Here is a 69,028-nt window from a genome sequence, read left to right on the forward strand (position 1 = left end):
GCATGTGGGATCTTAGTTAGTCAGGGATCTGGTTAGCGCCCCTTGTGTTGAAGAGTGGAGTCTTAACCACTGGGCCACCAGGGGCGCCCCCCTGTTGTTTAGGCTATGGGTTCAGCAGGCGCCCAAGGGCCCTGGCACCACAAGCGCTACAGACCGGAACCCTCTATCAAACCTAGAACTTTCTGGTTCATTTTGAAGCAGTTTGCACCTACATTCCCACAGCTGGGGCAGAATTAGTGGAGAAAGGTAGGCGTTCAGCCCTGTGTTTGAACAGCCCAAGGACAGCCTCACTGGCCCAAGAATTTCCCAGTTTGCATCTCTGCAGACACATCTGCAGGGCACGCCACAAATGCCGCTTCCACCTGCACCCGAGAGCTGGGGCTCCCACAGCCACAGCCCTCTGGACACAGACAGAATCGACAACGGCGCCAGATGAGCCAGCTCCCGGGTTCTTACGCCCCCTTGTCCACCTGAGACTAGAAAGTGCCCGGCAGGGGGAGAGGTGGGATTCTCACCCCTCCCCCATCTGCCAACACCACTTCCTGTCCCAGGGCTCGGGGCCACTGGAGGGCTGCACCCCACAACTGAGGGCCGTGCACTGATGCCAAGGCAGTCTGGCGGCAACCCCAGCCTCCAGTGGGGCCGGGGCGGGGGAGGTGGGAACACCTGAGGCTTTCCGGGGCCAGGTGTGAGTGATGGGGGAAGGCTCGGGGACCCTGGGGTGAAAGTGCTTGAAGACCTGTCCAAAGGCACCCCTGGGAAGACAAGAGTCTCCGGCAGCAAGCATCTTTTCGGAGGATAGGCAGGGCGCCTGTCACAGGAGGCAGCGGGCAGGGAGGAGGGACGCAGCTGAGCCCCCAGGACGTCAGCCCCGGACCGGTGCCACGTCACCCCCGGGAAACCGTGCCCTTCACCTTGACGCCCCCTCCCCTGGTTCTCCTTTGGGGTCTGGCCTCCATCCATGAATCAGGAAGGAAGAGCCGGGGAGGGAGACGGCGGCCACACACAGCAGAGCTCCAGCCGCCGCCCGCGGGGCTCAGGCCCCGGTGCTGGGTGCCTCCCGGTGTCCCCCTCCCTCTCCGTGATGCCATGGGGCAGGGGAAAGGAGGGCACACCAGCCCGTGCCATCCTGCCCTCGCGCACAAGGTCCTCCGTGCCCCCCGCCTTGAATGGTGGGACACCCAGGAGGACTTCGGAACCTGACCCTCAGAGCCAGAGTCTTACCTTCCATCCCTTCTAAACGGGGGGCCCATGACATCTTGGAGAGGCTCAACTGTCCATGGGCCTGGGTGACCCACCCCAGGAGCCTGGGAGTGGAGGTGACCCAGCCCCAGGTGACCCACCCCCAGGGGGTGGAGGGGAGGCTCCAAAGCATCCAAGTACAGGTGATGCCCCAGGTAAGACAGGTTCCCAGCACTGGGGCAGGGGGACTCCGGAAGGAAGGTTCAGCCCTTCCGGGCAGGGCACACCCGAGCCCCTCCCTGCCTTGGCCGCCCCCGAACTCAGGGTGACAGGGTGCTCACCAAGCGGCCCATCGACAGCCAAGGACACGAGAGAAGTCAGGCACCCACCAAGACCCACAGTCTCTACGCTTGAGCCAAGGGCTGGAAATCCGGGAGCCAACAGCCTGGGAAACCGTGGCCACAGCTGTGAGGACAGAGGACTGAGGGGACCTGGGCTCCAGGCCAGCCCTGGGCCCACACTCTGCCTTGCCCCCAGTGGGTGGGCATGCACTCTGCCTCAGTTTCCCCACCTGCAAAGAGGGACAGTGAGCCTGCCTCCAAGGAGCTCAGAGGTGGAGCCATGCGCCTGCGGGGTAAGTCCTGCAGCAGAGTTGGCGCAGAGGCTTCCTCCAGCCACCCACCCACCTCCTTTCCTAGTGAGGGAACCAGGGCCCCAGGAAGCCCAGCCCAGGGTCAAGGTCGCGGCAGGCGGCTGGCGGGGGCGCACACCCAGGCCGAGACTCCGGCTGCCCCAGGCTCCTCTGAATGGCGGCCAAGACGGGAGAAAGTCACGAGCAACCCAGCCTGTGCCCTGGAGCTCACCCTGTCACCTGTGAGCCACCTCCCGCCTCCCGTGGGGACACATGGAGGCCGCCGCGGCCGTGCTGACCCTCCCAGTCCTGCAGATCGCGTCTGACGCTGCAGCACCGGCTCTCTGAATCCTCCCCGTGATGTGTGGGCTTCCCACGCGGCTCGGACGGACCCCGCCTGCCAATGCAGGTAGACACAAGAGACGCACGTTCCATCCCTGGGTCGGGAAGATCCCCTGGAGGAGGGCCTGGCAGCCCAGTCCAGTATTCTTGCCGGGAAAATCCCACAGACAGAGGAGCTGGGGGGCTGCAGTCCACGGGGTCAAACAGAGTCGGACACGACTGAAGCGACTTAGCAGGCAGGCTGACGGATGGGGGATGGAAATAGAGACAAGCCCAGGAGAAGAGGCGACACTGTCACCCGCTATGTGACCAGGAGCAAGTGACCCAACCTCTCTGGGCCTCAGGTTCCCCCCTGTGACAGGGGGACCACAGCCAAGGACGTCTGAGGATTAAACAAGCCAGCGCTCAGAAAAGCGCCTGCAGGGAGCAAGCCCCCGAACGGTGGTTCTCCTGGTTCCTGATGATCGTGGTTACTGATTCTTGGGAGGGTCCCTTGAGGGACACGCGAGGGTGACACCTTCACAGACCTGATGGGAGGCGACTGCACGTCGTCACCCTGCGGCCTCCCACCCCGAGCCCTGAAACTCACGGATGACCAGACCAAGCCTGGAGAGGCTACTGCGGGTAGGGGCTCGCTTCCCAGGAGACGGGTCTGGTCTAAGGCTGGGAGTCGGTGGGTACCCAGCAGCTCTCCCACCCAGCCCAGCCCTACCCAGCATGCCACTCCCCCGCCCCCGGGCTGGTGAGGGACCCAGCTCACCAGCAAGAAGCCCGCTGCCTCCTCCGGCAGAAACCTTTTCCCTTTTCCCATGGGCTGCCAGGAGGTTCAGAGCCGGCCTGAGCATCAGCTGCACACCAACACCGCAGGTCCTGAGGGTGGAGGAGAGAGGAAGCACCCCACTGTGGGCAGGGGGAGCCCTGGGGGGCAGCAAGGGGGTCCCAGGACTACAGAGCTGGGGCACGAGGCTGGACCCCATCTCTCCCCACTTTGCGCCCAGGGGCCCTTCGTGGGGGTGCTGCCCACCCACCGCACCCCCCCGAGGCTGGGCGGGGCCCTTGGAGTCCAGCCAGCTGCCCGCGGTCTGCACACAGGCCTGAGCCGAGGACGGGCAGCCTGGACCCTCCCGACTGGGACACACGTCCGGTTGAGCTGGAATCTCCCTGAACCCTCTGCCCAGAGAGGACGGGTTGGGCAATTCTGCCCACCCAGCAAGAGGTTCTCTCTGTAACAGCCCCCTCCCAAAAGGCTGCTTTGTAAAAATTCACAGAGACCTCCCTGATGCTGGGAAGGATGGAGGACAGGAGGGGAAGGGGGCGACAGAGGATGAGATGGTTGGAGGGCATCGCCGACTCGATGGACGTGAGTTTGCGCAGACTCCAGCAAACAGTGAAGGACAGGGAAGCCTGGCGTGCCGCAGTCCACGGGGTGGCAAAGCTTCAGACACGACTTAGCAACCGAACAGCAACCAGTAGTTAAGAATCTGCCTTGCAATGCAGGGGACGTGGGTTCAATCCCTGGTCAGGGAACGAAGGTCCCACCTGTCTCAGAGCAACTAAGCCCACACTACTGAAGTCCAAGCACTGCAACTAGAGGATCCAGGCTCTCCTACAGAAGATCCCGCGTGACGCAATAAAGATCTCGTGTGCCTCAACTATGACCAGACGCAGCCAAATAAATAAATAACTTTCTAATTTGAAAAAATAAAAACTGATCAATAACAGCTCTGGGTGCCTGTTGCTAAAAGAAAGCAAACTGGAGACGGGGAGGAGAGTTCTCTACGTGTGGTCCCCGAACTGGCAGCGGCATCGCCGGGTAACTGTTAGAAGTGCAGGTTCCCAGGCCCCCAGATGGCATGTGGGCGGGGCCCAGGACTGGTGCTAACCAGGCCTCCTCCAGGGGATTCTGAGACCTCAGGAGGTCAGAGCCGGTGGCCGAGACCCCTGACCGATGCCCAGTCCTCGTCCGGCACCAGGCTTCAGAAACGGATGCCGCTCGGCGTGGCTGCGGGTATCCAAGGCTCCTGTCTCCCCACACATCTTCGTGCCCGTTAACCGCGACGAAAAAGCAAAGTTGGAGGGCGTGTCTGGCAAGTCTGGCTCACCTGGCGACAGGTGTTTCGGAGCCCAGGTGCGGATTAGGCAACTGCTGTGGGATCCAGGGCCGCGGCCGGGACCCGCAGGTGTGGGCCGGCTGCCCGGGCGGGCTCCGATTCTGCTTCCCAGGAGAACAGCTCGGCCGCACGTTGGGGGGCAGAAAGGAGGAGCTGGGTGATGTGGCCTCTGCCGGCCACTTTGATGTGAGAGGTGTCACACGCCCCACGCTCCCTTCTTTGGTTTTTGAGAGCAGTGCGGGTTCCTGCCTTCCCACTTTTTTTTGTTTTAAGCAAGGAATCGGTCTAACATTTTGATAAGAACCACCAATTATCAGAGAGGCAGGAAACCAAACCCTGGCTGTTTTGGTGAAAGACAAGATTCGGAGCAGACCACATGAAGGGCCCAAGCCCGCCGGCCGGGGCTGGCCTCTGAGGTTCCAGCGGCGGGTCGGGCCTCTGCTCAGGCCCCTTCCAGCTGCCGGGGCTGAGGGGCGGCCTGTGGGAGGGGCCCGGGAGAGGACCCCCGTGGCCGCTGTGGCTCCCACCAGGACCCTGGGCCTGCGGGACTGGAGGACACTCACTGATGCTGCCCAGGACCCCCGAGGCGCACGGAACACCTGGCTGGCCCCCACGCCCTCACCGCCTCCCTCTGCCCGCGTCCAGGGGGCAGGTCTGTCCTGAACTCTCAGCCAAGACGGCTGCCGCTCCCGTCCTCACTCCTGTGGCGCTGGGTGCTCCCCGGCTGACCACACAATTTCCCCACATAAACAACTGACCTCCTGACCCCACTTCAGTGCTGGTCAGTCGCTCAATCCTATCCGACTCTTTGTGACCCCATGGACTGCAGCACGCCAGGCCTCCCTGTCCATCACCAACTCCCAGAGCTTGCTCAAACTCATGTCCATCGAGTCGGTGATGCCGTCCAACCATCTCATCCTCTGTCATCCCCTTCTCCTCCTGCCCTCAATCTTTCCCAGCATCAGGGTCTTTTCCAAGGAGTCAGCTCTTTGCATCAGGTAGCCAAAGCATTGGAGTTTCAGTTTCAGCATCAGTCCTCCCAATGAATATTCAGGACTGATCTCCTTTAGGATGGACTGGTTGGATCTCCTTGCAGTCCAAGGGACTCTCAAGAGTCTTCTCCAACACCACAGTTCAAAAGCATCAGTTCCTCGGCGCTCAGCTTTCTTTATACAAAAAAAGAAAGCTGACCACACTGCCCTCCAAATGTCACCCCATTCTCTCTGCTCCCCTGGGCAGCCAAATCCCCGGGGGGAGCCTCCCCCACCCTGTCTTCCACTCTCCTCCTCTTTCGCTCGTTCTTCATCATATTTTAATATGACATGTGGCACATACATAAAAGAATACTTGTAGGGGCTTCCCTGGTGGTCCAGGGGTTAAGAATTCGCCTTGCCATGTAGGGGATGTGGTTGGATCCCTGGTCGAGGAACTATTAATTAGATCCCACATGCTGCAGAACAACCAAGACCACGCGCTGCAATAATGAGATCCTGCATGCAGCAGCTAAGACACAACATGGCCAAACAGATAAATATTTAAAAAAAAAAAATAGTATTTGTAAATGTGTGTCTATTATAAAGGGCTTCCCAGGTGTCTCAGTGGTAAAGAATCCGCCTGCCAATGCAGGAGATGCAAGAGATGTGGATTTGATCTCTGGTCTGGGAAGATCCCCTGGAGAAGGGAATGGGCATCCACTCCAGTGTTCTTGTCTGGAGAATTACATGGACAAAGGAGCCTGGCAGGTTGCACTTAAGTTAAATTACAGGCCCATGTCATCCAGATGGGCCTTCTCACCCTGCCCGTCTCCCTGGAGCCAACCTCCCCCGGCCCTCACATTTCACTTTTAAGTCATCCTACTGCCCATGTGTACATGCCCATACTATAGTGTTTCACTGTGGCTTTGAATTTTAGAAATAGTATGATGCCACGTGGAGTCTTCTCAACACTGAGTTTCTAAGACTTGGTCATGAGGTTGTTTGTGGCTGGAGTTCATCCGGGTTCGGTGCTATATAATATTCCATGGCGTGTGCACATTCTGTCGGGGGCATCTATGCTGTGTCCAGCTCTCTGCTGGACTCACTTTGCTCTGCTGGACACTTTACCGCCTGTCTCATGTGGGCAGGCTATTTCCCTTGAGTGTGTTCCCAGCAAGAGAACGTTGTTGCCACTGTTGTTGAGTTGGTCGCTCAGTCGTGTCCGACTCTGCGACCCCGTGGACTGCAGCCCGCCAGGCTCCTCTGACCACAGGATTCTCCGGGCAAGAATACTGGAGTGGGTTGCCATTTCCTCCTCCAGGGGATCTTCCCAACTCAGGGATCAAACCCAGGTCTCGTGTTTCCTGCATTGGCAGACTAGTTCTTTACCACTAGCGCCACCTGGGAAGCCCCAGGAGAAACATACAGAAGCAACTTAGGTGTTTTTTGCATGAAAGTTTCATGTCAGTTTTTCAATCAGTTCTTCAGTTAGATTCCCAGCAAAAGAAAACCAGCACATTCTCTGTTCAAGCCTACAATCACAGATTTTAAAGAAATGGTATAGTTTTCCTGTACAGGCCTTGAACATCTCTTGCTCAGTTCATCTTTAAGGACCTTGAAGATTTTACTCTGATTCAAGTGGTACTTTTTATGGTGTCTTTTCAAATAAACTTAGGACAGTTTGTTGCTAGTATTTAGAAAAGCAATTGACTTCAGCATATTAATCTTATTACAAACCATCTTGAAGAATTCTTATCATGTTTGATAATTTTAGATTTTCTAGGTAGACAGTCTTATTTGTGAATAAAGTTACATTTCTTGTAGTTCTATTTATTACTTCTTTAGCCATCAGGAAAGCTCTTTCCTGGAGGTTTTTGATTGGGGGTGTCCGCAGAGCACTAGACGGGGTAAGGAGGACATCTCTGGGGGGACAGGGTGGCAGTGGTGATGGAAACTGGTTATGTACCGGGAAACTGATCGAGTGAGTGCACAGATTAAGGGAAATGGGAAACATTTAGAGAAAAATGCTTAATAGCTGTGGAAGGGGATAAATCAGGGATATTGGTTGAAATCAGAGGGACTGGTGTAGTTTAGTGGTCAGTACAACAGACAGACGGATATATAGAGATAGAAATAGATTAGACAGAGAGAGAGAGAGAGAGACAAATATATAGAGAGAGACAGACAGGCAGGCAGACAGATGAGCACATCGATTCCCTAGCTCTGTTCACTGAGGGAGTCTGGGTGCAGCAACACCTCAACAGCAGTGAGCACACCTCAGAACCACACCCTGGTTCCTAAAGCTTTTCTCACTTAAAGGAACAGGGGTCCTTGGAGAAATGGCTCATACCAGGGATGGGGGAAAGAAGGTACAAGATAGGCCTGAAATACCTTTTCATGCCAGAAAGCAAAGAAATGTTCAAAGGATGGTAGGTACATAGCCAACAGACACAAAATCTAGGACAAAGGCCTTTCCTCCGGCCAAAATGATGATTTGGGCTTGAAATAAAATCCAGTAACAGACTATAACCCACTGAATAGAAGAAACCACGATCCACACAGATGGAAGCAGGGCGGGAGAAGAAAGTTGAGTAACAGGATATTCACACGGGGTCAAAGCTCCTCCCCACTTATTCATCACAAACAGAGAACGAGTTACTTTATACCAGGCAGCCTAGCATCCACCACCCCAAAAATAGGAAGACTGGCCATCAGCTGTGGAACAACAATTGCACACCAGCTGCCAGGATGCACTCCTTCTGTGATATTCCTGCAAAGACCGCAGAACCTGCAGTGCATAAGGAAACCCCACAACAACCCAGTTTGGGAGCCATTCTATTATCACCAGCTGTTCTTCAAAACTTTTGAGGTTGGGACTTTCCTGGTGGTCCAGTGAATAAGACTCTGCACTCCCAATGCAGGAGGCCCGGGCTTGTTCCCTGATCAGGGAACCAAGATGCCACATGCCACAACTAATACCAGCACAGCCAAATAAATAAATATTTTTAAAGTGTTGAAGTCGTCTGTCCTGGGAGATCACAGACATGACCTCAGCACCTCCAGCAGGAAGCTGGGATCACAGGAAGTTCTTGAGCGAGCTGCCCGGGTGTGAACCTGATCCTGCCAATCCCAGGCCTTCCCTGCAGATCAGGAAAGCAGCTCACAGCCAAAGTTCCAGGCAGCTGGTGGTCCCAAGCTGGCTGGGGCGAGAAGTGAGGCCCGCCCCCCAACATGGGGGCTGCATGTGCCAGCTGGACAAGACTCTGGCCCCAGATCAGCCTTCACATCAGCTCTCGTTCTCTTCTGGACAGATGTTCTGCAGCTGACATCACTTGACGTAGGGAAACGATGTAGGCACAGGTGCTCCAGCCAGTGGTCACAAGGTACCAGCACTGTGGGACCAGCTCCAGCTTCAGTCACTCCCTCCCTGGGCAGAGCCAGCCTCTCTGAACAGCACTGTCCCCCAGGGCCCAGCGTGGGTTGTCTGGAGTTATCTGCTGTGTGACAGCATGACTACAGGGGGCTTCTTTGCACACAGGCCATGGAGCAGGGAAGTGGTAGACCCTCAGGGCTGGGACCAGCCTGAGGACAGGACAGCGGGCACACCGCCCACTAGAACCAGGCCTGGGTGGACAGGTTTGCCACCCAGTGAGGCCGGGCTCCCAGCCTTGTACCATGAGAGGGTCAAAGAGGAAGCAGGTCTCCAGAGGTCTGGGGAAAACAATGAGCTATCCCCTGGGGATCACGTGTGTGTGCATGTTAAGTGAGTTCAGTCATGTCTGACTCTAGCCTGACTTTAGCTTGCCAGGCGCCTCTGTCCATGGGATTCTCCAGGCAAGATACTGGAGTGGGTTGCCATTCCCTCCTCCAGGGGATCTTCCCAACCCAGGGATCAAACCCAGCATTGGCAGGTGGATTCTTTACCGCTGCGCCACCTGGTTAAGCCAGGGATCACAGTGTCAAGCTGACCGTCGACTGAACCTGAACCCACCACTAGATGGCGCTCAGACCTTGAGGTGGGGTGGAAATACAGCCAGCAAACAGGGCAGCTGACCAAGCTGGGTATGACTTCTAAACCACTGCTGCGCAAAGGTCTCCCCACCCCAAAACCAGCCTTCCAGGAAGGCAGACTGCACGAGGAGCAAGCCTGGGAGAGACCTCACTACCCCCAAAGGTCCCCCAAACCTGAGGAGCATCAGATGAATACCCAAAACTTCAGATAAACTCTGGGGTCAGGAACCACAATGCAGTTGAATACGCAAAACACTACCAGGAGTTAGAATACCTCAAGCACTGGGGTTTGCAGACATTTTAGAGGTTCCTTTTTTTTAGCTGAACTTTTCTCTCATCCCATTTCCCAGACAAGCTGGGGAAGACTGGGATCCCTTCCTGCAGTGGAGTCAGCATCCATGCCCTGGTGTCCTCTCTGGGGCTCATGGCAGACATCACTAATAGATCCCAGCACTCCTTCCCAGGAAGATTCCAATCCTTCTCAACAGACCTTCTGGGAGCTACCACCAACCAACCACTGGAGGTGGCCCTTGAAATGAGCATCCCATTTATCAATCCGGATCTACGATGGGCCAAGCGGCAACGTGGCCGGCGCACACTGCTCACTTTCCCCTCCTCCTCCCCACAGTCCCGTCACACACCGTGAGCACACACAAAATAGGGCCATCTCTGACTTTGGTGTGTCTTTATGCAAATCAGAGGGAGGGTCCCTCTTACGGGGTAGACAGCCAATGCCAGGACACACCTTTGTAGCTGGGTACTCTTGCGCAGTGTACAACCTATACAACCATACCTGGGGTAGCAAAAGCCCGGGCAATAGTTCTCTTAAGCTTTGATTGCAGAGGCATCCACTTCAAACAGAGTATCTCAAACACACTGCCCACCTTTCTGCTCTGAGATTTGTTTTAGACATCTGTGATTTTGGTAACTGACCATTTGGGCCACTTTTTTTCTTCCTTCACTTTAAATTCCTGCTCTTATGTTTTAAATCCACCAACCAAGAGTGAGTCCCCTGAAACCCTCAATTCCAATAAAAGCAGAACCCAGGCCCACAGTCTCTCTCTACCTGTGATCTCACTGTATGGGCCCAGGTGCACTAGGCAATTTCCAGGTCTTGTAGGTAATAAATCTTTATTTTTTTCAAAGTTTCCTGATGGCCTTTACTGAAAGGCTTCTTGCAAACACAGTAAGAACCGTGAGGACTGGTCCAGCCACAGCACTGGTTTCCGACTGGCTGAGCCCTGGCAGCCCCACGCCACAGAAGCAGTCTGGTTCCAGTAGGCAACAACGTCACGCTTCCTGAGGCCTACTGACAAGGATGACTGGCATTTTCACCCAGAAAGAAACACACTCGATCACACTCACACGAGCCATAAAATAATAAAACAACAGTCCAGATTCTTGTGTAAAACCAGGATCCCAAGCTTAATGCCCCGGAAAGCTGCCAGTCGGCCAGTGTGGGCCTTGCGGGGGCCCCTGGTCCCTGAAGGCCACCAGCAGCGAAGGCACCACGGAAAAGGCAGGGCCGGAGGCAAAGGCCGCTGCGGCTCCTTTCACATGTATCAGTGGTCCCCGCTGTATTTAGAAAAGGAAGTCCGTCGGAAGCAGCTCATAAAGGGAAGTGGCGCGAACAGCGCCCGAGGGGCTTGCGGAGTGGTCCTGCTCGGCTGCGAAGCAGGGCCTGCGCCTGTCCAGCCTCGGTCCGCACAGCGGGTCTGCCCAAGGGGAAGGCCCCTCCTCTGGGCCGCGGCCTTCTCCTCCCGGCCCGAGAGCCTCCCGAGGCCGCCTGGCCGCCGGCCGCCGCAGCCGGAAAGCGTCCGGACGTCACCTGCACAGCTGCAGGTGCGGGTGGCGGCTCAGCTTCTCCAGCAGCTCCTCCTCCGTGGGCTCCTCCAGGACGGCCCTGCGGAACGGGGGAGGCGATGGATGGGGCGCCCTGGGCGCCTGCAGGGGAGCAGGTGCGCAGGGCTGACGGGGAAGCCTCGTCAGGGCTTATCAGGACCAGGAGCCACGCGGAACCACCCGCAGGGGGCTTGGGTCCACCTCTGGGATGTTTACGGGGAGCCCTCAGAGGCCGGGAGAAGCCCACTCTGTGCAGTTGCGACACACACAGACGTTCGGGGAGGGCGGTGCGGCCGCCTCTCTGAGCCAGCGGAGGACCAAGTTCCAGGTTACCACGGGGAGGAGGGGCCGAGGTTTCCCTTATTCCCTGCGTAAGCTCCTGGTGAGAGGAACTTAGCCTCGCGGCAGGAGCAGAGGCAGCCCGGAAGGTCCCAAGAGGAGCGCCTGCCCACTGCCGCCCTCCCTCTCGCCCCGCCCTCCCTCTCGCCCCGCCCTCCCTCTCGCCCCGCCCTCCCTCTAGGCCCGCCCCCTCTAGGCCCCGCCCTCCCCTCGCCCCGCCTCCCGCCCCGCCCCTCTCTCGGCCCCGCCTCCCGCCCACCCCCGCGCACCTGAAAGGGAGCTCCTCGGTCATCTCAGAGGTGTCCTCCAGCTCCTCCGTGAGGGGCTGCAGGTGGCTGCGGCGGTCCCACTTGTGAAGGAAGTTCTGGCAGGAGGGAGGGAGGGACGGGTGGCGGGTAGGCCCAGGCCCTGCATGGACCCCTCCCGTGCCGACCTGGCTGAGAAGCTCCCCCTGGACACGGACCGAGGCCCGACAAGACCCCCATCCCCTACAGAAGCCGTTCCCTGAAGGCCCTCCTCCAGCCCCAGCCCACAGGTCAAAGGTCAGGAGCCTTCGGACGAGCTGCCCCGAGGAGGGCAGAGCCGCACCCCAGGGCCATGGGAGCCTAGCACAGGCTCTTCGACCAAGTTCCAGGTGGACCCCACCTCAGCAAGTTAGAAACGCCAACTGAGAAGAGCCTGGGCCGGGGTGTCCGCTACCTCCAAAATCAGAGCCAGAAACAGGTTGACCCAGATGACGGACGACACCAGCCACCACAGCACAAAGTAGACCTCTGACCACCTGTGGGGCCGGGGGCACCCGTGAGCCCAGCGCAGCCCTCTTCTGGACCCGCTCTCCCTGCTCCACATTGCTGCTTCCGCCCGAGCCCCAGGCTGGCCCAGCCCGGCCTTTAGGGGCAGTCGGCCGGGCAGCGCGGGGCTGGGGCTCGGACCCATCCCAGCACTGGGGCCGTCTGAGCGCGCCGGGCTGAGCCCCTTCACCCCAGGTCACAGGCCCCCCAGAAGCCACCTGCTGCCCCACACGCCCTGCGACCCCAGGAGGTAAGACCCAGACGCGCACCCCGCGCAGAGCCGCGGTCAGGGCGGCCAGGCCGGGTCACTCACGGGCCCGCATAGCGCCGGAAGGCATCCAGGAACACCTGCCAGTTGTTCACAATCATCACGTCCCACAGAGTGACCAGGGCAGCCTGCGGGGGGCAGACGGGGCTTCCAGGAGGCCGCGGGGAACAGGGGCGGCGGGTGGGGTACGAGGGGCAGGGGGCGCGGGACTCACTGCAAAGTCGTCAAAGTTGTTGGGCCAGTACTCTAGCTGTTCGAAGCTCCCGCAGGGCGCGGAACCGTTGTCAGAGGCCAGGCTGCCGGGAGGGGTGGGAAAGCACAACCCGGTCAGTGTGGGGGCTATGGTGGGACACACGTCGGGTGCCCAGCCCCGCCTCAGCCCCTGCTCCGCATGGACCCAGCGGGCCCTTGAGAAAGGGGGGCAAAGAGGACATTCCCTCCAACTGAAGAGGTTCCAAGGGTAGCGAGGCCAGTGCTATGGACACATGGGCAGAGGCCGGCCAGGGGAGGGCCACACAGTTTAGGCCGAGCCCTGGACACCCCTTTTGCAGCAAGCAGCCTGGGCTGCAGGTCCATAAAGGGGCACGGGGTCAGGGATCACCCTCAGTGCAGATTGTAGAGAGGGCTGCTAGAGCAGGGGTGGGGGGGGAAGAGGCAGGGAGACCAAGGAAGAAAGAGGACCCAGGAGGTCCCTCCTGGGGAGCTGACCCCACACCACCTCTGAGGCCTTACCCCAGCTCCAGCATCCCCGGAGGCACTCCCCCTACACCCCCAGAACCCAGCTCACCTGCTGTTTCTAGGAGCCACGACGACACCCCGGAACAGGCTGATGCCAATGATGGCGAAGACGTAGTAGATGACCTGGGGAGGCAGGCGGGCCGTCGGCATCGCATGCCTGTGGGGACCCCACACAGCCAGGCAGGGCCTGCTAGGGGCCGCGTGCCAGCAGGGGTTCCTCCCAGGGGACACGGGGACTCTGCTCCCAGGCACCCCTCCTGGCCACCAATGTGTCCCAGGGGGAAGCCCTGGGGATACACGGGGGCCCGGGGGGAGAACTGGGGCTGTGAGCCCTCCTCCAGGGCAGGTGTGGCAGGAGGTGGGCCCCATGGAAAGCTGGGCAGCAGGGGCTGCAGAAGGTCCCGGGAAGAGGGCTGGGAGCGGCCACATCCGTCTGGGAGAAGCCCACCGCCCTCCCCACATTCATCAGCAGGCACCCGAGGCGCACCCCTGGGCAGCTGTGTGCCACAGTCAGAGAAGGGGCTGCCGGCCACCCCTGACCCATTGCTAATGTGCCCGGGGGGCAGAGGACGAGGCGCACCCCCAGACTAACCCAGCCCCTCTCCGGGCCTGCTTCCTCCACGAGGCAGATTGGGGCCTGTGGGCAGTGCATGAAGCAGGTCCCCTGAGCATCCCATGACAGCCCCGGGCCCCATGGAGCCCCGTGGCGTCCACAACAGCAGGGCTTCATCACCCTCTCTCTTTCCTGCGAGGCCTCGTGCCTGGAGCAGCACCCGGGACCCATGCTCAAGGCCCAGCTCCGGCAGGGCCATGTGGCGGGGGCAGGCGGCCTAGCCCAGGGTAGGGGACATCGAGACTCAGCAAAAGTGGCTATGAGTTCCCCAAATCCTCAAGCAAGGATGGCTGACCACTCTGGGGCCTCTGGGGCCCTCGGGGGCCCCTGGTACCTCTAACGTTTTTCATCTTCTCAGTGTGGCCCAGAGCCCAGGACACACAAGGGATTCGGAAGTGACCAAGAGGCTCTCTGGCCCAGGAAGGCAGTGTGGTCGGGCCGTGCCTCCCGCCAGACTACCCCAGCTCCTCTCTCCAGTGTCCCGCCCCGCCCTTGGTTTCCGGGGCCTCAGTCACCCACTGCCACCCGAACGCAGAGACCCTCCTTCTGAAGGCCGCCACTTCACGCAGAGCTCCGGCTGCCCGCCCAGTGGCCCAGCCTCACTCCCCCGAGAGGCCATCGCAGACGGCCAGACTCACCACCAGGATCCCGCCGAAGGCCCGCATGTTCTTGATCAGGTCCAGGATGGTGCTGGCCACCAGGGACATCAGCTGAGACGGCAAGAGAGCGGGTGACCCACCTCACCTGTACACGCATCTGCACACACACCCACACATCACCTGCACACACACACACCCACACATTACCTGTACACACACCTGCACACACACATCACCTGCACACATGCACATCCACCTCCCCTGTACACACACCTGCACATGCACCCACACACACCTCCCCTGTACACACATGCACACCCGCCTCACCTGTACCTACACCCACACCGACCCTCACTCTCTCACAACTACACACACCCGCCCACCCCCACACACACACACCGACATGTGCAGACACCTCCAAGACTGCTGGTGAAGCCATGATGTGCAGGGCCTCGGCCCACACCGCCCACCAGCCCACAAAAGCAGGTCTGGAGGCTCTGGAGAAAGGCCAACCTGGAGACGGCCAGTCAGCCCTGGGTGACGGGGTTTGAGGTATGGGGCCGCAGAGACCCAGCCGGGGACCATGGTACATGTGAATCTAAGCCCCAGAGACCAGCTTTCCAAGCAGCCAGTTTCCCCACTTGGTAAGTCAGGAGAAATAGCACTGGACGCTAGCAGGCGGGAACTCTGCTATACGTGTGGGCACATGTGATTATATGCACATGTGTACATGCATGTGAACAGATGATCATGTATGAGCACACACACGTGTATATATACACTTGTGCTTGTATTGTGCCCAACTGTATGATTATGTGTATGTGTGTGGCTACATACATGTGTGTATAATTGTGCAGTTACATGCAAATGCATCTGTTGGTGTGTGCATGCGTATGTGTGTGTATGTGAGACGATGTGTGTGATTATACGGGGGTATGATTATACATACACGTGTATGATTTTGTGTGTGCTCTGGGTGTGTGTGATCACGTGCCGGTGTGCACTGCTTGTGTAGGGTCACACAGGTGTGTGTACGTATGGAGGGCTCAGGGCCACAGTCCTCTGCACCCAGGACCCCATTCAGATGAGAAACAGTGCTAGGTGACGATGGGTCCCCCCCGGCCAGGTGAGGTGCACAACTCGGCAGGACACACACAGGGGAAGGACCTGGACACTCAGGGGGCACGTAGGTGTCCTCGGGTTCTCTTCTCCTGAGAAGTGCTCAGGAAAGCAGACGGGAGAGACACCCCCACCCCGTGCAGGGCAGGGGCTGGGCTTGCACACCCAGACCACCCCCCCCCAACCCAAAATTGGGGCTACTCCTGGTGGGAACATTATGAGAAACCAGGGCTCAGAGACGGTGGTCACAGGCCACTCCACTCCTGCACTGGGGGTCCTCGGAGGGGGCACCAGTAGCCGCCGGCAGCCCGTGCCAAGGCCATTCAGAAACTCAGGATGCCTGGGGGCACACTGGCTCCCCACAAAGGCCAGGGACCCCAAGGAGCACGAGACCTCCCCCGGGTCCCACCCATAGCCCCTTGCCATCTGGGCTGGATGCCCTTATGCTCCCAACCGCCTCCAGCATCGCCCAGCCAAGACGCAAGGCTGGGGCGCACACAGAGGGACCCCAGGTATTGGTGGGACGGTGCTCAGCCGGTCCCTGCCCCCAGGCGCGCCCGCCCCCGGCGGGAGGCCCGGCAGGCGCGGGCGGTACCTTCATGCTGGGGATGATGCGCAGGAAGCGGAAGACGATGAGCACGTTCACCAGCCGCGTCATGTCCCACAGCGACAGCAGGCCCAGCATCGCCGGCTTCCTGCAGAGACACGCAGACACGGGTTGGCCGGCGAGGAGACGCCAAGAGACGCGTGGTCCAGAGACAGAGACGCAGAGAGAGCCACCAGGGGTGCCCGGAAGTCGCCCCACAGGCGCCGCCGACCGGAAGAGCTCCGTGGAGACGGGAGGGCAGAGCCTGAGCCACCCATGCCCGCAACCCAGGCGCTCATAGCAACACCTCCCAGGGCACAGCCCCCCGTGTGGTGCAGGGCTACATGACCCCATCTCCCACAGGAGAACCCTGGGGCTTCAGACACCCAGCTCCAGTCCCAGCAGAGCTGGCAGAGACGTCCTTGCCCCTGGCTGTGACCCTGTCCCCCACGTGTCCCTCATAGGGCTTACTGTGCTCTCGTTTCTATTTAAATGTAACCCATTCTCACCCAGGACGCACCCCTCACCACCTACCACCAGAAGCGCCCTGTGGGTTTTCAACACGCGTGAAAAACACGGAGAGCGGGCCCCACAGCTGCCAGGCGGGCCCCGAGGCTCCACTGCCCCCGCCTCTGTCCTCCTCAACACAGACCCCTCCTGAGACCCCAGGGGGCAGGACTCATCCAGCCCATCCTCGTCAGACAACTCCCAAACCGCTCCACGAAGACGAAGGCAGCCCAGCCGACGGACCGAGGCCAGGGCCCCCTGAGGGCGCGAGGTCAGCACGTGAGTTCACCAGGGCTGCTGTGCTTTGGGCAGCAAGACCCCCAAGGCTGCCACATGCCACGCCGCAAGGCGCCCTGGGACCCCTGGCCAAATGTCCATACCTCCACGTAGCCAGAACTGGGGGCAGCGTGAGTTCAGTGAGCCCTGAGCCACCCTGACGTCTATGCGGAGGTGAACTGGCGCCCAGGCTGGGAAGTGATGGCAGGGGCCTCCCTGCTTCCAGCCCCTGGCACACCTGGGCCTCAGATCCCATCGCAGGGGCACCCCCAGAGCCTCCCACCCCAGCTCTGGGAACACGATCGTCCTGAAGGCGGCCACAAGGCCTTTAAGGCAGAGTCCCCAAGAGCAGAGAAGGCGCCTGACCCCACAGGCCTCGGCGGGGCAGGAGCTATGGCCACTCGCCTGAGAGTCTGGCCTTCAGCCCTAGAGCAGCCCGCACCAGCGGCTGGAGGCTGGACACACACCCTTCCCCAGGGCGCTAGCCAGGCCTTCCCGGGTTCTCCGTGACACATACCAGCCCCGGTGTGGGAAGCCGTACACAGCCAGAGTGGAGATCTCCAAAACCTTTAATCACAAAAGAGAAGAAGGCTCGCTACGGCAGGCCCACTGGTGGCTCTTAACACGCGGGCCCCAAGGGGATCTGGGGAGAAACCACAGCTGGTCCTGCCCCCTCAGCTGGTGCCACGTGGGGACGTCCCGCTGCTGAGAAGGATGCCCTGGCCTCGGGAGTGGGGCTGCACGTGCGGAGGGCAGGGCTGGGACAGGGCCTCGGAGTTCCGGGCTCGGGAGAAACTGTGGTCGAGGATGGACCGGAAGGCCCTCCTCTCAGCTGCCTCCCTGCTGCTGCTGGCGGCCCACGGCTCTGATCCGTCAAACTCGAGTACATATCACACTAATATCACTATTGTGACGTGCACACCAGGAGTGACCCCTCACTCCCCCAGGATCTGGGGAAACACTTCCCAAGACCCCCAGTGCCTGAGACCCTGCCCGTCCCTCACGCACGCCAAGGCCCCACTGTCCTTGGTGGGGCTGGGCTGGCTGGCTGGGTCTGCAGGTTCCTTGCAGGCGTCCCTGGGGTGTCAGGAGAGGCAGTCTGCCCTCACCCTGCCCCAGCCCCAACAACCCACAGAGGCAGCGGAAACCAGCCTCCTGTAGCCCCCCGCCAGGCAGCTGAGCCTGGGGGAGCCAGCCCCTTTGTCACCGGAGGCGGGAGCCCCAGGCCCCAGGCCCCCTGGGGTCCAGGGGCAGCGGAGAGACCCTATGCACAGGTGGAGTGCACACCGCCCGCCCGAGGCTGTGCCTCAGCCGTCTCAGACTTTACCAGCAGGACGATGGTGAGGAGCCCGTCGAACACGTTGCTGGGGTAGGACAGGTAGCCCCGCGGGCCCAGAGAAAACACCTTGAGCACCATCTCCAGCAAGTAGTACAGGATGAAGATGCAGTTGAGAATCTGAAAGGGAGGAGCATGCCCAGCGTTCAGTCCCCGTGCCACCCGTGGGTGCCGCCCGGCTCCCCAACGTCCCCTGCCCACAACGGGACCAACGAGATCCATGTACCTCTGTCCACAGGGCCCCGTGGGTCCCGCCCGGCTCCCCAACATCCCCTGCCCACAGTGGGGCCAACGCGATCCATGCGCCTCTGTCCACAGGGCCCCGTGGGTCCCGCCTGGCTCCCCAACATCCCCTGCCCACAGTGGGGCCAACGAGATCCATGCGCCTCTGTCCACTGGGCCCCGTGGGTCCCGCCCTGCTGCACATGGTGAAACCCATGGCGCACAGACACCCTCTCCCACGCTGGGGCCACGTCACCCTCCCCTCCCACTTCTCTGCTGCTCCTCACACCCCTCTGGGCAGCTCTTCCCGAGCCCCCTACCCCCAGACGTGGGCATTTCAGCACCCCCTTCTTGGTCCACATCCTCTCCTCGGGGGACCTGTACCCCAGGCACAGCTTCAACCACAACTGGCACCCCTGTACCCCCCAATCCCGGCTGCCCCGGCCATCAGACAGGCCTTCGACCCCCAGGCCCTACATCTCCCTACTCCACAGACTCCGCTGTGAAGCACCAGGATGGCCCTGCCTCCCAGGGACCCAGGCCCGAGGTGGGGAGGCTGTGCCCTCTGCCCCCTCACGCCCCATCACCCTGGATGACAGCCCCGCGGCTGCAGAGCTCACCCCCAGCACGAAGTCGTCGCGGTCCTTGGGCAGCACGTGCGCGTCCAACACCAGGAACACCTGCGGAGCCAGAGTGGTCAGCAGCTCGGCCCGGGGGCTGGTGAGAGAGCCAGTGGGCAGTGACGCCAGGGCAAACCCGCACTCACGCAGATGGTCACGAGGTTTCCGAGGGCCATGAGGTTGCCCAGGTAGTCAAAGTAGTGGTGGCCGAAGATGAACTGGGTGTTCCGCAGAAACGGAGACTGGTACTCAGGCCGCGGCGGGTGCTGGCGGGACACGCACACTCAGAAACACGATGGAGCCGGCCTCGGCCACGGGGGACCAAGACGCCCAACCCCTTTCTCCTGGGACTCAGTCCTCCCGCCTCGCCTCCCAACCCAGACTCTCCAGCCTCAGGAAAACTTCTCAAACATGGTGTCAGTTTTATGCACGAAGATGATCATCACAGTTGTCTAACACCGAGAGACGTGGAAACAACCCAGAAGGGCACTGATGCTGCAAGCAGCCCGAGACAGACAAGCACGCAGTCATCTTAAATGTATGCCAAGTGTCATGTGAAAATATACATATAAATTACTTGCTAATAACTATGAAAACTTGGCACAGAACGGTGGTAACTCACACACCGTCACCAGACGGCAGTGGAGCCTGATCAGAGGAGGGCAGCTGGGCAACAAACACGCCGTGAAGATGCCCGTGAGACCCTGCACTCCCATGTCAACCTGCTCCCCCCGGCAGAAATCCATGCCACCCTGCTGCCCCCCAGGGACCCACACCAGCCCGCTCCCCCCAGGGACCCACACCAGCCCGCTCCCCCCAGGGACCCACACCAGCCCGCTCCCCCCAGGGACCCACACCAGCCCGCTTCCCCCCAGGGACCCACACCAGCCCGCTCCCCCCCAGGGACCCACACCAGCCCGCTCCCCCCCAGGGACCCACACCAGCCCGCTCCCCCCCAGGGACCCACACCAGCCCGCTCCCCCCAGGGACCCACACCAGCCCGCTCCCCCCAGGGACCCACACCAGCCCGCTCCCCCGAGGGACCCACACCAGCCCGCTCCCCCGAGGGACCCACACCAGCCCGCTCCCCCCCAGGGACCCACACCAGCCCGCTCCCCCCCAGGGACCCACACCAGCCCGCTCCCCCCCAGGGACCCACACCAGCCCGCTCCCCCCCAGGGACCCACACCAGCCCGCTCCCCCCAGGGACCCACACCAGCCCGCTCCCCCCAGGGACCCACACCAGCCCGCTCCCCCCAGGGACCCACACCAGCCCGCTCCCCCCCAGGGACCCACACCAGCCCGCTCCCCCCCCACGGACCCACACCAGCCCGCTCCCCCCCCACGGACCCACACCAACCTGCTCCCTCCAGGGACCCACACCAGCCCACTCCTCCCAGAGAGGCCCCCGCCTGTGCACCAGGACAGAGGCACAGAGCAGTCATTGCAGCGCGAGACAGGCCATCCCACGTGGGGGCCACTCACTGCCCGTGGCCACTTGATTCAAATTTAAATCTGATCAAACTGAACACTTGGTTCCTCTGTCACAATAACCATACCTCAAGTGGGGGAAGGACACCTGTGGAGCTCTGACCCAGCCCCACACTCAGACGCAAGGTTCCCTGGTGACCTGAAGCCACAGCTTAACCCCATAAGAACATCCTCCACGTGGGTACTGGTGCCCAGAGGCCACCAGCCGGCCCCAGTGTCCAATTTCCTCTGCACTCCACATGCTCTGCTCATGGCCAGCGCCGGCTACACCCTAGATGGTGGTATCCTGCTTGCCTAGTGACCACAGACCAGCTCCAGCCCAGGTAAACCAGCAAACATCTCTGTCCCCCTGGGGTCTGGACCACAACTTCTCCAAAGGCGTCTGGACCCTGGCCTTGGGGAAGGGGTCCCCTCCCAGGTCTGTTCTTCCCCAGGCATCTTCCTCCACCCTCGGGGACCACAGAGCTTCCCCATATGTTACAGTGACTCTCTTATCACAGTTAATACTTTTCGATGTTAAACTTTTACGTGATTTCTGTCTCCTGCCTGAACCCAGACTGATATATTGGCCAAAAGAGACGTCAGCATTATCCGTTAGGTTAAATTATTACAAGAGGAATGAATTCGTATATCACATCATTATTAAGAAATAACAAGCCTTGAAATGATTTCTGTGAAATGATTTCCTGGAAGATGGACAGTTGGGTGGGTTTTTCTATTTTTCTCTACTATCTATAATGAATGCCCACTATGTTTTTAACCTCGAAAGCATCTTACTAAAAGAAAAACAGGGACTTCCCTTATGGTCCAGTTGTTAGGACTCCGGGTTTCCACTGCAGGGGTCACAGGTTCAATCCCCGGTCAGGGAACTAAGATCCCACATGCTGTGTGACGCAGCCAAAAAAAGTAAAAGAGAAACAGGCTTTCAGAAGCTGGCATGGTACCTTCTCTGCAGCCAGTAAGCACGAACTGACCCGCACTGGACCAAGGCCTGGTTGATGGACAGAAGGTGACCATACATAGGAGGTCTCTCATGAAGGCTCATGATTTCCTGCTATCAGCCACCTAGAGAACACCTCTCTTCAGCGGTGATTCTAAAACCACAGCCTGTCAGGGGACCTGGGACAAGCCTTCATATGCTAACAATCCTTGAAGCACCTGCCTTCCGGCTTGCAGTCAGCACTGAGGGGGGAAGGAGGATATCATAAAACCAAGACAAGGACATCACAGCTCCCCAAGCTTCTAGAACCCAAACTCCCACCTCAAATCACAGTTCTGGACTTTAGATCTAGAGCATACGGAAAGAGAGAGCATCTCATGAACCACAGTAGGAAAGGTGTGGCCAGAGGGGCGTGGGCATAGGAGGGTGTGGTCCGTGGAGGGGCGTGGCCAAAGGAGGGGCGTGGCCAGCAGAGGGTGTGGTCCGTGGAGGGGCGTGGCCAGAGGAAGGTGTGGTCAGAGGAGGGGCGTGGCCTGCATGTGCTACCCGTCATCAGCCACCAACACAACCACAGCACCTCCTTTTGATATCAGATCCTGACTCAAGACAAAGGGAGAGTTGGTCCTGGACGACCTGGACCCAGCAGCATCCTACAGGCCAGCTGGCAAGTGCCCAGGGAGGGTCTGGCTGGCCCAGTGAACCCTGAGAAAGGAGCCCACCTTCCCAACATTTTCTCACCCAGGTCAGGCTGCACCCAGAAAAGGGCTGGATCACAGCAAATCAAAACAACAACTGCCAAGAGCTGCCTCCTGGGCCTGGCAAACTTCCTGCCCCAAGACCATCATCTAGAAAGGTGTTTCGGGTTTACTATCCTTTGAAAACCATCATCACAGTTTCTATAAAACCTGCACCTGATGGCACATACTTACTATTTCCTTCGAGGCACCTGGACACAGATGGTGTAATGTATGTTAACATACCAAGTGTCCACCTGTCTGTCCCTATAACCATCTCCCGTACCCCATGGGTCCTGCAATGAGGATGCTGCTGACAACCCAGGGGCCCAGGATACAGCACCCACAGCTCCAGGCCAAACAGGACTTGCCTCCGGGGGACCTGGAAAGGCCTCATGTTCTCAGGGAAAACCGCCTCTGACTGGGGCCTGAGGCCATGGAGGTTGACCACAGACCTGGAGAAGACACCTGTGGGCTAAGGTGCATCCCCGCAAATTTCTATTTTGAGACCCTAATCCCCAGGACCTCAGATGTGACTGTATTTGGAAACTGGGTCTTTCAAGAGGCAAGTAAGTTAAAATGAGGTCCCTGGGGTGGGTCCTAATCCCACAGGAACTGCTTCCCTTATAAGAAGGGGAGATCAGGAGACAGCCACACAACAGAGGGAAAACCACATGAAGACACAGGGAGAATACGGCCGTCCACACACCGAGGAGAGGAACCAGCCCTGCCCACGCCTGGATCTCAGATTCCAGCCTCCAGAACTAGAGACAGTAAGCCCTGGTATTTAAGCACCTCCAGACTTCGCACACATACGCACAGGCTGTGATACTTGTTACAGCAGCTGAGCTGACTGACTCAGCAGCGACACTGAGCTGCGAGGGATCCGATCGACAGGAGACGACGGACTCCACCTCTTCAATCCCCACTCAAGCCCAGCTCAGCCCTGTCAAGGCCAGGTGGCTGGAGAGGCAGCCCCCTCCGCTGCCCCACAGTCTGCCTGGGAATAGCTCGGCTGTCTCCCTGCACCTCCTCCCCCGCTGCCTCCCAGACACGTGCCACATAAAATGCAGGCGGGCCAGGGTCCTGTGGACACAGTGTTAAGCTGGATGCTGAAGCCCACCGGCTAACTTTAAAAATCAGTGTCAAGGCCAACAGACAAAGGTTTTGGACAAACTCAGGAACCTCCTGGGTTAGGACATGTGAGAAGAGGAGAAAAGTCTATCATGAAGAATGGAGAAAACTGGGAAGTTCCTCTGGGTCAGGACTACAGTCCCTGTGGTCTGGGAATTTCATGAGGTCACAAAATCTCCCCAGTTTCCAAGAGCCACACCAGCTCTGCTCCCACGAACACCCTAGGGGCCAGAATCCCTGGGAAGGTGAGTCCCAGCGCCGGTCACTAAAAGTGAACCAGGTGATCAATGCCAAGAGACACCAAGGACTTCCCCGCTAACCACAGGTGCCCCTGGCCCGGCCACAGTTACCTCTTTAATCACCCTCTTATCAAACTCGTCGAAGAGTTTCTGAAACTCGTCTGTTGACAGCAGGCCACCAGTGCGGGAACGCAGCTTCTGCAAACAGGAAGGCAGAGGTGTGCCGGGTGCCAGGCCGAGGGCAGGGAGAGGGCCGCCCCCAGGCCCATCAGGACCAGGCCAGCCGGGCTGATCTGAAACGACGCCCACGTCACCTGGGGAGCCCAGAGGCACAGGCAGGGTGGGGGGAGGGGGGACCAGTACCTCCGTGATGGCCTGTCTGTGGTCACTGTCCAGCTGGACCTTCTGGAGCACTTGCAGGAAATCCTCGGGCTTCACCCCAAGTCTGTGGGGAAGATGCCCTCAGTGAGTCCAGCCAACTCAGCACCCTAAGGCGCCCTGACTGCTGGCCCGAGCAACCCAAGCAGTGACAGGTTCCCCAGGAAGGAGCGCTTGATGGTCTTCCTGTCTCCAAAATCCCAAGACCCCATGATCCTGCCTTAGAGGGGAGTAGCTGAGGATGCTAGAGCATGTGACCCACAGGCCTGGAGCCAGTGACCGGTGGGAACCGGAGCTGCTCTGTGACACTGCCTCCAAGCGGTCACAGAGTGGGGGGCAGAGTGGACGTGTCCCACGCCTTTCTCATGCTGGACCCCAAGTCACAGCTCGGGTGTGCGAAGGGCGCCTGGGGACAGGCTGGAGTGCGTGGCCCCCGCCAAACCAGGATCTCCAGTGGGTCACGAGGACATGAGTTAACTCGGACACCAGGACCGTGGAACCCGCCCAGGGACGCTTGACTCCAAAGGAGCCTTGCGACCCACTGCCAGCAGGGAGCTCGGGAAACACCCGCCATGAACACCCCTCCCAGAGCAGCCTCGGGGGAGGGGCGGGAGCCCCCGTTCTCACCGCTCGGAGTGGGCTTCTCCCTCTGCTGTCATGGACGAGAGGACCTTGTAGGCAGCCCGGGTCCCCAGCCGTCTCCGCAAGAGTGAGGTCTGGAGAGACATCTGAAAAGGGGACGGGGCTGAGGGGCTTGGCCCAGCGCTATGCCTGGCCACCCTGCCCCTCGCCCCAGACAGCCCCGGCTCACTCGCAGCCCAGGGAGCAGTCCCTCGCCCTGTGGGCAGCGGGGGGCAGTCACAGACGACAACGGCCAGGCCCTGCCGGCAGCCGCCACTGTGAAAGTCACTAAGGTACGCATCCCTTCTCGGTGGACTTGGGGTCCCTGGCCCACCTATGTGGGGGTGGGGGGTGTGGTCACCGCCCCGGGAGCTTCAGTCTTCTTGCAGTTTCCCCCAGAGGAGGTGGGGCAGGGAAGGGGCCAGGGATGGCTGTGGGGCCAGCACCCCCTGGGGGGCAGAGAGGGAAGATGGGCCCAGTCCCCCTCACCCACAGAAGGGAGGCGGGGCAGTGCTGAGGCCACCACAGACCCCGCCCTCCCACCCACATACACACCCACACAGCCCCAGGGCCACCCCGCCGGCCAGCTCCCTGACAGGCCTCCGGGGCAGCTCCAGGCACAGCCGGGCAGGGGGGCAGCTCAGCTCACCATCAGGTAGCCCCGGAACTGGTTGTAGATAATGGCGGTCATCAGGTTCATCAGAAACAAGCTCCCTTGGGAGAGGAAAGGCCATGGTCAGCAGGGACCAAACGGTCAGCGAGGACCATGAGGGCAGGGGGCAGGGTCTGGAGGAGCAGCAGCATCCGGGGCCCCGAGGGTCGAAACGGGCCCAGCCCGTCAGCAGCAAGCCGGCTGCGTGAGCAAGGCAGGGAACTGAGGCCCTCGTGTACGGATGGGGGCACCACCTGGCCTGCCCAGCAGGCACTGAGGACAGGTCACCGGTGGTCACACAGAGGGGAGGCCACAGGGTTGGGGAACACACCCAGAAGCTTGCCCCAGTGACCCCTGCAGACCTGCCCAGACTCACCGATCAGGGTGTAGGCTATGAAGAAGATGGCGTAGGCTCGGTTCCTGGAATACACAGGAATCATCACTGAAAGAAATCAGAGAAAATAAAACACTTACAATCCCAACGTCCAGCTGATCCCCTTCATCGCCTTATATCACTGTCTTTTCAACAGAAAGGAGGGCCCTGTATCGGTGGATCTGGAAGGACTTCTTGCCCAAATTCTGCCCCCTCACACCTCTGCTTGCACACCCGTGGGGACAGGGAACTCGCTACCTTCGGAGGATGCTCCGTGTGAGCACTCCCTGCAGACAAAGCCCAGCCCTCCCTCAGTGGCGGAGGACGCACAGGACACGTAGGGGCAGTGCTCAGGGTCCCGGGCACAGCTCTCGCCAGGTATGGAAGCCAGTGGCTGACCTCTTGGGAGGGCCTCTATAGTTGGTGACCACCCCCAGCCCAAGACGAAAGGCCCCAGCCAGGCTGTCCAGGCCACAGCTGAGCCCAAGAACCGCAACCCCCCCACCTCCAGGCCACACGCCCGGCCCGAGCAGACAGAGGCCCCATCAGCAACCCTGACACAGTCAACGTTGCAGCCGCCAGAGACCCCGGGGCCTCACACACAGAGGGGATGGGCCTTAAAGAGGAGGAGGCCGCCAGGCGCCCACTGAGCCCAGGTCGGTCCATCACCACAAAGAAGAGCGTACCTCTAGCTTCTCAGGACTCAGAAAACGAGGGGAAGAGGAGAAGGAACAGAGAAAGAAAACTAAGAAAGGGCAAGAAGAGGGTGGAAGCAGGGGAGAGAAGGGACACGAGAAAAAAGAAGGAGGGAAGAGGGGACGGGGGCTCCACCTTTAATCACCAGCTCTCGACAAAGAAGCTCTGGGGGCCCCCACGCCCAGTGTCAGGCTCAGCTCTAGCCCTGTGCCCCCGCCCACCCCCCAGCCCACCCTGCCCCCGGCCCCCGCACCGTCGGGATTGTTGGCGGTGGTCAGCAGCACCAGGAGGGTGGTCAGCGCCTCAGGCAGGTTGAAGAAGTAGGTCAGCCGCTCCCGGTCCTGCCCGGCGTCCTGCAGAAGCAGACACAGCAGCACTGAGGAGCCAGCGGGCCTCAGGCTGCAGAGCCCAGGCCCCAGACCCAACAAGCCCGGACATCCCACCACGGCTGCACAGCCTCAGGGCCCATCTCTCCATCTCACCCAGGGGGCTCCGAGCTCCAGGCCGGGCAGACCGCACTCAGGACCTTCGGGCCCGAGAGCCAGTGTCCAGGGACGCCCCACACGGACACCGGCCACGGGTGCGGGCCTGCTTGGAGCCACAGTGAACAGCTCTCACCAGCCTGGGGGCAGCATCATAGCCTGGGCCGAGAGGGCCCGGCGGGGGCCGGCCAGCCCGCTCCCAGCCAGACTCCATCAGCCGTGCGTGTGCCCTGGACACAGTGTGGGTGGGAGGCGCCCGCCCAGGCACAGAAAACCACCTCATCACTCAGGAGCCTCGCAAGGCCACTCTCCTAGCTGCCACCTGAGGGTCAGCCCTCCACGGACACCTCGGGACCCTCGTGTTCCCAGGTCAGAGGCCCACTCCTCCCCCCATTCCTGGGGGTGCGCCCCCGCCCATCCCACCCATCCTGCGCTCCATAAACAGCAGGGACACTGGACAGACACGTGGGTCCTGAGATACCATTACTGGTCCCACCTCCCAGCCTAGCTGCCCCCACCACCCAGACTTACACACACACACACAGACACACAGACACCCTCATACATGCACACACAGAGACAGAAACACATAGCACACAGTCTCACACACACACACACACACACAGACACCCTCATGCATATGCACACAGTCACACACACACACACAGAGACACCCCCATGCGTGCACACACACAGACAGAAACACACACACAGCACACACACACAGTGACACAGACAACACCCCCACCCAGCAAGAAGCTGCTGGGGGCCAGGAAGCAGTGAGGGGTTGGGAGCGGAGGGGTCCAGGCAGGAAGGAGTCCCGTCTGGAGAAACAGGCAGGGGCTGAGAGGGGCCGCCCTGATGGCCAGTCTGAGAGGCCTCCATCTATGAGGGGTGCAGAGAAGGAGGGTCCGTGAACGGCTGGGGAGAGTAGGGCGTGGAGGGAGCAGCCGGAGCCTGGAGGCCGGGGGCAGAGATGCCCAGCAGGACGCAGCGGGAGGACTTCCTGGGACCAGGCGGGCAGGCAGCCTAACGGGACCTGTCTCTGCCGACCGAGAACTAGCCAGAGGGCTGATGGAGGGCGGCCTGTGGGTGATCGGGCGGGGTGCTGCCTGGCGGAGCAGAGCGGAGAGCGCCGTACCTTCTCACCGGTGAAGAGCAGCATTCCAAACACGGTGAAGAGACACAGGTGGACGGCCAGCAGCAGCCCGACGCTGGGGAAGGTGAGGAGATCGGCACTCAGCGCGAGCAGATGGGGTCCCGGCTCTGCTGACCCGGCCCAGCAGGGAGCTCCCTGCCGCTACCCGCCACCTCCTCAGCCGCTCCGTGCCCTCTGGCAGGAGACGTGCAACCCGAGCGAGCCTGTCCCAGGAGAGACAGCTCCAAGGACCCCCGGGACTGGCAGAGGAGAAAGGCCACTGCATCAACCTGGGCCAGCGGTGAGGGGTCAGCCACGTGAGTCATGGGGGTGGGGGTGCGGGGAGAGGGTGGGAGGCCAGGGATGAAGGGAAGTGAGCAGTCGCAGCCAAGGCAGGAAGCATATGCAGGATGGGGCCGTTAAGAGGGTTGCCTTAGGTGGGAGACAGAGACCCCCAAATGCCTACCAGCCCACAAGCACCCCCTTCCCCGGCCAGAGGAAGTGAGCCCCAGCCCCCAACAGGGAGCAGAAATCCCCGCCCCGCCCTGCCAGCCCACTTGACCCAGCGCCCACCTGACCCAGGGCCCACCTGACCCCAGCGCCCACATGATCCAGCGCCCACCTGATCCCAGCGCCCACCTGACCCCAGCGCCCACATGACCCAGCGCCCACCTGACCCCAGCGCCCACCTGACCCCAGGGCCCACCTGACCCCAGTCCCCACCTGATTCCAGCGCCCACATGACCCAGCGCCCACCTGACCCAGGGCCCACATGGCCCAGCGCCCACCTGACCCCCAGCGCCCACCTGACCCAGTGCCCACCTGATCCCAGCGCCCACATGGCCCAGCGCCCACCTAGCCCAGGGCCCACCTGACCCCCAGCGCCCACCTGATCCCAGCACCCACCTGACCCAGCACCCACCTGACCCAGCGCCCACCTGACCCCAGCGCCCACCTGACCCAGCGCCCACCTGATCCCAGCGCCCACATGGCCCAGCACCCATCTGACCCCAGGGCCCACCTGATCCCAGCGCTCACATGACCCAGTGCCCACATGACCCAGCGCCCACCTGACCCCAACGCCCACATGACCCAGTGCCCACATGACCCAGCACCCACCTGATCCCAGCGCCCACATGGCCCAGCACCCACCTGACCCCAGGGCCCACCTGATCCCAGCACCCACCTGACCCAGCACCCACCTAACCCAGCACCCACCTGACCCAGCGCCCACCTGACCCAGCGCCCACCTGATCCCAGCGCCCACATGGCCCAGCACCCATCTGACCCCAGGGCCCACCTGACCCCAGCGCTCACATGACCCAGTGCCCACATGACCCAGCGCCCACCTGACCCCAACGCCCACATGACCCAGTGCCCACATGACCCAGCACCCACCTGATCCCAGCGCCCACATGGCCCAGCACCCACCTGACCCCAGGGCCCACCTGATCCCAGCACCCACCTGACCCAGCACCCACCTGACCCAGCGCCCACCTGACCCCAGCGCCCACCTGACCCAGGGCCCACCTGACCCCAGCGCCCACCTGGCCATCTCCGGCAGTGAGCGCCGGATGCACTTGAGCGTCTTCTTCATCATGGAGGAATTCTGCATCAGGAAGAAGGGGCGCAGCAGACGGCGCACACGCAGGGGCTGCAAGAGACCCGCACCCGAGACCCTGAGCACGGCCCCCAGGAGGGCCCAGAGACCCGACGCTCCGTGAGGACGGCCCCGGCCCCGGTTGTCCCCAGGCCGCCTGCTCGCCCAACCTTGACCTCCACATCCCTCCAAGCCCAGGTCGGAACCCAGGGCCCCCAGGCCCCCAGACGCGCCAGCACCAGGGCCAGGGGGTGACCAGCCTGTCTCGCCAGCCCCCCTACCCCTGCTCTCGCAGAGGGCAGGCGCCCCAGACTTGTCTGGGAAGTCGCTGTCGTGCCCTCCGAGGGCTGTCCCAGGCCTCCTCAATCTGTGGCCCCCAGCCCCTCATACGCTCTGGGTCACAGCCTCCCACATAGACCAGACAGGCAGAAGCTGAGCAGGAACCCCACACCACCACGCTCACACACATACACGCACACACCTGCACCTCCATGCTCACAGACACACCCCCTATACCTCCACGCTCACACAAATGCGCACACACACACCTGCACCCCCATGCTCACACACACACACGCTATACCTCCACACTCACACACATACATGCACACACCTGCACCCCCATGCTCACACACACACCCCCTATACCTCCACACTCACACACATACACACACACACCTGCACCCCCATGCCCACACACACACTATACCTCCACACTCACACACATACATGCACACACCTGCACCCCCATGCTCACACACACACCCCCTATACCTCCACACTCACACACATACACACACACACCTGCACCCCCATGCCCACACACACACTATACCTCCACACTCACACACATACATGCACACACCTGCACCCCCATGCTCACACACACACCCCCTATACCTCCACACTCACACACATACACACACACACCTGCACCCCCATGCCCACACACACACTATACCTCCACACTCACACACATACATGCACACACCTGCACCCCCATGCTCACACACACACCCCCTATACCTCCACACTCACACACATACATGCACACACCTGCACCCCCATGCTCACACACACACCCCCTATACCTCCACGCTCACACAAATGCACACACACACACCTGCACCCCCATGCCCACACACACACTATACCTCCACACTCACACACATACACACACACACCTGCACCCCCATGCCCACACACACACTATACCTCCACGCTCACACAAACGCACACACACACACCCCAACACCCACCCCTTCCTCTCCCCCTCCTGTCACACCCGAGGGCCCGCCTCCCTGTGCTCAGAACCCTGGCCCCTCAGAGCCCCCCCAGAGCTCTTACCCCGTCCCCACGTGCACACACACACCACGTGCGCTTCAATACCTTCCACTCACAACAAAAAAGCCACGCTCCCCTCTGTTCATCTGTTCCTTGTTCCTGTTCCAGCCAATCCACCCTCCTGCCCGAGGGCTCTGGACCGGCCCGCGGTGACCATCGAGTCTCTGAGCCCAAGATCACCTCCTGTTCTGCCTGGCTGGCAGGCGCCTCCCCTCCCCTAACACCTGGGTCACCCGCTCTCTGCCCAACCGCGTGCTGGACGCCCTGAGCCCCTCCTCCCGTCTCGCTGGCCTCATGGCCCAGGGAACTGGTCTGTCCTTACAGTATTAAGGGCCCCTCCACATTCAATCTACAACCCAAGCTGTCAACTCCACACATGTCCTAGCAGGCACCTGCTGGTCTCACAAACACAAAGCTGATGGCCTCCCCTCCCGGCCCAAGCCCTCCACGGCCGCCTGGAAGCCTGGGGCACCCACCCCTCACCTCCAGCTGGCAGCCACGCCAGGCACCCTCACCCCCACCTCTGCTCAGCTGGCCGCCTGCCCCCTGCAGCTTGGGTGGATGGGGATGGGGGTCATGCTCGGGGCCAACAGTACAGACATCCCCACCCTGGCCACTGGCAAAGCCCAGCGCCAGCCCCCATGTGGCCCCTGGGGGGACTCGCCAGCCCCTCCCCAAGCAAGGCAGTCAGCTGTCCTCAGCAGACAGGCGGGCAGGCAGGCGTGGACTCTGCCCCCTGCCCCCCCCCATCTCTCGCAGGACCACCCCTGAGGAGGGTGTTTTTGAACCACAACTGTGAAGAGGACTGGGGGCTGGTGGGCAGGGTGCAGAGCTCCAGTTACTACGGCAGGCTTGGGGAGCTGCCACCCAGGGGGACAGGGAGGTCTGTGTCGGCTCCCCCGAGGGACGTCCAGGACGAACAACTGTCCCAAAACTCCAGGAATAAAGAGGCAGATCGCCACGGACTTGGACCCCTTAGGAGTGAAGGTCCCTGTGTACACAGACCCAGGGATGTGGGGCTGGGGCAGGGAGACTGCAAGTGTGAGTTCGGGTCCCCGGCTCCCCAGCACACAAGCCACGCGGTCCTCCCCACTGGTCACATGGACAGTGTGCACTGTAAGGGCCCTCGTGCCTATCTCTTCCCTGATTTCACCGAAGACCCTCACCCAGAAAGTTCGGTGACACTTGATGGACACAATGACCATCGCTCAGAAATGGAGCCGGCGGTGACTGGGCTGGCCTCTGCCCCGTCTGGGGAGGGGGCGAGCCTTCTCCTTGGTGGGGAGGGGGCGGCAGCTCCTCAGGGAGGGTCCTCATGCAGGGACATGGAGGAGGCACGGGGGGGAGCTTCAGGGGGAACCGTGCCCCCCCCACCCTGCAGCCCTGCTGTGAGCTGGAGACCCACCCCTGACACCCCTGACACCCGCATCGGCTGCTCCGCTGGGCAGGAGGGCGGCGGGAGGGGTGGGGGTGCCCGCTGGCCTCCATCCACGTGCCGTTCCCACTGGAAGCACCCGGGACCGGCCTCCAGCCCCCCAGCACTAAGTCACCGTCGCCTCTTGGAGGCACCAGCACCCCCCAGAGGGCAGGGCCACCCCCCCCCCGAGTGCCACAGCCCCAGTCTCTTCTTTACTCCCCCCGCCCCAGTGCGGGGGGACTGCTGCCTTCAGAGCTGGGGTCGCCGGTCCCCTTCTCGCTTTCTTGGTTCCTCAAGCCCTGTCTGAGCCCCTACGGTAAATCCTAACGGGGCTTCTGTGCCCCCAACCGGCCCTGAGGGCCACAGACGCCCCCAAACCGACACCTGCGAGCTCGGATCTATCGACTCACAGGGCGGTGCCTCTGAGTGTTCCGGGCAGGCAGTGCGCCTAGGGGCGGGACTGCTGATGGCAGGGGGGATCAGGACCCTGGAACTCGCCCCCAGGGCCTCACGCCTTCCCTGGGCCTGAAGGTGGGGACAAGGCTCCGGCCTGTGGGTGACTAATGTGGGCCGGATGGCGCAGAGCTGGGCCAGAGGGACGCAAGGTCCCAGGGCTCTTCCCCACACCCCACACCATTCATCGGCACCCCCTACCCGCTTCCTGAGCTCCCCGCCCCCCTCGGAGCCGCCTGACCACCCACCTCCTGGCAGACGAGACTCAGCGACACGATCCAGTCCAGGAGAGACACGACCAGCACCACGAGGTAAGCCAGCAGCCAGGGGTTCCTCCGGAACTGGGCCCACCCGATCAGGTAGCTCTGCAAGGCAGACGGCGGCTGAGCGGGGGCAGTGGTGCGGGGCCTGCGCTATGTGGACGCGGGGGGTGCTGGGCAGCCTCGGGCAGCCGCGTGGTCCCCACGTGACTCGGAGCAGGAAGCTGGGCGCTGAGCGGGCGGGAGGCCACACGCCTCACCCCGCCTGCTTGCGACCACGGGTGCGGCTCTGACCCGCTCCAGCCTGTCCTTACGGCTGTCCTGCCTGTCCAGTCACCACTGCGGCTTGGGCGTGGGGACAGTTCCAGAAAAGACCAGGGACCGGAGCAGCGGCCCTGGGAGCGTGGGTTTGCCATCTGGGTGGCCGGCACCTAACTTTCTATCACTGACCCCCCAGAGGTCACCGCTTGCAGATAAAACCCACGCCGTCTCCCACCTTCCGAGACTTCCCAAACGGACCGGCTGTTCAAAAAAGGCCAATGAAAACTCACCAGTTTCAGTTCCAGGTTAAAACCCCCAGGCCTCCTAACCACATTATAGGCTAAAAAAGGAGAAATAAGACACCGTCCAGGGCTCTCGGTCACACTGAGGCTCACCCGTGCCCCTCGGGGTCAGACCACAGAAGCTGAACCGCCCCCTGAAGGGCCCGTAGGCAGGGTGCAGCTGGCTCAGCCCTGGACGTGCCCCTGGAGCATCACCGCTGTTTATCAGAAGTGACAGGAGGCGTGGCCAGCAGCAGCAAGTCCCTGCGGCTCTGACGCCCTGGCACAGCCCAGCTTGCTCATCAGGTCAGGGCCCACCCCCGGCTTCTGGAAGGATCTGGGTCACGGAAGTCAGGCTGGCACACGGGGTGGGGGGGCAGGGTGGCAGCGCCCCCACGCCGGCCCCGCCCCTCTGGGCTTCTCCTCGGTCTGTGGGGGCAGTGAGGGCTGTGGAAAGACCCCTCCAGCGCCCTCTTGTTCAGCAGGGTTCTCTCCCCAGGGTGGCACTGTGGACCCTCAGCTGCTCCCTCCCCAGGTCCCGCGAGGCCATGCACCCGCCATGGCTCGGCCGACCCCCATCAATAGTCTGGGTGGGGGCCGGAGGGGGGCCGTCCAAGAGGCAGGTCTGTGCCCTGCAGGTCAAAGTGCATGGTGGGGACAGGCGGCTGGCTCCGGGAGGGAGAAGAATGCACCCGGGAAGCCACGGCCGGGCGGGAGGGCAAGGTGGGCAAGGTGCCCCCTCACCTTCACGGAGACGTCGGCCGCGAAGACCAGCAGGCAGAGCGCCTCGATGCCCTCGGTCAGGCCGCAGGGCGCCTCCCAGGGGGCTGGGCGGTAGCGCACGTCCGAGGTGCGCGTGAGCGAGGAAGGGGTCTCAACGAAGGCCAAAGCCAGGATCAAGAAAATGGTGAAGCTCAGAATCCTGGAAAATGAACCGAAACTGCCGAGGTGCAAACCAGCTATGCTCGGGGGCCCAAAGAGCAGACCAACAGGCGGATGCCTGGAAGGCGGCAGGGCGGACTCCGCGGGTCCAAAGGCCGGGGCCCACACCTCCCGCTCCGGGGCCACCCGTGTGTGGTCAGACCACACACACCGGGTCCAAACTCAGGTGCCACGGCTGGCCAGAAGTCTGGAAAGGAGCCCTCACCACAGAGGGGCCCTTTCTGCCTCTGCTCCGGTAAGGAGGGGAGACAGCAGCTCCTCGTCCACCCCAGGGAGGGGAGCCTGCCTGCCCCCTGAAACCCCCCCCGGGGCCGGCCGCAGGAGCCCCGTGGGGCACATGCCCGCTTACCACTGGCTGGTGCTGGAATAGTACCGCCTGTAGAGCCACAGCGACCGGGCGTCCATGCGGTGGTTGATGGAGCGATACTGGAGTGGGGGTCACACGGGGCGGTGAGGGTCCCCTCGGTGCCAAGACAGCCCGTGCAGGGCAGCCCCTCACCCCACGACACGTCCACAGTAGGGACACGGCCCGGGGATCACAGAGTCAGCTCCACGGGGACTGGGGGCTCGTGGCCACCCAGCAAGGTCGGATCCTCCCAAGCTCCAAGGTTTCCCGGCAGAGGGAGAACGCCCGGGGGCCGGACCCCGGGGCCAGCCGGTGGACGGACCCCGGCCTGCTGGACGCACAGCTGTGCACACAGCCGAGTCTGCCCGTGAGGCTCACCTCACGTCTGTGCAAGGCCGACCCCACCCCACCTCAGCTGGGCCACCCTGCAGGATGCCCCCAGCCTCATCCCCCACATGGAGCACCGCTGGCTTCCACAGTCTATCTCCCGGATTAACCCAGGGAGTCGTCTGCAGGCGAAGGAAGGTCGTGCCACCTCTGGACATCTTTAAAAAACCCAGAACAGTACGGCACACGACAGGCCCTGGGCAGATGGTGAATCAGCGAAATGAGTGACCAGGCACCCAGAAAGGCACCTGGCACACGTCTCCTAGGGAGTGTTGGAGAGGACCAAGCCCCAAATCCCAGTCAGCACGGGGACGATGACCACACAGCCCAGCAACCGCAGCCTGGCCCCAGGACAGCAGGGTGAAGGGGCCAGCGGGGCAGCGCCCGCCCAGCCCCCATGAGCCCCGGGGCAAGCGCAGGCCCACCCACCTGGATGGCGTCTTCGATGAGGACCACAGCCTGGTCCAAGCACAGATCCCGCCTGGCCATGGCGCCTGCGGGCAGAGGGGACACAGTGGGTGAGGAGTGGGATCAGGAGACGCTCGGCCACCCCAGGACTCCTGGGGAGATCATGGCGAGGACCTTGCTGCGACCTTTCTGAGGCTCTGGAATGAGATGCCTGTGCCCTGGGAGGGGCAGGGTCTGAACAACAGGCTCCAGCCCCAGGACAGGAGTGGCCCCCACTGTGCCCATCGCCCTCTATCCGCTGGGGGTATTAACAGCTGCCCCGCTGGGCCCCCAAGGTGAGTGCAGGACCCCCAGGGCCGGTCTGGGGCACGGGCTGTGTTCATGGTCCCCCTCCCCGCCCCATCCCACCGCAGGCCTCCGGGCTGCCTTTGTCAGGACACCGCGGCCTAGCTGCCTCGACTGTGAGACGGGGTGGTGCTCCCAGCCTGCCCTCCGCCAGACAAGGGCACAGGTCCCACATTGACGCATGAGCATCACGTCTAGAAGCCCGAGGTGCTGCCTGACCCTCCACCGGATACGGAGACCTAAGCAGGGCCTTCTGGGGCCATCATGTCCCCCACCCCCGGCTTGTGTCACAGGCCCACAGGGCCCAGGCAGCTGCAGCCGAGACGGGGGTCCTCGGGGGCCAGGGGGGACCGACTACGAGGGGCCTTCAGGCAGGACGAGCCGGGCGGCTCCAACCTCAGCCCGGCACCCCAGGCCCCCATCAGGGAGCTCCGGGCCGTGTACCTGGTCGGGCCCCTTGGCCGGGCGTGCTGCCTGCCGCCTGGTGAGCATGGGCACCGCTGCCACTCAGCACGGGACCGCTCCCTGACAGAGGGGAGTGAGAAAGGCGTGAGGAGCTGCAGCCCAGGGTGACGGGGAGGCCCCGGGGAGGCCGTGGGGGGCGGGCGGGGTGCAGCCCGGGCACCCAGGACAGCAGAGCCGGCACGCAGCACCCCCAGCGGCTCGCAGGGCTTTGAGACGAGCTGAACTGGCCGGTCATGGTTCCTGCCGAAGACTCTACTCTCACATCTGGTCCCTGGAGGTCAGTGGCTGCCAAAACCACCCTTCACGGGTACCGAGAGAAGACAGGCAGGCAGAGAGGTGCCCAGGAAAGGGGACGCTGGACACCCGGGCAGCGCTCCAGACCACTGTCGTCTGCCGTCTTGTCTTGTCTTGTCTGCCATCCCCAGGGAGGCCATGCCACTGTCCTCCGGGCCCGTGCAGCGGGGTCCAGGGACCAGTGGGGGACGTGGGGGACCGTGGACAGGGGACGGGACTCTGCCATCACCTTCCCGTGTCACCGAGAACAAGCACCATGGCCATCAGCATCTGAGGGCCCCCCACGGACAACCTCCACACTCACCCCAAGGGGCCCAGGAGTTCCCCCAGAGAGGCTCTGAGGGCGGTGACTGCTGCTTCCCCAGAAAGCCTCCCGGGCACGCTGCGATCTGAGGGAGCTCGGTTTTGCTCCCTGCTGCATCCACTGAGCCCAGGCCGGCGCAGGGCCCGGCACACAGCGGCTGGGGACGCCTGTCGACCCACTGAATGAATGAACAGCCGAGGGGAGCCCGGGGAGGCAGAGCGGCCTGAGGGCCCCGTGTCACAACAACCCAGGTGAGAGATGGAGCTTGGCCTGAGGGGGCCCAAGGAGACAAGCTTCCTGCATAAGACAGGCAGCCAGAGGCCCCGGAGCTCACTCCAGGACCTGGACTGGGGGCCGCTGAAGGGGCTCGCCCATCTCTGACCACCCAGCCCTCGAAGCGCCAGACCTCCCAGGGTCCCTCCCGCCCTGTCCCCCCTGCAGCAGCCTTCCACCTGCACCTCGCAGCTTCCCCTGGGGCCCCCACCCCAGGAGAGAGTCCACACTCCGCCCGCCCATCTCCTCCCCTGCCACTTCCTCCACCCTGTGCCCTCCTCGCCACTCACCCCGAACTTGGCTCCACCAAGGCCAAGCTCTCCAAAGCCTCCTCGCCCTCGCCCAGGCCCCATCGGCCCTACCAGGAGCACCATCCTGCGGCTTAGCAGTCTAGGGACTCATTGCCCCGGGCTGGGGGGTGGGCAATCACCTGTCCACACCCCCGTCTCCCCACTGGGTACACCAGGGTAGGATGTCAGAGCACAGAGGACAAGACGGTTCAAACACTGTGTCCCATGTCAGCCCCGCGCTGGTCCCCCTGCCCCAGGCCTCCCCTTCCCTGCTGGCTCCAGCTCCCCTCACTCCCTGGCTGGGCCTGTGTGACCCTGGGCGAGTCCCCTCACCTCGCTGTGCCTCCGTTCCTGCAGGCCCTACACAACAGGACTGATGTGCAGGCTGAATGGGTTACCGTAGCCAACGTGCTATGCACAGTAAGCCCTTCATCAACACTTGCTGTCAGTATTCTTCTCAAAGCTCCTTCTGTAGCCTAGCAATCCCTTGTCCTCTGACTTTTCCATAACCAGTAAGAGGGTCATTCCCTGACCAGGAAGGGGAAGAGAAAACGACTATCCCCAACCCTGCAGTCGTGGTCCATGAGGAAGGGCTGCATCAGAAGCTGACCACAGGGCCCCACTGGGGCCTGAGGGGCACCCAGCAGCAGCCTGCCCCCACCTTTGTTCCTAGGAGAGTCCGGCTGCGGGCCAGACAGACCCTGAGCTCAGGGTGCTATCCAGCAGCCCCGCATGGGAGCTGGGGGGAAACTCAGCAAGGGTCCCCAGAGCCTAGCTGGACAGCGTGGCCAGGGAAATCCAGAACACAGAGTGTCTTGTCTGTGTTCTCAGAAGCCCTCACCAAGGCCACAGGGTCGGGACAAAGAGCCCTCCCCAGAGTCCCCCCCACACCAGCCACACTGCCTGCCCCAGTTCTTGCCTCTACAGTAAGGGTCTCATCTGCCTGGCCGTGCGTTCTCCCAGGGTTGGACCTGCAGTGATCATAGTTCTCTGCCCAGAAAGGCTATCGGCACCAGTGAGCACCAGCTCTGCCACGTGGCCGGGCACCTAGACTCTCTCTGAATCCTCACAAGGCCCCCCTCCAGGGCAGCCCTAGTGACCACCTCCATTTTACTGAGACTCAGAAAGGCTGGCATCATCAATTCAATGGATGTGAATTTGAGCCAACTCCGGGAGATGGTGAAGGACAGGGAAGCCTGGCGTGCTGCAGTCCATGGGGTCAGAAAGAGTCAGACACAACTGAGTGACTGAACAACAACAGAAAGTTTACACCTGCCAAGGTCACACAGCCGGGAAGTGGCAGCACCAGAAAGGCACCCAGACCTCCAGACACAAAGTCTGCTCCCCCTGACACCACTAGGTCCTATGTGTCTTGTCCAGGGCCCTGGGAGGCCTGGCACAGGCTGGATGGAGAACTGTCCTGGGACAGGCTCTGAGATGGGCAGGTGGGCATGTTTCCTATCTCCGGTCAGGCACCCACCCCAGCAGTCGGGCACACAGTACAGACTCCCCACAAGCAGGAGCCCAGGTGGCCCCTTAAGGAGCACCCCAGGCAGGAGAGCAGCAGCTGCGACAGGTCCCAGGGCTGTGATCTTGCACCAGTTGTGGACATTCTCAGGGCCTCAGTTTCCCCCTCCATAAAAGGAGGCTGAGTCCCTTCCCTCCCAAATCCAGCACCCAATGCCCCTGGGATGTAACAGGGACGGAAGGCCTCCACCCTCCCAGGCCTCCCCAGGAATCAGCAGTCTTTCTGCGGATAAACAGGAAGGGCAGGCCAGAGCTGCAGAGGGCAAAGGCAGGAAGCCGCCCCGGTTTGGGAAGCCTCACAATTCACTCCCAGCTAGGTTCGAAATTCACCTCGGCCACTTCCTGGCTGTGTGACCTTGGGTAGGGAAAAGCCCCTCTCTGTGCCTCACTTTCCCCAGTAATAACTGGGGAAAACCGAAGTACTTCCTCCTAGGGGCCACCAAGGCGATCCACGGAAAGTAGGAGGCCCCGGGCCCACAGAGAGGACTGGGGGGTGGGGCGGGGGGACGGGGCTGGCTGCCCCCGCACTGAGCGAGGCCTCTCTGTCCAGCCGGTCGGTGGAGCAGGGCGAGACACCCCCTCCCCAGCGACCCCGCGCTCCCAGCTCCATGCCCAGGCCGGGATCCGGGTCCGCAGGGCGCAGCCGCCCAGCCCTCCGCAAGGCCCGATCGGACCCCGGCCGGGGGAGGGGGGCGCGCCCGCAGCAACAGCAGGGACGCTACACCGGCCGCCGGGACCCCGAAGCACCGCCCCCGCGCGGCCCGGCCCCTCCCCAGGCCGCGGCTCACCAGGGCCCTCTAGGACGCTGCTGCAAGTGGGTACGCCCCTTGGGCAGTCGCGGCCGCTGCCGCCGCGGGCCCGGCTCAGAAGGGGTTCCGACTCTTCCCGGGTGTCCGCCATAGAGTCTCCGCCAGCCACCCGGACCGCGCAGAGGCGCTAAACGCGAGCTCCACCACGCAGGCGCAGTGCCCCAGCCCCGGGGTTCAGGCGGAGGCGGGGACAGCACTGTGATAAAGGGGCGTCCCTTCCCATCAGCCAGTAAGGATGGAGAGCTTGCTCGTGGAGGCGGGACTTACCGAACCACACGCCCCCTGGTGGGCGGGGCTCAGCTTCCTGGTGGGCGGGGCTATAAAGGCCTTCTAAGGGCAGGGAGAAGCGCGTTCCTAACGGGTGGTCCGGCAGGCTCAGTCCGCCCCACGTGGGCTCGGGTTAGGAATGCTCATTCTTGGGCCGGCTCGACCCGCCTTCATTGGATTGATGCTTCATTCATTGATGCTGAAGCTGAAACTCCAATACTTTGGTCACCTGATGCCAAGAACTGACTCATTGGAAAAAACCCTGATGCTCGGAAAGATTGAAGGTGGGAGGAGAAGCGGAGGACAGAGGATGAGATGGTTGGATGGCATCACGACTCAACAGACATGAGTTTGAATAGGCTTTGGGAGTAGGTGATGGACAGGGAAGCCTGGCGTGCTGCAGTCCATGGGGTTGCAAAAAGCTGGACACAACTGAATAACATCTGATTAGTATCCTTAATTACATCAGCAAAATCTCTTTTGCCAGCTAACCCACCACAACCACAAGCATGATGGGGAGGGAGAGGTCATGGGACCTAAAATTCTGCCTCCCACAGAGTTCTGAAAGATCAGTAAGAAAAAGATTAAATTCCCCATAGGTGGTGGTGTTCAGTCGCTAAGTCATATCTGATGCTTTGTGACCCCCATGGACTGCAACACACCAGGCTTCCCTGTCCTTCATTATCTAGAGTTTGCTCAAATACCTATCCATTGAAGTCGGTAATGCCATCCAACCATCTCATCTTCTGTCCCACACTTTTCCTACCCTCAGTCTTTCCCAGCATCATGGTCATGGGGAAGGGTCAAAGGATAAGAACCAGAAGCTCACAAAAGAAGAAATATGAATAATGAGTGCTTGAAGCAAAGCTCCACCTTATCAAAATAAAGATACACAAATTGCAATAACAATTAAATCAGTGAGCCCATCACTTGGCAAGTATTTTAAAGATGATACAGCCCTGGCAGGCAAGACTGTGGTTATCCCAGGATGGTAGAGAGAAATCACAAGATGTGTTTGTAGGTTTGGTTTGGGTTTTTTTTTTTTTTAATCAGTTTGTATCTTCAAATCTGGGGGAAACTAAGATATTTTTATTCTGAAAAAGCTAATAATAGATGCACACAGCTCTGGGCTTCCCTGTTGGCTCAGACAGTAAAAAATCTGCCTACTGTGCAGGAGACAAGGTTTGTTCCCTGAGTCAGGAAAAACCCCTGGAGAAGGGCATGGCAACCCACTCCAGTATTCTTGCCTGGAGAATCCCATGGACAGAGGAGCCTGGTGGGCTACAGACCATGGAGTTGCAAAGAGTCAGACACAACTAAGCAACTAACACTTTGCAAAAATGGCCCATCCCCCAAGGACTCGTCTTTATTGTAGTTAAAGAATTCCTTTGATGTTTGTACAAACTCACGAGGCCAGAGTGGAATGCAGTGCTGAGTAAGCATTTACGTGGACTTTTTGGTGCAAGCAAGGCTGGTTTGGATGCTGAACACAGGGTTAACAGAAGGAGCTCTAGCAAAAGGAGAGGCAGCAACAAGGTTTCTCAGATGCCAGTGTATGTCCTTGGTACAACCAAACTGTCCCTGGGGCGCAGACAGATTGCCTCTGGGCCATGTCCATTACTAGCTTTCAGTTTGTCGGTCAGCCTTATGCTTCAAGGTGACTGTGGGGAGAGTAAAGCCTGGGAGGGTCCTCTGGGTAGGCTGGTGGTCCCATGTGTGGACCTCCTGGGGCCCGGGACCCCGGCTAAGAGGGGCAGGGTCAAGGGAGCAGTGCTGGCCCAAGAGAGACACCAGCCTGGTCTTGATGTGACTGCTTCAGGCAAGTCATGGCCCTTCTTGGTGCCCTAGTTTCCTCTTCTGTGAAATAGGATCAAAACAAAACCAAGACAGCTGTGAAGCTTGAAGGGGGTTGCATTGACCCTCAGGAGTCTCTGGGCACTCACACCTCCCCACCCCCACCCCCACCCGTCAAAGGCAATGTCACCTTAGCTGAGGTCCAGTCCTTGGGTGAGCTGCCTCCTCCAAGCCCAGCCACTCTGTGAGGGTGACCAGGAGCCGTCACTCAGCCAGTCCTGCCCAGCAAGTGTGCTGAGCACCTGCTGTGCTGCAGACACCAGGCTGGGTGCTGGGATACAGCAGTGAACAAAACAGGTGCTTGGGACGCGGACATTCTGACTGCTGCTTCTGCTGCTAGACCATCTGAGGGCATGTCACACCCCCCTCTGCCTGGCTCCCCATCCATAAAGCGGGGAGAGACTTACAGCAGCCTCACATGGCTGTTAGACTCCCCTGGTGGCTCAGATGGTAAAGAATTCGCCTCCGATGTGGGAGACCGGAATTCAATCCCTGTGTCACGAAGAGCCCCTGGAGAAGAAAATGGCAATCCACTCCAGTATTCTTGCCTGGAGAATCCCATGGACAGAGGAGCCTGTCCTTGGGACACAGTCCTTGGGATCACAAAGAGTTGGACACGACTGAGCGACTGTCATACACACGTGACTGTTGAGAAGGTTCAAGCAAGTGACGCGTGTCAGGTGCTGGGCAGAGGGAGGCCCTCAGTGACAAGGGCCCGCCGGCCCTCTGAGCTCCGTCTGTCTGTCCAGGGGAGGAGGCCAACAGAAAAGTTAAAAAGGGTGCTGTGAAAAAAAAAAAAAAAAAGGGTGCTGTGATGGCGTTCCCCAAGCTTGGAGGGAGGGAGGCAGACTCAGTGGGCTCTCTCCACACCCCCAGTAAAAGGCCATGGGATGGGGAAACTGAGGCCAGAGGTGACAAAGCTCTGCCAGGGCCTCCTTCTGTCTGTGGGTGAGGTTGTAGGAGGTCACCAGGCTTCTTACCAGCTCTGTCCGTGGGTCCTTCTGGTGCCCCAGACTGGGAAGCAAGCCTGCAGGAGACCCGGGGTGTCAGCTGACACCCCTACCCCCATTTTCCTCTCTCCTTCCTCTTCCTGCCACGGACCTGCTGGCCCTCATCCTCAGCCTGATGCTGAGCAGGGCTATGTGGGTCTCCTAGGCACGGAGGTCTTTTCGTCCCCCATTTCTTATAGGCAAGACTCCAGCCTCCACTACCTGAGTTCCAAAGGGCAGAACAGTTAGGAATCAAAGGAGAAGACCAGTGAAACCACCTGAGGCAAAACTAAAGAACCAGAGAGATTCCTCAAGATTACGTGAGACCCTGCACACACCCTAATCTTGTCAGCACCTTATCACATCCCCCTGCCTGACTGTTTCACCTCCCCCTACTCACCAGAGAGGCGGGCACAGGTCTTGAGGCGCTAGCCTACTGTGCCCGCGCTTTGCATGACAAGACACTCTTCCCTTCTCCTCCATGACTCAGTCTCCATATTCCTGTTTGGCCTTGGTGCTCAGAGAGCCAAGGTTTTGGCAACAAGCCCACAAAAGGGAGGTGACTCTGCCACATTGAGAAGCTGCCCTCGAACCAGGGCTCCCAGATCCTTGGGCCCCTCAAACACTGGACACTGGGCTAGAGCCAAGAGGCCACAGAGTCACCGCCCACCCCCCACCCCACCCCCCCCACTAAGGGATACTGTTTCCCTGTAGGCTGTGATGTGGGGAGAAGCCAGGGAGGGGTGATAACCTGGATGCATCCCCACCCGCTCAGCGGAGCAGAAGTCAGCCAGGGAAGAGGCAGCCCTTGCTGCCCCCAGACACAGCCTGGAGTTACCCCTTACATTGAACACGCCTGCTGTGGCATCCGTGACCATCCTGTCAACATCTCAGTGCTCACCCAACTTCAGTCACCATCAGCCTCCTCCCAATTCCTGCCATCCCACACCCATCTGTGTGCTTATTTATCCTACAGTTCTCTTCAAATGGATTTAAATGGGTTGCTTTTTCCCTGCTCAGAGTCATTGCAAGCAACAAATGTCCCAATTTCCTGTGCTGCTTATGGCCTTCCCTGGTGGCTCAGAGGTAAAGGATCTGCAGAAGACACAGCTTTGATCCCTGGGTCAAGAAGATTCCCTTGGAGAAGGAAATGGCAACCCACTCCAGTATTCTTGCCTGGTAAATCCCACCAGGCTCCTCAGTCCATGGGGTCACAAAGAGTCGGGCACGATTTAGTGACTAAACAACGACAAGCAATAAATGTCCCAATTTCACATGCTGCTTATGTGTTTCATAAGACACATTCAGTGAAATACGTATAATGGCCATCTACAGCTGCGTAACAAATAATCCCGAAATGTCACATTTTAAAACCATGTCTGTTGTCTCCCAGCTTTCCCAAGACTGGAATCTGAAGGCAGCTTAGCTGGCTGCCTCCCTGCATCTCTTGCAGGCTGTGATCAAGGTGTGGCAGAGGCTGCAGATCTCTGCAGGGGCCCGGCTCACTCAGTGGCTATAGGCTGAGTTCAGTTCCTCACGGGCTGATGGACCCAGGGTCTCAGTTCCCTGGCTGATGGCCTCTCCATAGGGCTGCCGATGACAGGGCAGCCAGCTTCATCAGAACAAGAAAGTGAGAAAAGTCAGAGAGGACTCACACAATGGAAATCACCATCTTCTAGAACCTAATCTCAGAAGCAACACCCATCACTCCTACTGTGTTCTGTTGGTTAGAACGAGTCACCAGATTTAGCCCACCTGAGTCCAGGAGTGCAAGACCCACTCAGGATAGAATGCAGACCAGAGAGTCAGGTCACCCAAGAGGACAGGCCACATCAGACCAGGCCTGGGGCAGGGCCAAGGGGGCCTTGGCATGGGCTCGGGTGACCCTCCAAAGCCACAAAGCAGCAACTTTTCCCCTGCAAACAAGGACAACCCAGAAGAAGCCATAGGCAGTCACAGAATCCCTGGTTTGCAAAGCAGACAAGAAAGAGCATCCTTGTCATAAACTCCATTTCCTGCCCTGCCCCCAGGCAAGAAAACAGACATGAGAGGCATCAGGGGCCAGTGTCCTGTCTCCAACCACCCCTCCCCACACACACCATAAATGAATGAGGAGCCCACCCGCCATCCAAAGCTGCCCTTCCAGTGTGGTTCTTGTCATCTGCGTCCTTTGGAACCTGCAGTGGAAGAAGGCGTCTTCTTGGTGGGGAGAGCGACTTTGGGTCAGCCTGGGCATCCTTCACACTGTATCAGGGCCACTGTTGGAGGCTCACTCTGTCAACAGAGAACTTTCTCTCGCGCAGGTCACGCCAAACTTGGTTTGAATGACAGAAATGCCCCCGGGCTTCCAAATGCATGCTTGCAGCCTTGTTATTTTGGGCAACGAGCTCCGTGTCTCATCCCCACATTGTTTGACAGGGAAATAATGGAACCTCTGCCCTATTGAAGTTAAAGCTTCAATACGTTGGCAGCCTGATGCGAAGAGCTGACTCTTTGGAAAAGACCTTGATGCTGGGAAAGGTTGAGGGCAGGAGAAGGGGACGACAGAGGGTGAGATGGTTGGATGGCGTCACCGACTCAATGGACATGAGTTTGAGCAAATTCCGGGAGACAGTGAAGAATAGAGAAGCCTGGCATGCTGCAGTCCATGGGGTCGCAAAGAGTCAGACATGGCTGAGCGACTGGACAACAACAGATGGAGCTGCCCTGGGGAGGCTGCTAGGACATGTAGGAGACCCGAGAGGGGCCCAGACGCCCTCCCAGCCTGGGGCCATGACCAGCACCCTGGGCCTGCTCCTGACACTGCTTGGCCACATCCATTTCCCTCCTGGATGCAGCAGGCCAATGCTCACCAAGGGGCTGGGTCTCCCCTGTCAACTGCAGGAGCGGAAAGCAGACACCCATGGTTTGTGCGTGCGTGTATATGTGTGCTCAGCCACTCAGCCATGTCCCACTCTTTATGACACCACGGATTGTAGCCCGCCGGGCTCCTCTGTCCATGGTTTACGTGCCCATAAAGCCAACATAGCTTTATGGCTTAATTCGTTTAGTCACTCTTTCATCCACGCATCTATTGAGTGCCTTCTGTATGCCAGGAATCGTTTCTTGTTGATTGAATAAGACAAAAGCTGCTCTTGAGAACAAATGATTTCTAAAAGCACAGAGAAAGGGCTTCCCTGGTGGTGCAGTGATTAAGATTCAGCCCTTCCAAAGCAGGGGAGGCGGGTTCAATCCCTGTTCAGGAAACTAAGATCCCATATGCAAAAAGGCAACACCAAAAACAAAAAAAAGCATGTAGAGAAACATTTAAATCACCTGTCCTCAAAGGGGAAATCATTCAGCTCTGAATTCATATCCTTGTCCACAACCACTGTCCTGAGCTCAGGTAGCCCCAGCCCCTTGCCAAGCCTCCGTCTCTCTTTCCATAAAATGGAAACAACACGAGTGGCCACGCCCATTTGCAGAGACAAAGGACACACAGAGGGCCTCAGACCCTGCTCCTGCTCCTCCCCTGCCTCTCTCCTCCACCGTCTCTGGGAGAAACGTAACTGAGTGTTTTAAGATCAGAAAGAATTCTCAAGGCCCTTGTTGCACTTCAGTCCTGAAACGACCACCAAGATTAGCAAAGCAACGATCCTACCTTTGCACTTGGGGAAACTGAGGCTCAGAGAGGCCACGTGCTTTGTCTACAGCCTCACGGTGAGTGAGGGACTCAGTGGACGTGAAGCCTGCCCGAGCCTGGGAAGAGAGTATGTCAGCTGAGCATGGGGCCAAAAGCTGGGGCATTGGTGAGCAAGACCTCATGTGTGCCCTGGGGACCAGCCCCTGGGAAAGCCATCTACTTCCCAGGCTGGGCATAGGCTGCACTGGCTATTTTGAGTTCTCCCACACATGACACGAACAGCAGGAATCTGGGGAGACCCGGGTCATTGGTCACGTTGGGAACCGAGAGGCTTGGGGTGGCAGCCAAGGGAAGGGTTGTGGGTGATGGAGGTCAGCAGAGCGGGGGCAGGAGGGCAGAGCCAAGAAGGCTTCGGGGTTGGGGTGCCTGCTGGAGAGAAGGCCCGTGGGGAGCCCGAATGAGAGCCTGGGAGATGGGGGCCCGTGTCAAGCTGGGAGGAATCCGAGGCCTTTCCAGGGCAGGCGAACACACCCAGGTCCCCCTGGGCTGGGAGCCCGAGACAGGGTTTGGGCGGTGGGTTGAGACGATGATGCTTTTGTACTGTGGTGCTGGAGAAGACTCTTGAGAGTCCCTTGGACAGCAAGGAGATCCAACCAGTCCATCCTAAAGGAAATCAATCCTGAATATTCATTGGAAGGACTGATGCTGAAGTTGAAACTCCAATACTTTGGCCACCTGATGGGAAGAACTGACTCATTGGAAAAGACCCTTATGCTGGGAAAGATTGAAGGTGGGAGGAGAAGGGGACGACAGAGGATGAGATGGTTAGATGGCATCACTGACTCGATGGACATGAGTTCGAGTAAACTCTGGGAGTTGGTGAGCATGTTGTGTTCTTAGTCACTCAGTTGCGTCTGACTCTTTTGGACCCCGTGGACTGTAGCCCGCCAGGCTTCTCTGTCCACGGGATTTTCCAGGCAAGAGTACTGGAATGGGTTGCCATTTTTTTCCTCCAGGGGATATTCCTGACCCAGGGATCAAACCCAGGTCTCCTTCATCTCCTACATTGGCAAGCAGATTCTTTACCACTGCCCCAACTGGGAAGCCCCCACAAGGGCATATTATTTAGCCATAAAAGAGAATGAAGTGCTGACTCCTGACAATAATTATGCTAAGTGGAAGAATCAGATGCATAAGACTTTGTATTGTAGGATTCCATTCACGTGAGATGTCCAAGAGAGGTAAACCCACAGAGATGAGACAGGCAGGTTGGTGATTGCCAGGGCCTGGGGCAAGGGAGGATGGGGAGTGACTGCCGATGGATAGGAGGTTTCTTTTGTGGGTGATGAGAGTGTTCTGAAATTAGAGGGTGATGGCGGTTGCACAACCTTATGAACATACTAAAAACCACTGAATTGTATACTTTAAAGGGGTGAGTTTTATGGGGTGTGTGTGTGTATGTGTGTGTGTGTGTGTGTGTGTGTGTGTGTGGTCAGTCGTGTCTGACTCTTTTCAACCCCATGCACTGTAGTCTGCCAGGCTCCTCTGTACATGGGATTTTTATAGTAAGAAAATTCATTAAATCTGAATTCCAGGGACTTCCCTGGTAGGCCAGTGACTAAGACTCTGTGCTCTTAGGGGGTTCGATGCCTGGTCAGGGAACTAGATCCCACAAGCCGCAAATGAGTTTGCATGTCACAGCTAAAAGATCCTGCGTGCCACCACAAAGACTGAAGATCCCACATACCTAAACTAAGGCCCGGCTCAACTCAATAAGTCAATTAATTAAAACTTAATAAAGCAAAACAAACAAGCAAAAATCTCGACTCTAAAAAACCTACACAGAGAAACCATCTTTACATGGGACGGTCTGGGAGGGCCTCTGGGAGGAGGTGACATTTTAGCTGGGGTCTGAAGGATGAGGAGGAGTTGGCCACGGGTCAGGGCAGGAGGGGGCATGGCATTTAAGGGGAGCGAGAGCAGGCTGAGGACAGCGAGCTGGAGGGGAGGGGCCGAGGTAGAATGAGGGGGCAGCAGCAGACCCCACAGGGTTTGGCATCCAAGCTAAGGGGTTACTTCTTCTGAGAGCAACAGGGTGCATCTGGAGGGTCTGAAGCTCAGGAGACAAACACGATGAGATTTCTTCTTTTCAAGTGTGGTGGTTGGAGGCAGTGGATTAGAGGGGGAGGAGGCAGACACCTCCCCCCACAGGAGACCAGATACCCCCTGGGAATCCCTTGGGACTGGAGGTGACGCAGTGCAAATATGTCTCAACCCCATGCCTTAAAAGGGGCTGTGGGTGGGGTCACCTGGCTCCATTTATATCCTGCAGCATCTTTTTTTTGTTGTTTTAGTATGAAATTAGTTTTTATTTTGACTTCAAAATAAATGCTTAACATTTTTCCAAAACTAAAGATGAACACTTAGAAACAAGGGTAGAAGATCATTTTTTCCTTCCCGGGGGGGGGGGGGGGTGAACCAGTAAGGCAGACGTTCTAACGTGGCTCGCAAGACGCTTTTATTGGACCAGTCTAGACACAATAAGACCCTCCCTAACTTTTCCTCTATTGTCAGTTGTACCTGCCAGGGTTATGGCTGACAAGGGATTTGAAAAGTTGCGAAAATCACTGCACATGTGACCAAGCGTTCACATAAAATCCTTTCTAAGGAGATTGAGTGAAGCCACTATGCCTCAGCAACTCAGCCAAGGTTTCCACCTGCTCAGTCCCAGCAAAGCACGTCGGGTGAGTTCACACCAGTCCCCAGGCTGCACACCTCACGGCTCACCACCGTCTTAAAGCTGAACTTCAGCTTCTGCAGATACTTCAGGTGGGCCTGGGCAATATCGTAGGCGATGCACAGGATACACGGTAGACAGGCATCGTTCACTCCAGGTGGAATCCCTGTCCCGAAAGTCACCTCCACACCGTCCATAGTGATACTAGTCGAAGGTCAGGGATAACTTTGCCTAAACCTTTGCCAACATGGTCTCCAAGAGTGCCAACTACTACCACACAGCCCAGGGAGACCCAATAGGCTTGATCCTCTTGGGAGAAGTTGCCCTTGGAAACTTGTATGAACCGAAACACACTTCTTCACACATCAGCAAGTTACCCAAGGGCAAGCAGAGTGTCAAAGGTTGAGGCAAAACTACCCCTCCAGCATCTGAAAGGCCCCTTTGCCCTCAGACGAGGAATGGAGAAACGAAAGGCACAGCACAGAAAAGGGGCTGGTGATCCAGGGGCTAAGAGTCCGCCTTGCAGTGCAGGGGACTCGGGTTCGACCCCTGGTCAGGAAACTGAGATCCCACATGCCAAGGGGCAACTAAGCCCCCGATGCAACTGGAGAGTCCACCCACTGGGGCAGGGTCAGCGGGAGATCCCGCGGGCAGCAACTGAGAGCCGAGGCAGCCAAACAAACAAGTAATATTAAAAGAGAGAGAGCGGGAGAAAAGAAGGAAAGAACAGGGGCTGAGCGGGAGGTGGCCTCAGGCCTCAGGCAAGGTGAGCGGGAGACTGCGGGGCAGGGACGGAGCAGACCCCCCAGCCGCCTGGAAGCAGCCCGGACTTTGAACTTGCTGCCAGCCCAGCTGCCCAGGCTCCTCTTGGGGCGTGGGCCCAAGGCACAGAGGCCGCCAGGACCAGGGCACCGGTCCCTGGACAGGGAGGGACTGGAAGGCATCCAGGCTGAGGACGGCGGGTCCTGCCAGGGATCTAAGCCAGGCCAGCGGACTTGGCAGGTCACGGTCAAGGTCTGCTCTGTGGGTGGAGGGGAAGTCCCCACACCACTCAGGAACATGTGAGTTCCTCGGAGAGCCGGCAACATCCCAGAGCTGGGAAGGGAATTTCACTGCCCTTCAGAGCTGGCTGAGGGAGCCGCACTGGACCCGTTCATCCCGCATCGAGTGGCTCCAGGACGTGTGCCAAGTCCTGGCAGGGCTGCGGGGGAGGGCTTCCTGGAGGAGGTGACATTTAAAAGGGACCCTGATTATGGTGGAACTCCTCCAGGGACCAGCAGGTAGGGAGAACTCATGAGCACAGAGGTTGGAAAAGGCCTGTATCAATCGGGGAACTGAGCAGCCTGTGTCTGGGGCAGAGGTTGGAAGGTTGGGGGGACTCCTCCAAGAGGGTCCTCACCCTGGGGTCTCTCTGCCAGGAGGCCCCTCCAGCTGGGCTGAGCTAGGATAGGCCAACAGCTCCATAACTGGCTACATTCCTTTGACTCTCCTGGCTCTGCTTGTCCACCTGCCTCCGCTCCCCGAGGCCCTTCCCCACGCGAGGCTGCAGGTGGTATGGGTGACTACAGAGGTGAGGGAACCCCGAATTTCTGCTGGGAGGGATTCGGGGCGGTTCAGAGCCAGGAGGGCAAGCATTCGCCTGGGATGGCTCTAACCATCTCAGGGAGAGGCCCCTTTGCAGACCCCCTGGTAGGGAATCCCACCACAGAGAGAGGCCTTCAAGACTGGCCGTCTCGCCCTCCCCGTGGTCAGCGAGCCCGCCGGCACAGAAGCGGGGAGGGCGGCAGCACCAGCACGGGGCCCCGGGCTCAGGCGGGAGCTGGAACCCAGCCCCGCTCGCCCTCCCGGTCAAGTGCACCGAGGGCTGTGCTAGCAGCCCTGCCCACAGCTCTCCCCCTGGGCCTGGCGGCCGGGCAGTGGGGGCCGGAAAGACACAGGTCCCTGCGGGTCTCCTGCTCCGCTCTGTGGCCCTGCTCGTCTCTGCTGAAGAGCCCGCCTCAAGCTGCTAGCAACCCGGGACTTTCAGAACAGATGTTTCTGCTGCTGTTGTTTTTCACTCGCTGGGTCATGTCCGATTCTTTGCAACCCCATGGACTGCAGCACGCCAGGCTCCTCCGTCCTTCACCATCTCCCGGAGTTTGCTCAAATTCACGTCCAGTGAGTTGGTGAGGCTGTCCAATCATCTCACCCTCTCTGCCTCTCCCTTCTCCTTTCGCCTTCAATCTTTCCCAGCATCAGGGTCTTTTCCAGTGAATCGGCTCTTCGCATCAGGAGGCCAAAGGACTGGAGCTTCAGCTTCAGCGTCAGTCCTTACAGTGAATATTCAAGGTCGATTTCCTTTAGCATTGACTGGTTTGATCTCCTTGCTGTCCTAGGTCAAGAGTCTTCTCCAGCATCACAGTTTGAAAGCAGCAGTTCTTCAGTACCATTTCTATTTCAAGTGGACTCGAAGGCAGTTTGGGGAAGATGGAACAGTGATGCTATCATGTTTTGATCTCCCCCAATTCCCTTATAAAAATGAACAGAGCACCAGGAAGAAAGACTTAGGCTTGAATGATATGCTGGTATCACCTGAGAGTAGACAGCTGAAACTCTGCAGCTACAGGCAGGTGGTCTTGAAGGGAGTGGGGACAGAACTTCAGACATGCGCCTGGTTGTTCCTTTTATTTGTAAGCAGAGAAGGTCAGAGATGTGCGTCCATGCTGACTTGTCAGCAGGGCTGAATGGGTGGTCAGTGACTCCGAAGGAACAAGATTGGACGATTAGTCACAGGAGGTCAGGAGAAGAGGCCAGAGAAAGAACCTCTCGGAGTGGGCGCAATGCAGCTGGACAGGTGTCTGTGTCCCATGTAAGTGCTGACCAGAGGCCACCTTCACGGAGGAGGTTGTCTGTCATCAGAGGGACGAGATGGTCTGTCTGATGGCATCAGCCAGCCTGTGTCCCCAGCCACCCTGCTTTGCCCAGCAACCTAAGCTTCTCTGCACCAAAACTGACCAGCAAACCCCCCAATCTTTGCCGTATGCCCAGCTACCCCATAGGAAGACATCATTCCCCAGGGGACTGCCAGCCAACTGGTGGTGGGTTGATTTGACTGGACCACTTCCATCATGGAAAGGGCACCGATTCGATTTTCCTGGAATAACCACTTGCTCTGAACAGGAATGTGCCTTCCCTACCAGCAAGTTTTATGAGGAAACCTCCATCTGTGGATATCTGGAAGCTCCTTGGCCATTATTATATGCCCACAACACACACTGCTTGTCATCAGGAAACTCACTTCTCCACAAATGAAGGGCATCATCAGGATTAAGCCCGCTGGCTCCTCTATCTCACCACATTCCCCGTCGTCCTAAGCATCACTGAACAAAGGGATGGCCCTTTACTGTCTGAGTGATGATGCTTTGCTGTTTCCAGAATACCGTTTATGCTCCTAAAGAAGAGATGACGTAGGGGGTTACTGTACCAGCAGGTATGACTGGTCCTGGTTCCAAGGGGGAACGCCACAGAGAGCCTACGCCTGGAGTCCAGAAGATCCTCTGGGGCATCCCTGAGAACTCTCATGTACAAACCTAGGGGAAGCCTAGACGACCCGTGAAGGGCATAGATCCTTCAGGAATGAAGTGTTGGGCACCCCACCAGGCAAAGAACCAGGATGAGCTGAGATGGGGCAAAGGGACTGGGTATAGAATGAACAGAGGAAAAAGAAGGCGTATCCACCTAGCTGCAATTACAGGACTAAAGCTGTCTGTGTTTTCTCCCCAGATCCAGTTGATAGTCCAACGACTATAAAGTAGGTTAATAGCAGCTCAAGGGACTTCCCTGGTGGTCCAGTGGCTAAGACGCTGCACTCCCAATGCAGGGGGTCCAGGTTCAGTCCCTGGTCAGGGAACTAAATCCTACATGTCAAAACTGAAGATCCTGAGTACAGCAGGTAAGACCCAGAACAACTGAATAATTAAATTTTTTTAATTTAAAAAAATACACTGGTTCAACCAATATCTAGTATTTTAAGTCACAAGATATAGAAGGGGATCGCAGCTCAGCTAGAAAACACTGCCCAGAGGTGGAACTTTGCATCTCCTTTTTTGGACGGAGAATTAGTATGTCTTTGATTGTACAGGGGACAATGGGGTTCTGTTAGGTAGAAAGATATTATTTTCTGTATTCAAAAGTTAAATTAAGAGATCCCCTCACACCCATTAGAATGGTTACTGTGAAAAAAAGCATAGAAAATAACCGGTGTTGGTGAGGCTTTGGAATAATTGGAAGCTTTGTGCAGTGTTGGTGGGAATGTAAAATGGGGAGTGAAATGGTCCCCCCAAAAAATTAGAAATAAAATGATCACGTGATCCAGCAACTCTGATTCTGGGTATTTCCCCAAGAGAATGGAAAGCAAGCTCTCAAACAGGTATTTCCAACCCAAACATGGAAACAATCCAAGTGTCCGTCGACAGATGAATGGATAAACAAACTATGGTCCATCCGTACAGTGGAATGTCGTTCTGCCTTAAAGAGGAAGGAAGTTCTGACACATGCTACCACATGGATGAACCTCAAGCATGTAATGCTAAGTGAAATAAGCCAGTCCCAAAAGGACAAATGTTGCATGACTCCACTCATATGAGGTCCCTAGAGTCGTCACATTCATGGAGACAGAAAATAAGATGGTGGGGGCCAGGGACTGGGGAAGGGGATGGGAAGTTAATGCTTAATGGGGACAGAGTTCCAGTTTTACTAGATAGAGTTTGGGAGATGATGGAGGAGATGGCTGCCCAGCACCGTTGAATGTACTTAAGGCCACAGAACTGTACGCTTAAAAGTGGTTAAAATGGGGACTTCCCTGGTGGTCCAGTGGGTAAGAATCTACCTGCCAATGCAGGGGACATGGACAGGTTCGATCCCAGGTCCGGGAGGATTCCACGTGCCGCAGAGCAACTAAGCCCACGCGCCACAACTACCAAGCACACGTGCTGCAACTGCTGAAGCCCGCGCGCCTAAAGCCCCTGCTCGGCAGCGACGAGAGAAGCCACCGCAATGCAACGCCTGCACACCGCGACTGGAGAAAGCCCACTCAAAGCAACAGAGACCCAGGACAGCAAAACTTTAAAAATGTATTAAAAAAAAAAACCCACAATTAAAATGTCAAGTTTTCTGTTAGATGCATTTTACATCATTTATTTAAAAAGATACTGGAATTTTATTTCTTTAATTTTTAATGACTTGAAATACACACACATACCAATCAGCATAATCTGTTCAGCTGGCTCAGGCCTCAGGGGGGAAATTCCAGATCGAACAGCTCTACGAGGAGCTAAACAATTCTGAGTGTTATCTGGAAAACAGCTACTTCTGCCAGAAAGTTTCAGAAACATGGACTCCCACAAAGAGGAGACAACGGAGCACTCAGACTGGAGAACAACTCCCCAATTCTGCACTAGACCCATGGAAAACTGTGGCTAATTCCATGTGGGGATCAAGGCATATTTTTGTCTTGTGTGTCCACTTGCACCAATAGCGGGCCCAGCGGAAACGCAGGCAGTGACCCCGGTACTTAGTGCAATGTCATTCCTCGCCTGCCCCCCTCTCCAAGTCAAGGGTGGGTTTACACCAACCCTCCCACACCCCGCCTGCCAGCCTGTCCCCACCCCCTCAGGTCACCCTCTCTGGGGCACCTGCAAACATCTTGCTGTTGTCATGGTAACCCACAGATGGAGGCTGGGGGCTGGCGAGCTGAGGACCAGACGGCTCAAAGCCAGGCAGAAGCAAATTCTCAAGAGTCTTTTCCTTTCTGTCTCACTTCCCCATCTCTGGGTAGTGCTTCCTGGGACCACCTCTCACACAAACTACTTGCTGCTCCCCCAAGAAGTTAAGCATAGTTAAAGGGGTGGGGTGGGCTGTGCTGGGCCGTCTGCCCCACCCCACTGCACCCTCCCTAGGTGGCGCTGGATCAAGCGCTTCCCCAGCATCTGCACCCACACCGGTAGGTGAGTGACCGGGGTCCAGATGGGCAGTGACTGCTTCTCACATCCTGTGATCCCAGCCTTCGAGATGTCCATGGTCCAGCCCCACCCACTTTCCTGTATGAAACCCCTGATTATTTCCCTGATCATGTGATGTGTTTGTTTCCTGATCTAGCTCAGAGACAGAGAAACAGAGAGAGAAATGCTGCAGGGGACTGTTGTTCAGTTGCTCACTCATGTCTGACTCTTTGCGACCCCATGGACTGCAGCCCGCCAGGCTCCTCGGTCCATGGAATTTCCCAGGCAAGCATACTGAAGTGGGTTGCTATTTCCTTCTCTGGGGGATCTTCCCGATCCAGGGATCGAACTCACGTTTCCTGCATTGGCAGGTGGATTCTTTATCACTGCACCAACAGGAAAGTCACACAGCAATGGAACCTATAACTTTAAACAGGAAAAAGAAGCAGATCAACCCGTGCCTCTAGTTGGATTCTGATTCACACACACAATCCTGTCAATAAATCAATAAACGTGGACACTGGATATTTGTTGATTTTAAGGAATTATCCTTCATGACTTTTAGAAATGATTGTGGTAGACTTTTAAAATGAAAATGTGGTCTTTTAAAGGTTTCCTTATTTTTCAATCCCGTGCTGAAATGGCCACAGATCAAATGATGTGATGACTGGGGTTTGCTCCCAAGATACAGGTGTGGAGGGAGGGGAACAGGGGTATAGATGAGCAGAGGGGGACCAGAGCTGGTGTCGAGACTGGCCAAGGAGTTTGAGGCAGGCAAGCATGATGATGCTGAGGGTCCCCAAGGGCTAGCCCACATTAAGGAGTCTGATGAATGCACAGAAGGCACGCTGTGATGGTGGGAGGCTGTGGTACCAGCAAGGAGTCCGAGGGGGACACACCACGGGCCTGCCCCGGGGCAGTGGCCATGCAGAGGGAGAGAAGTGGACACAGGTAGGAAATGTCTGGGCAGCAGGAAAGTGAGGAACTGGGCAGAGAGCCTCAAACTAGGAGGACGGGAGACAGCCAAGGCCCCACTCCCAGGACACCCCACCTCAGATCCCAGGGAGGGGTTCCGCGCTGGGCTTGTGGGGGCTCTGGAGGCCCCAGCCACCTCCCCAGCCTCATCATACCCCCTCCCCCTCCTGCCCTCCTACCGCTCTTCCCATTCTTCCACAACAGCAAATTTCTTCCAGCCTCAGGGCCTTTGCACCTGCTGTTCCTGACCCCAGACTGTTCCTGTGAACTCCAGTGAGTAGCTAGTTCCTCTCCCTCCCCTCCTCCAGCCTTGGCTCGAGCAGAAAGAGCTTCCAGCCTGGCCTTGATGGAAAGGCCTTTCTACCATTCTGCCCTAGCTTCCAATAGCTGTTGTAACCAGTGGGTGGCTGTAACCACAAACTGGGTGCCTTAAGACAACACACACTTATTTTCTCTCTCTTTTTTGTTTTGGCTGCCACAGGGCCTGTGGGATTGAACCCACTGCAGTGAGAATACCAAGGACATCTCCCCACACATTTGTTCTCTTGTAGTTCTAGAGATCAGAAGCCTAAAATCAAAGTGTGGGCAGAGCTGGAGACTCTAGGGGACAATCCACTTCCCTGCCTGTTTCAGCTTCTAGAGGCTAATACATCCTTGCCCATGGCCCCTTTCTCACATCCCTCCAACCTCTTTTCTTTGCTCATCACATCTCCTACCTGATCTCCTGACTGGCTCCTGTCATCACATCTCACGCTGACCCTACTGTCTCCCTCCTATGAGGACCCTTGAGACTATAAAGGGCCCACCCAGATAACCCCAGGTAAGCTCCCCATCTCAGTATCCTTAGCTTCATTATATCTGCAAAGTCTCTTTTGCTATGTAAGTTCCTCTAGTCTCAGGATCTGGGGATTAGGACATATGTCAGCATCCTCAGGGGGGCATTATCCAGACTACATCACACCTTCTCTTCTCCTACCACATCATTTTCTGTCACCACACCTGTTCATTATCCTGCCTGTACTGATTCCAGTTGGAATTCTTGAGTTCACATGTTTCTGTTTATCACCTGTTCTTCTCTCCCTTCATGTCTGATTTCTTCACAGTTGTTCCCCAATGCCAACATTGTTGGTGTTCAGTCAATATGTGTTGAATGAAGATAAGAATGGATGGATGGATGATGGATGGATAGATGATGTATGCAGGTATGCATGTATGGGTGGGTGGATATAAGATGGATGATGGATGGGTGGTTGATGGATGATGGATGGATGAACAGATAGGATGATGAATGCATGAATGAACAAATGATTAGTCCTCCACATGTAGGACACAGGAGAATGCAGGTTTCTACAGAGATTCCCCACATGCACATTCCATCTCAGATGCTCCAGCTGGAGAAGGGGTGAGAGGAGGGAGGAAGTGTCCTCCTCTCTCTTCCTATTAGGAAAACCAGCTAGATCTTGGAGAGACTTTTTCAATCTCAAGGGTTGAAACCAAAGGGCCTCAGGAACTAACCTGGGAGACCCAGACCATGCACACATTTGCCTCATCTCCTAGAGGAGCTTAGTCAAGAGAAGGGGGGGCCTGGACCCTGAAAAGCCAGCCTGTCACCACCAAGAGGAATGTAGCACTGATACGTGAATCCACAACATGGAAAAACCTTGAGAACTTTACACTTCATGAAAGAATCGAGGCACGAAAGACCTGTGTGATTCTATTTCTACAACATGTCCAGAATGGGTAAATTTACAGAGATTAGATGAGTGGTGACCAGGGCCTGGGGTGTGGGCGGCTGGAAAGATTGCTAACGAGTATGAGGTTCTTCTGTTCTTCTGAACACTGACAACAATGTTCTGTAATTAGACAGCGGTCATGGTTCACAACTCTGTGAATCCAGTGAAACCACTGAATCATAGACTTTAAAGATGTGAATTGTCTGGTGACTGCAGCCATAAAGTTAAAAGACGCTTGCTCCCTGGAAGGAAAGTTATGACAAACCTAGACAGCGTATTAAAAAGCAGAGAAATCACTTGTTCAACAAAGGTCCATATAGTCAAAGCTTTAGTTTTTCCAGTAGTCACGTATGGATGTAAGAGGTGGACCATAAGGAAGGCGGACTGACGAAGAATTATGCTTTCAAATTGCGGTGCTGGAGAAGATTCTGGAGAGTCCCTTGGCCTGCAAGGAGATCAACCCAGTCAATCCTAAAGGAAATCAACCCTGAATATTCATTGTAAGGACTGATGCTGAAGCTGAAGCTCCAATACTTGGGCCACCTGATGTCAAGAGCTGACTCAAGAGCTGATGCTGGGAAAGATTGAGGGCAAAAGGAGAAGAGGACAGGAGAGGATGAGATGGTTGGATGGCCTCGGCAACTCTATGAACATGAATTTGAGCAAACCCTGGGAAATAGTGGAGGACAGAGGAGCCTGGCGTGCTGCAGTCCGTGGGGTCACAAAGAGCCAGGCACAACTGAGCGACTGAACAACATCGTTTGGTGTGTAAAGTGTATCTCAAAAGACCTGTTGAGAAAAGAGAAGCGCCAACCTATCAGAGCTGGAGTAGAAGGTGGGGACAGGGTGTCTCAAACCCCACCGCCTTCCTCCGCGATACCACTGAGAAAGAGGCTCAGTTTCTCTTGGCTCATCAGAGGCAGGACAGGACCAGAACGTGGGCCTCTGGAGCTCCCCTCCCGCCTGGACACCTCCGTGCCCAGTGCTGGAGCTGTAGATACAGAGAGCTCCCAGCGCCCCAGCTCGAGTCCTGCCATTGGATGGGGCGGTGGAGGGGGGGGCCCTCCAGGAGCTACACAGAGATGCTCCCTGGGTCTGAGTTTCCTCATTTCCGGAATCTGGGCCCCTTGTACACAGGGGTCTTTATCTGTTCCTTCCTCAGTGGATTCCCAGGTTTTAGAACAGTCCAGGCACATAGTAGGTACTCAGTAAATGTGTGTTGCCCGAGCATGTCGAAAGGGTGTGCTGTGAGGATGAAGTCATTCCACCTGGCTCAGAGGACCAGCTGTAACTGTCATCATCTTCACTGCCTTTGTCCCCTGAGCAGATGGGACAAAGGGCAGCAGAAAGGCGAGAATAGGACACAGAGGGTGCGATCCTGGACCAGGAAGAGCCATTCAGAGCGGCCTGGCCTGGGGGCCTCATCTACGCCTCTGCCCTCCCTTCCTCCCCCTGGCCTCACCCAGCCCCCGATCACTCATGCAGCTCGCGTCCCTGCCCCAGGGCTTTTGCTCATGCAGTTTCCTCTGCCGGAGATGCCTTCCTCCCCTCCTCACCTGAATCACTCCTTCCCAACTTTCCCCATGGGCTCCATCATCACCTCCTCCGAGAAGCCATCCTAATTTCGCTGGCATGCCCAGCCCCTGGCCCAGGGCCTTCTGTCCAGGGGTGGTTTTACATGGGTCTGGGTCCTCTGATTCTGGTCTGCCTCCCAGCTCGACAGCAGCTCCTGCCAGCTCATCAGCTCACAGCACTGTGCCTGGTGCCCGGCAGGTGCTCTGATGGGTGTGGGGGCCTGTCTGGGGTCTCTGCACCTTCCCCGTGGTCCCGGAGGGGCCGATCTCCCATCCAGGGAGCATCTGGCAGTGAGGGACCACAGGAGGGCCTAGCAGAGGAGGTCCTGCCTGCACCCTTGTAGGGGGCTAGGGCAGGTGTGACACCTGAGGCCCACGGCACACGACCACTAAAACTAAGTCCTGTTCTCCCGGGAGGGGCGGAGAACATTGGCTGGCAGGGTGGTGGCTTGTTCGGAGTGTGAGGACAGAATAGGAGGGTGGGAAGTGTCGGGACCGTGTCTCAGTCTCCAGGTGCCCAGCACTGGGCCAGTCATCTCCAAGTCGCCCAGGGGGAGGGGCCTCGCTGAAGGGGGAGGGGGGTGAATGACACATGTTTCTGGGGTCACCAGCACCCTGATTCCCTCCTCACTGCAACTCCAGGAGGCCCAGGGTCACCCAAGACTGGAGGCAGCCAGGGGAGCCCCACGTGCGGCCGGGGTTCCCTCCAAGTCCCTGTGGGAGCCCGGCCTCCAGGCCAGAGGACGCTGGGTGGCAGTGGGACGCAGCACACCCAGGCAAAGGATGGCTTTCCCATTTACAAGCACCTCTCTTAGTTTTGAGAGAAACAGATTTCCATACCAAATAAGGCGGTGGACTTCAGAGCCGCTGCCCACTTCACACAATTCCTTTTAAGAGTCCAAACGCAATTACACTTGGAACTTGCCGGGATTGGCCCCCCACCCCCACCCCCTGGCCTCCGCGTGTAAACAAGAGGCCCAGCTGGGCCCCAGCTGGCCGGCCTGGGAGAGGAGGGAAGGGTCCCCAGCCTCTCCTCCCCCTCCTCCTCGGGCGTGGCCGTGAACTGCAGCATCCTCGACTCCTCCCCCCACCCCTCCCTAAAAGCAAAGGCCCCCCCACCCCAGGCCTGCCGGACCCAGTAGGGAAGAATCCGCGCCCCCTCGGAGGTTCACAGGCGGCAGGGACATCGTGCTCCTCTGGGCGCGGAGGTGCTGCAGGCCTAGGGCAGGTGCAGGAGAGCTCCGTGTCTGGGTTCTCTTGCCGAGTCGAGGCCCGCCGAGGCAGCCCCCAGCCTGGGCACCGTGTGTTCCGCAGAGGCTGTGCTCAGAATTCCCCCGGGCTCCGCGGGGCCATGAGAAAGTCGGTCCAGGGCAGCGGAGCCTTCCCTGGTGGCTGCCTGGGAAAGCCGCTCCTCACCCTCCGCGTCCTCAAGGCCACCCTCCTCTGGCCCCTGCGCTGCCGCCCCCACCCCCAGGCTTTGGCTCGGTGCCCCAGGACCCCGCGGGGGGCTCGCCCGGCTGGCGGGAGGCGGACTCATCCTCCCGCCGAGCGGCGCACGCACCAGGCACCGCAGCCCCGCCCGTTTCCCTGCTCGGTCCGGCCCCAGGCGAGCGCTGTGATTTTCCACTTGCGCCATCTGATTGCTATTAGGGCTGGGGAAAGGGAATTCCTGGCTCCAGAATCCCGCAGGGGGGCCCTGGGCACAGTCCGGGGTGGAAGGGGCTGTGGGGTGCCGCCTGGGTGGCCCTGCTGTGCAGTCACCAGGTGGGCCTCTCCGAAGGCCGAGCGCCGCCCCACCCTGGAGCCCTCGCCCTCTGCCTCCTTGGCTGCTCCGTTATCAGTGTCTGGGTACGGGGGGGGGGGCTCACTCCACCCACCCCCCACCTCCACCCCAGGCCCACACGCCCAGAGATGCCCAGGGAGGGGCCAAGAGAAGGCACCGGGCAAGCGGAGAGCCTGGGCTCCCTCTCCGCGTGCCGCGGGCAGCCCCTCGGAGCTGCACATTCACAGCTGGACTCGGGCCGCAGTGCTCGGGCCAACGTGACGTCACCAGGCGGCGAGCTGAGTTCCCAGCGGGGCTCGGGGTGGGAGTGGGGGTTGGGGTGGGGGGGTCCGGAGCGGGGCATTCCTTCCCAAAGCCTCATCCAGGCTCGGCCCCTCCTGCTCCTCCCCGACCCCGCCCCTCCTGCAGGGCCTGGAATTGGGTTTGGGGCGGGTTACACTTCCAAAGCCATCTCCTCCAGCAGGCAGGCAGGCAGGCAGGCAGGCGAGGCTCTCCTGCACTCGGAGCTCGCCTTTCCTGAGCCTCCGGGCAGTGCCCCGGGCTGGCCTGCCCGCCCCGGTGGTTCGGGACCAGAGGTGGGCATCGCGGGAGGAGCCCTCCGCCAAGGGGAGGCCTCCGAGGATCAGGCCCGCAGCTGCAGGTAGTGCCACACGCCCGGGGCCCAGGGGAGGGCATCTCGGCAGCCGGGGCTGCAGGGTGAAGGCCTGGGCAGGGAAAGGGAGAGAGGTGGGCACCTTCGAGGCTGGCAGCCCCTGGAAATCACATGACTCCAAGCAGGAGCCCCCCCCGGAGACCCCCAGAGCAGTGCTATCAGCATCCGAGGCCCCAGGAGTCCCGAGGACACGGGGCCACTTGAGAGCCCCCGTCTTGTGCAGCAGGCCCTGGCACTCCGAAGCCCACTCCCAAGCCATCTGTCCTGGGCTTCCAGCTCCTGCTCTGTCCTCCAGAGGGTGGGGGCTCCCCCTCCCCGCCTCCCCTACTCTTGCCAGCCTCCAGCCGTCCAAGTGAGTTTTCTGGAAAGGCAGGAAGGGGAACACCCAGCAGGCAGCATCCCACTGCTGTCACGCAAGCAGACTGTGCTTCCGGCAGCTCGGGGCCAGCCCTGGGGTAGACAGCGAGGAATAAGCCGCGGAGGAGGCTATTCAGCCACGGAGGCTGGGCGGCTGTGTCCCACCTTCTCCCAGGCGGGCAGTGCCTGGTGGGGTGTTGGCGGTGGGCGAAGCTGTCTGTTCCTGAGGAATTCCGAAAGGTCTCCCCTGTGTCCGGTGGGGAGGGACAGCCGCAAGCCCACCCCACAGCCAGCCGTCTCAGACCCAGCCTAGGCGGCAGCCCCCCAGCCAAAGAGACAAGGGGCCGGGAAGACGGCAGAACTGGAGACTGCTGGCTCCCTCCAAGCCAGGCCTCTTGGAGCAAAGCCCTGCATAGCCGGCTGGGCCGGGCTCAGAGACCCGGGCATGGTGGGTGGAAGTGAGAGATGCGGGGCTTCCTGGGGCCCTGGGAGGCAGACAGGTGGCTCGAGGCCCATCCCTGGGCTCCTGCTTTGAGAGGAGGGTCCACGGCAAGCTGAGCTGGCAGATTTTCTTTTGTCTGCGTTAGTGCAAGCTAGCCCTGTCATAGGCCGGATCCCAGTGTGAGGAGCACACGCACTCAGGAGCATCCATCCCTCACACATGTCACACACATGTCCTTCCACGGTCCACGTGGGGTTCAACTCAGCTCTCAGGTCCCTCCATACGAGTGCAGTAGCTTTTCCGATGGCCCGTGGCAGGGCAGCGAGGGCTCAGACACACACAGCGACAGTCACCCCTTGAGTCAACACTGCGTGCCCAGCCCCATTGCGGGCAGGTCCCAGCCAGCAATCCTGGGGGGCATCTGTGTGCTGGGGGAGGGGGGGCGTCTAGCTTGGCGGGAGGGGAACAGTGGAGGCCCTCCAAGTCAGGACATCGAGCCTGGGGCCCGAGCCTGGGGCCCAGGCCTGGGGGTGGTTTGGGTCTGGAAGGATGAGCATAAGAGTAGGGTCGGTGGAGGAGGAAGAGGGTGGAAGGGCAGCTACTCCCCGGAAGATGGGCTGAGGCGGGCAGTTTGAGGGCTGCAGGCACCCGGAGAGTTTCAACAAGTCCCAGCGTGTGAAGGAGGTTGAGATTTGTCCATGGCAACGGGGACAGGGGTCCAACGAGAGTCAAGACCGCCACGGGGGCGGGGGTGGGGGGCACAGTTATATGCACGCCTGCGACCCATTCCCTGCCCGGCTCCTTCGCTATCTGCAGACCCACACCACTCAGGCCTCACGAACTGGATCACGCAAAAGGGCTCCCACCCCGTGCGCAGCCAGCGGCTGCAAGTCCCGCCGTCCGCGCCGGCCCCGCCGGTGGCCCCTCCAGGCGACCCCGCGCCGGGGGCTCCGGGAGGCCGGTGGTTAAAGAGGGCGGGCGGCTCGCAAGAACCGCCTCTCTGCGCAGCCAATGACCGGCGCCCGCCCGGGCCCTCCCTCCCGGCCCGGGGCGGGGGGGCGCACGGCGGCCTCGACTGGCTGCGGCCCGGTTGGAATTCCGGGGGAGTCAGGAGGATGAGGAGGGGCCCAGCGCCCCGCCGCCCGGCTGGGCCCCCCGCAAAGCCCCTCCTCCACTCACAGCCTCAGTTTCCCACCTGCACGGTGGAAGGGATGGGTGCTTGCCAAGTTGGGGCTGAGCTCAAGTTGGGGATCGCGGTCAATTCGAGTGAACTCGTGACAGGTCCACCGATGAGCTCTGCCCGGCCAAGATGGACAAGTCTCAGGCCACCCCTCGCTTCTCCCAGCCGCCCCCCACCCCTAACCCCGACCTGAAGTCCTGGCCCAGTCCAGCTGCTCCTCCTCCGGCCTGGAGCTAGGGCCACCATAGCGACTTTAGGGCTGGCCTCTCCAGCTTCCCTGCCTCTTCAGCCCGTCTAGGCTCTGCAGACACAAATCTGCAAAGCCGTAGTGTGCCCCCCAACCCCCGCAGGGAGGTGACCTCACCTCCCTGTCCTCATCACAGGGGCGTGACTACACCTGCCTCCTCGCTGGAACCCAGGACCAGACAGGAGGACGGGTGTCCGCGAGCAGGCTCTCACTGACCCGGGGTTGATGGTGGGTGATGACAGCAATGCTGATGGTGCCCTGCCTTCCGGGCACGTGTACTGGAAAGAGCAGACACCTTCAGTTCAGTTCAGTTCAGTCGCTCAGTCGTGTCCGACTCTTTGCGACCCCATGAGTTGCAGCACACCAGGCCTCGCTGTCCGTCACAAACTCCTGGACTTTACCCAAACTCATGTCCATCGAGTTGGTGATGCCATACAAACACAAGGCCCAGGGGAAAGCCTCCTCCTCCAGGAAGTCTTCCTGCCAGAAATGATCTTTTCTCTCCCACGCTCCCTCCTGGAACTAACTGCCCGGAACCCCCGTCCCACCCCTGGCTGGACACAAAGCTGGTGCCCAAGAAATGTGTGCAAACGTATCGCCAGACACCATCTGGCTCCAGAAATGTCAGACAGAGCTGGGAAGGAGAAGGACTTCTTCCCCAGGAGGTATCACTAAGGTATCAGCAGCAGGGTGAATAAGGACCCCCTCCCCAGGGAAGGAGGGGACAGTGCACACGGATGCCACCCACTCTGGACTCAGCAGGAAGCCCCGTGCCTCCCACAAGGCCCTGCCTCTGGGGAACCAGGGGATGGCTCATGAACCTGTCCTCCAAGGGGACAGCCCTACGGGCCTGGGGAGGGGCCTGCCCGGGCGTGGAGGACACCGCCCCCTTGATGCGACCCTTTCTGCCGTTCTCAGTGCCGGTGAGCTGTGAGCGGAGCCCTGAGGAACGTGGACTGGCCAGGTCTGGAGATGGCCGGAAACTGCTCCTGGGAGGCCCACCCCACCAACTGGAACAAGGCAAGTGCCTCCATCAGCTCCGCACAGAGGGGGCTCCTCCGCCGGGGCCTGCGGGATGGGTGTGATGGGAGGGGCACGCCGCCCCGATACGTCCTGCTCACACACACTCTGCCACCCAGAACCCATCCTCTAGCTCGGGACAGACAGGGCCCCTCTGCGCTGTGTGGCCTGGCACTGCTTACCAGGTCCCTCGGATCCCCAGTGCCTTCATCACTGGACACCCTCAAAACCTGTCCTGTGTTACCAACCTCCAGAGGTCTCGTTCTCTCCTCCCTGTGGGGATGGGGCAGTCAGCTATTTCTTGTGGCTAGGCCCTGCCGGGAGGCCCTGCAAAACTGGCTCCAAAGGGGCCCTGAGGTCACATGCTCCGTGGGGCTCTGGCCCACCCCACCAGTGTCACCCAGGATCCGGCCGCCACGGCTTAACTCCCCCCTGCAGGCGCCATCCCGCAGCTGAGACTCTGAGAGTCCACCAGGCTGAGCCACCCCTTCTGCCCTTGCCCCTCTGGTCCCTACTTCTCTGAGACTGTTGGAAACTCTGGAGTTCTTTTCTGAATCCTGGGCAAAACCCTCTCAAGTTGGAAGGACCTCTTGAGTTCAGCGGGTACAACGTTTGAGGAAACCAAGGCTCACGCCGGTGTAGTGACTCAACAGGGGTGAGTCCAGAGGCCCAGCAGAGCCCGGACTCCTGCCCGGGACCTGAGCCATAGCCCCAGGCACCTCCCCGCCACGCCTGCAGCCCCGTCCTGCTTCTGATGGTGACCGCTGTGGGGTGGCCGCCACGGGAAGCAGAGATGGGACCAGCTCCGGAGTCTCCAGAAACCCCCAGAGAAGAGGCAGAGCCCAGGGAGGGGACCAGGCTCCAGGCAGGCATTTTACAAGGTGGTATGTGGCCGGGATGGCAGCTCACGCCCAGTGACTCACCGGCCCTCCCGCTCTGACTCTGCGGAGAGGATTGCAGATTTTTTCCAGCCTGCGAGAGGCTCTGAGTGATCTGGTCTGTCAGCTGCAGCCCCTGCTGCCCTGTTCCCTTGGGCGCAGAGCTGGTCCTCCACCGACTGCTTCAGTCAGTGAGTGGTCTTGTAGATTACGCCTCTCTTCCCCAGCTAAGAGGAGGTTCTTAGAAGGCCACTCTGTGGCCTGGAGTAGTCAGAACCGCCAACAGGAAAGACTGAGATTAGAGCAAGCTAAGGCGTTTGATGGGCTTCCCATGTGGTACAGTGTTGAAGAATCTGCCGGCCAATACAAGAGATGCAGGTTCAATCCCTGGGTCAGGAAGATCCCTTGGAGGAGGAAATGGCAACCCACTCCAGTATTCTTGCCTGGAAAACCTCATAGACAGAGGAGACATGACGGGCTGCAGTCCCTGGGGTCGCAAGAGTCAGACACGACCACACACACACACACACACAGCATGAAGGGTTTGAGAGCTGACAGACAGACAGATGTGGAGTCATCAGTAAATGTATTTAGAGAATGCTGGGCAGTGGCTAGGACCCCATGCCCTGAGCTCACGGGGTCAACCCAAAGTTTACCAACACCCTCCAGTCCCTGCTTGCAGATGCCCCTTGACCAGAGCCAGGCCAAAAGTGCTCTCCCTTTGTTATGGAGTGTCAGGCCCAGAAAACCATCTTTCAGGACCCAGCTTTCTGCCAGAGCTGGGGGGCCATCTGGAAAGCAGCAGAGTGGGCTTGATCTGACAACCTTCTGGGTTTTGTTTGTGTGTTTGTTTGTTTTGCTTTTGTTTTGGAGGGAGAGTCATGAGCAGTGGGAACTGATACCCTGCAGGCGTTTAAAGGAGGTGAGGTTCAGGCTCTGTGGGAAAGAGCACTGGGAAGGATGAGTGATGTCTGCCGGGGTGTGGCAGGGGAGTGACAGTGTTCTGGGCAGCCTCGGCCACTTGGGACGAGAGGTCAAAATCGATAGCCTGAGAACAGAATCAGCTTCTAAAGACGTGTTGTGCTTGGCCCAAACAGTGTTTTTTTTAGATGTGAATGTTTAAAGATTGGGGTAGTTTACGTTAGGGCTTCCTAGATGGCTCAGTGGTAAAGAATCCACCTGCTGATGTAGAAGACACAACAGATGCGGGTTGGATCCCTGGGTTGGGAAGATCCCCTGGAGAAGGAAATGGCAACCCACTCAGTATTCTTGCCTGGAGAATTCCATGGACAGAGGAGCCTGGGAGGCTGGAGTCCATAGGGTTACAGAGTCGAACATGACTGAGTGAGCACGCACATACAGAGCTTAGAGTCTCGAGTTCTGCCTTCTCCGGGGAGTGGGGGAAAGACGATCCGTCACAGTCCGCCAGTCCCCACTGGAGCCCCCAGCTGGAGCAGAGCGGCTGCCTGCTTGCTCAGGAGAGGTGCCCTCCAGTTTGCCATCGTCCCCCCACTCGCGGGTTTCTTGCACCTGGCCCACCTTCATGCATTTCTCCGCCAGCCCAGACCCTGCAGCCAAGACTGACATTTAGCCAGATGGACTCACACAGCCAGACCAAGTGTCAAACCACTGAAGCGCTCCCCCACAGCTCTATAAATAGCCGCTGCCTCCAGCGTCTCCCCCTCCAGGGACCCCCGGCCAGACCCAGTTCCCTCATGATCCAGAAAGCCAAAGGGTCACCCAGACCCAGCAGGGGACCACCCTGATTCCCCAGGTCTCTCTGATCCCACTGTGGGTCACGGTTCACTTTTGTTTTGGTAACTTGCAAGTGATTTTGCTCTTCTAAATAAATGTTTTCATGTTTTAGTATGAAGCATTGCAAGTTTTGTAAATTTGCCTAAACCTTTATCGACTCTGTTAGCCTGTTGTCACTTGTACTTTCTATCTAGTATCTTTTTTTAAAACTTTTTATTTTGTATGGGGGTATAGCCACAAACTAATGTGATAGTTTCAGGTGAACACCGGAAAGGAGTCAGCCTTACATATACATATACACATACTACAAGTATCTATTCTCCCCCGAACTCCCCTTTCATCCAGGCTGCTACATAACATTGAGCAGAGTTCCATGTGCTATATTGTTGGTTATACATTTTAAATGTAGCAGTGTGTACATGTCCATGCCAAACTCCCTAACTATCCCTTCTCTCCCAGCAACCACTAGTTCGTTCTGGAAGTCTGTGAGTCTCTTTCTGTTTTAAAAGTGCATTGAAGATACTTTCTTTCCTAAAGCTATTTGAAAGTCAGTTACAGGGACTTCCCTGGTGATCCAGTGGCTAAGACTCCAAGCTCTCAATGCAGGGGGCCCAGGTTCGATCCCTAGTCAGGGAACTAGATCCCACATGCCGCATTTAAGAGATCATCTGTCACAGTTAAAGATGTCGTTTGCCACAAGGAAGAGTGGAGATCCTATGTGCCACAACTAAGACTCAGCACAGCCAAATAAATATTTTAAAAGTTTTTAAAAAGAAAGTAAATTACAGACTCCAATGCCCTTTGCCCCCAAACAGCCTGTATCTTCTTAAGATCAAAGACCCCCCCATGCAGCTACAGTGCATCTTCAGTGCACTGCTGTTCAGAAAGCTCAACATGGGTCCAATACCGTTATCTAGACATGGTTTGTATTCCCACTTCCCCAGTCATTCCCATAATAGCCTCCACAGCGATGGCTAGACCCACAGTACAGTCC

At 59.0% G+C, this 69,028-nt stretch overlaps 2 protein-coding genes and 1 non-coding gene across 10 annotated transcripts in view; 2 read left to right on the plus strand and 1 right to left on the minus strand.

Annotated features, from left to right (window-relative positions):
• Positions 1–10,365: 10,365 nt before the first annotated feature.
• On the minus strand, positions 10,366–40,152 carry TPCN2 (two pore segment channel 2). 5 transcript variants are annotated; one of them, XM_061161792.1, is made up of 26 exons: positions 39,971–40,152; positions 36,474–36,554; positions 35,706–35,770; positions 34,893–34,969; positions 34,346–34,523; positions 33,048–33,164; positions 29,533–29,639; positions 27,989–28,061; positions 26,619–26,718; positions 25,673–25,738; positions 25,294–25,358; positions 24,651–24,751; positions 24,009–24,090; positions 23,757–23,843; positions 19,254–19,373; positions 19,108–19,167; positions 18,257–18,385; positions 17,447–17,496; positions 16,156–16,255; positions 14,481–14,552; positions 13,279–13,352; positions 12,706–12,787; positions 12,537–12,619; positions 12,132–12,213; positions 11,702–11,796; positions 10,366–11,154 (listed from the first exon to the last, which is right to left on the minus strand). In XM_061161792.1, exons 1-26 carry the CDS (start codon positions 40,080–40,082, stop codon positions 11,076–11,078), a joined length of 2,337 nt encoding a protein of 778 aa, XP_061017775.1. In that variant the 5' UTR covers positions 40,083–40,152; the 3' UTR covers positions 10,366–11,075. The 5 variants fall into 5 exon arrangements, 2 of the variants coding, with proteins under 2 accessions (XP_061017775.1, XP_061017783.1); XR_009696075.1 differs by having other exon boundaries at positions 11,139–11,154; positions 12,078–12,213; XM_061161800.1 differs by lacking the exon at positions 36,474–36,554.
• Positions 40,153–53,276: 13,124 nt separating this feature from the next.
• TRNAG-CCC (transfer RNA glycine (anticodon CCC)) lies at positions 53,277–53,349 on the plus strand. Its single transcript has one exon. It is a non-coding gene; the product is annotated as a tRNA-Gly (tRNA).
• An 8,599-nt stretch (positions 53,350–61,948) lies between these two features.
• Positions 61,949–69,028, plus strand: part of MRGPRF (MAS related GPR family member F) — a 9,584-nt gene continuing 2,504 nt past the window's right edge. The window contains exons 1-2 of one of the 4 annotated variants that reach the window (XM_061161839.1): positions 61,949–62,143; positions 65,300–65,401. In XM_061161839.1, coding sequence (XP_061017822.1) covers positions 65,354–65,401 — 48 coding nt within the window. In that variant the 5' untranslated portion in view covers positions 61,949–62,143; positions 65,300–65,353. Of the gene's footprint in view, positions 62,144–64,417; positions 65,058–65,299; positions 65,402–65,853; positions 66,057–66,090; positions 67,202–69,028 lie in introns of those variants that run through there. The other 3 variants (XM_061161847.1, XM_061161858.1, XM_061161829.1) reach the window with 3 other exon arrangements.

This window comes from Dama dama, chromosome 2, assembly GCF_033118175.1.
Source record: "Dama dama isolate Ldn47 chromosome 2, ASM3311817v1, whole genome shotgun sequence".
In the NCBI taxonomy this organism is placed as follows: domain Eukaryota; kingdom Metazoa; phylum Chordata; class Mammalia; order Artiodactyla; family Cervidae; genus Dama; species Dama dama.

Bases quoted from the DNA above. Each gene is read 5' to 3' on its own strand.
- TPCN2 (XM_061161792.1), bottom strand. From the start codon at position 40,082: ATGGCGGACACCCGGGAAGAGTCGGAACCCCTTCTGAGCCGGGCCCGC. The intron at 11,797-12,131 runs GTAGCGGACACC...CCCTCCTGCCAG, and splicing joins TTCTGGCTCTGATTTTGGAG to AACTTCCTTCACAAGTGGGA. The intron at 11,155-11,701 runs GTGCGCGGGGGT...CCCGTTCCGCAG, and splicing joins ACCGAGGAGCTCCCTTTCAG to GGCCGTCCTGGAGGAGCCCA.